Source organism: Crinia signifera, chromosome 3 (assembly GCF_055691185.1).
Source record: "Crinia signifera chromosome 3, ASM5569118v1, whole genome shotgun sequence".
Taxonomy (NCBI): Eukaryota; Metazoa; Chordata; class Amphibia; order Anura; family Myobatrachidae; genus Crinia; species Crinia signifera.
In genome coordinates this window covers 68,720,288-68,792,376 of record NC_139219.1, presented here as the reverse complement: position 1 = coordinate 68,792,376, position 72,089 = coordinate 68,720,288, and the positions used below count along the sequence as shown (strand labels likewise).

At 44.7% G+C, this 72,089-nt stretch overlaps 2 protein-coding genes and 2 pseudogenes across 3 annotated transcripts; 1 reads left to right on the top strand and 3 right to left on the bottom strand.

The window, feature by feature from the left end:
* Nucleotides 1-19,704: 19,704 nt before the first annotated feature.
* Nucleotides 19,705-41,003, bottom strand: LOC146062515 (cystatin-C-like). Of its 2 annotated transcripts, XM_083174631.1 has the most exons (4): nucleotides 40,903-41,003; nucleotides 39,118-39,383; nucleotides 22,128-22,232; nucleotides 19,705-19,904 (listed from the first exon to the last, which is right to left on the bottom strand). In XM_083174631.1, exons 2-4 carry the CDS (start codon nucleotides 39,319-39,321, stop codon nucleotides 19,836-19,838), a joined length of 378 nt encoding a protein of 125 aa, XP_083030757.1. In that variant the 5' UTR covers nucleotides 39,322-39,383; nucleotides 40,903-41,003; the 3' UTR covers nucleotides 19,705-19,835. The 2 variants fall into 2 exon arrangements, with proteins under 2 accessions (XP_083030757.1, XP_083030756.1); XM_083174630.1 differs by lacking the exon at nucleotides 40,903-41,003 and having other exon boundaries at nucleotides 39,118-39,621.
* LOC146066190 (5S ribosomal RNA) lies at nucleotides 24,869-24,987 on the bottom strand (annotated as a pseudogene).
* LOC146066178 (5S ribosomal RNA) lies at nucleotides 25,202-25,320 on the top strand (annotated as a pseudogene).
* A 4,769-nt stretch (nucleotides 41,004-45,772) lies between the features above and the next one.
* On the bottom strand, nucleotides 45,773-49,821 carry LOC146062876 (cystatin-like). Its single transcript, XM_083174882.1, has 3 exons — nucleotides 49,615-49,821; nucleotides 47,440-47,544; nucleotides 45,773-45,925 (listed from the first exon to the last, which is right to left on the bottom strand). The coding sequence occupies exons 1-3, from the start codon at nucleotides 49,819-49,821 to the stop codon at nucleotides 45,857-45,859; spliced, it is 381 nt and encodes a 126-aa protein (XP_083031008.1). The 3' UTR covers nucleotides 45,773-45,856.
* Nucleotides 49,822-72,089: the final 22,268 nt, after the last annotated feature.

Genomic DNA, 72,089 nt, shown 5'->3' with positions numbered 1-72,089 from the left:
GGCGCACAATCCAGTGGAGCAGCTCCTTCCACACCAGGTAGACCTGTCAGCCTAAATGAGAACTTATATTGATCTGCAAATATTATCTGTGTATAGGTAGTTACTGATAGTATCTGCAGTGGTATAGCCCCAATGGCTGAAGCCAACAAAGATGGATATTGTGTAGCTGTTGGGTTTGGATCTGAAGGTGCAGGTGCCCAGATACACCCCTGTTGGATGCAATATCCAGCAGATATTTTAACACAGGCTGTGTAACAGTTATACATAGTTTTTTTTTTATGTAGCAGCTGTCAGGCCTCAGCCTCACCTTAATAAACTCTTTAAATATGTATTTTCTCCCTCTTTAGGTCTGTATGTTATTACTTGTGATCTCTTGCTCCTTATCCCAGTCAGGTCTTCATTAATAACACTTTAATCTCTATCAACAGTCCCTTTCATGATCAGCTCTTCCTACTAGCCCCAGCCACACTTTCTTTGTGTTCTTCCTCCTTCCCATGTTACCTCTCCCTCCTCATCCTTGAGCGTTTTTACTCCTTGCTCCTCTCAACTGTTTCCTCACTGCTGTCAGCTCTCTATCACAACCCCTTGTCTCCTCTATTTCTCTGTTCCCTATTTTTCTCCACTCTTCCTCCTGCTCTTCTCTCTCCTTCTCTCGCTAATACCTTCTCTCTCCGTCTTTCCCTATAACCCTCTCTCTCTCCATCTCCCCCTAAAACACTGTACTTCTCTCTCTCTCTCTAGCTCTCTCTCTCGCTGACACCCTCTCTCTTGCTCCACTCTCTCTTCCTCCCTGACATCCTCTGTAATGCCTGGTCACACCCTTCCCCTTTTCTCTCTTGCTCCTCTCACTCTTTCTCTCATCCCATCTTTTTCCATGAAGCCCTCTCTCTCCATCTTCTTGCTCCTTCCTTTTTCTATCACTTTTTCCCAACACCCTCTTTTTCATTCACTTCCTTGTCTTTTTTGCTGCCCCCCTCCCTTATGGGACATTGTAGTGGTGGGGGAAGATTTCAAGATTTTGCTATGGGGCCCACAAAGTTCTAGTTACGCACCTGTCTGCACATATATATATGGTTTTATTCAGACCTGATGGCACCACTGCAGATTTGCTGGCAGGCCGATCAATAGACTGCACTAGCAAATGTTTCGTAGCGCAAATGTTCAAGGCCAGATCCGGACATTGGGTCACCAGCAAGTAGGTCGACAACCATTAGGTCGACATGCATTTAGTTCTATATGCATTAAGGTCGACATGCAGGAAGGTTGACATGACTGTAGGTCTACATGGGTTAGATTGACAGGGTCATTAAGTCAACGCAAGCATTAGGTTGACATGGGGAAGGTCTACAGTCAAAAGGTCGACATGGGGTTTTTCACTGTTTTCACTGCTGATAGGTGGTACTGTATTTCATGGCCTAACATCTACTAGGGCGTGGTGGGAGAATAAGATAGTGCGCCGAGCATAGCGAGGGGAGGTGGTGCTACGATTTACAAAAATGAGAAAAAAACAATGTCCACTTTTATACAGGGAACCAATACTTAAATTCCCCTCTGTATTTTAGCAACCGGCACCGGCTAAAATAGCCCGGGGCTTGTTATGCTTATGAGGGGGGACACAAGGCCTTTTTCTCTTTTAAATTTTAACCTTCATTTAATTTTCACACGTAGAAGCATCTGACGGATCTGACTGATCCATGCAATACTTCAGGGTCAGAAGTGTTTTGCTGCTGGTAAACTTGACAGCCAAACATAGATGACTTCACCATCAGAAAATACAAATCCTGATAACTATGTAGTTAAGTAAATAAGTTGCATTCTTAGACACAAAATACACCCGATCCTGTTCCTAACCAGCCGAGTTGCTGACTGGCCAAACGACCATTCTTAGTAAATTTCCTTGCTAGTCCTAGTGGAAAAAGCAGAGGTTTTAATCCGATCCAATGTGAATTTCAGTGCAGGAATACATTCTATTGTTTTGGAGAGATGACTGTCTAGGCCATATGGTGGTTCATGTCAAAGCAGTCATCCAATGACGGCTTTAACATTCCCGTACCATTGATACCTATCTTGAGTGAGGAAGTTCCTAATCAAAATAGCTGCACTAACTCTGCATCTAACTAACTCTTACATTTGGCTCATGTCTATTTTGCTCACTGAGGCCTAATTCAGCATGGATTGCCAATTTGTGAAAATGCAGAGGACTCTGAGCAGAAAGCCACAGCCCAGACAGTAAGAAAAAATGCCCCTTGCAAAATTTTGAATGCATCACAAATAGCGGCATATTCGCAGATCCACTTGCAAAAACTGAAGCATTGAACATTTTTTTCCATCTGTGTCAGTCTAGGGCTTACACTAATAATTAAAAAATCAGGCTGGAAGCAGTCTTGGTTCCACTTAAAAAAAAAAACAAGGGCATGACAACGTTTTCACAAACACACCCAGAAAATGCCAAGTTTTTCGCCCCTAAACGCCAGCTTCCTGTCATTCACACTGTGGCCACTCTTTGACATCTATGTGTATGGATATTTTTTTGCTATTTCACCCCTGAGCATGCGCAATGTAAACACTGCAAATTCGCAGTTGTTAATTTTTCAGTTAACCCCTTCCCGACATTTGACGTACATTTACGTCATGGTCGGGATGTACTTCCCGACACATGGCATAAATGTACGTCATGCCATTAAACTGTCACCGCATCTATAGACGCGGTGACAGAGGGACGATGTCTGCTGTCCCTGACAGCAGACATCTTCCCTCATTGCCCAGGGGGGGGGCAGCGATGCCCCCACCCATCGGCGATCGATGTGATTGGCTGTTCAATGTGAACAGCCAATTACAGCGTTTTCTGTGTACCGGCGAATAACGTTCGCCGGTGACACAGGGATCGGTGGTGATTGGTGCTGTTAAGTACAGCACCAATCACCACGGGGTGTAAGGGTGTCACTGGTGGTCACCCCACCTCACCCCACCTGCCCCCAAAGGCTGTGATTGGTCCGGCGGACCGGCGGACCAATCAAAGCCATTTCACCTCAAATGAAATAACGGAGACAGCCCTGCAGCCGCCATTCCGGTCAGGAACAGCGTGCAGAGCGGTCTCCGTGCCCATCTGTGCCTATACTGACCTGATCAGCGTTGGTGGCATCCGTGCTGCCAGCTCCTGCTGTGACTTCCTGGAACTTGTGCTGCTGCTGCTGCTGCTGCTGCAGCAGCGTCATTGTGTCAGAGATTTAAATTGTGTGATATAATTTTGTATCTGCTAATTTTGTATGTGCTGATCAGTGTAAACTAACTGATCAGATTTTTTTTTTGGGGGTGCAGGTTTTTTTTTTTTTATATATATACCCTGTCAGGTTGCACCCACAGCTGTGTGCCTGCTGCCGCTCACTGCTAATCAGTGTTGTATCACTGATCAGCAGGTGTTTTTTTTTGAGGGTGCTGTGGGGTTTTTTTAAAAAAAAATTTTTACACCCACGGTGATTTTGTGGGTGTCCTGTGGCCGCAGAGCGCTGATCAGTGACGTACATCACTGATCAGCATTTTTTATCTAATTTTTTTTTTTTTTGGGATCAAATTCCTGTTGTCTTTGACTCATCAGAAGTTTTTTTAAATTTTTTTTTTTTTGGAGGGTGCTGTGGAGTCTTTTTTTTTTATTTTTTTTACACCCACGGTGCTTTTGTGGGTGTCCTGTGCCCGCTGAGCGCTGATCAGTGACGTACATCACTGATCAGCATTTTTGATCTAATTTTTTTTTTTTGGATCAAATTCCTGTTGTCTTTGAGTCATCAGAAGTTTTTTTTAATTTTTTTTTTTGGAGGGTGCTGTGGAGTCTTTTTTTTATTTTTTTTACACCCACGGTGCTTTTGTGGGTGTCCTGTGCCCGCTGAGCGCTGATCAGTGACGGACGTTACTGACCAACATCTGTGCTCAATTTTTGGCGCAGGAGCTTTTTTTTTTCCTTTTAACTTACACGTGTTAAAGCACTACATACACACTACATACCCCCCGTGTTGAAATAAAGTTTGTACCCCCCCCCCTACACTATACACGCCTACACAAAAATAATAAAAATGTCCCAATCATCGCAAAGACTGTTTTCAGCGGAGGAGGCATATGCCCTTATTGCCTCTGACACTGACACAGCCAGTAATGCAAGCGATGAATTTGCATTCGCCTTAAGCTCCTCTTCCTCCTCTAGTGATGAGGGACCCCCTCAAAGACGCCCCCGTAGAGCAGCTGAGACCCCCCCCCAATGATTGATCTCGTATGGACCCCACCACCAGACAATTTTGAGCCCCAGGTTCCTGAGTTTTTGACCAACCCAGGAATCCAATTTGATACTACAGGCCTCAAAGAAATTGACTTTTTCAAAGTCTTTTTCTCTGATGATTTTATAAATTTAATGGTGGACCAAAGTAATTTATATGCCCAGCAGTTTATTGCCCAAAACCCCACGTCATCATTTGCTAGGTGGACCCCTGTAGATGCAGTAGAGATGATGACGTTTTGGGGTCTGGTGTTACATATGGGCATGGTTAAAAAGCCAGAAATTAGGCAATATTGGAGTACAGATGTTCTGTACAGCACCCCACTTCATCGTATGGCCATGACCCGGACTCGTTTTGAGATAATCCTTAAATTTTTGCATTACAACGATAATGCACAGTGCCCACCCAGAGATGATCCCACCTTTGACCGGCTATTCAAAGTCAGGCCGGTCATTGATCATTTCAGCGCCAAATTTGCTGAGATGTACATCCCCCAAAAATTCATTTGTGTAGACGAGTCACTTATACATTTTAAAGGAAGGGTTAAATTCCGCCAGAACCTTCCCAATAAGAGGGCAAGGTATGGCATAAAAATGTATAAGCTGTGCGAAAGTACCTCAGGGTACACCCACAGGTTTAGGGTATATGAAGGGAAGGACACAAGAATTGAACCGCCAGAATGCCCCCCCTCCCTCGTAGGTGTTAGTGGAAAGATTGTCTGGGATTTAGTGCACCCCTTCCTGGATAAGGGTTATCACCTCTATGTGGATAACTTTTACACCAGCATCCCCCTGTTTAAGGCCCTTGGTTCAAGAGGTACAGCAGCTTGCGGTACTGTGCGCAAGAACCAAAGAGGCCTCCCAAAAACGCACATTGCCCAATTACAGAGAAAGGGTAAAAGCAGGGGAATATGCACCGAAAATATGTTGTTGGTCAAATATAAGGACAAGAGGGATGTCCTTATACTGACAACAATTCACGGAGACAGTACCACCTCCGTCCCTGTACGAGGTACCAGTACCCACACCTCAAAACCTATTTGTATCCTAGATTACAATAAGTACATGGGCGGAGTGGATCTTTCAGATCAGGTACTGAAGCCGTACAGTGCCCTGCGGAAAACAAAAATATGGTATAAGAAGCTGGCCGTGTATATCATCCAGATGGCACTGTATAACGCTTACGTACTATTCCGTTCTACCAGCCAGACGGGGACATTTATGCACTTTCAAGAGGAAGTCATAAAGGGCCTAATATTTGGGAACCAGCAGGCAGAGGGCCCCAGTACTTCTAGTACTGGCCCCAGTACTTCTAGTACTGGCCCCCGTATTGTATCAGGGCAGCATTTTCCTAACGAAATCCCCTCCACTGGAAAAAAGGGCAGGACACAAAAAAGGTGCAAAGTTTGCTATAAAAAGGGAATACGAAAGCAAACTATTTTCCACTGTGAAACTTTCCCCGACAAACCCGGCCTATGTATGAAGGAGTGCTTTAAAATATACCACACATCTATGGATTATTAGGTTCATAATTTCACCGTGCTTCGGGGGTCTTGCTAATGCGACATAGCACCCACCATTCATTCCACCAGAATCTGTGCTGCAAAATCCAAATATCACTCCTTCCCTTCTGAGTCCTGCCATGCACCCAAATGGTATTTTTTGGTCACATATGAGGCATTGCCGTACTCGGGAGAAATTGGGGCACAGATTTTGGGGTGCTTTGTCTCCTTCATTCCTTGTGAAAATGAAAAATTTTGAGCCAGAACTGCATTTTTGTGTAAAAAATGTAATTTTTCATTTTCACAGCCCAGTTGTACCAAAATTGGTGAAACCCCTGGGGGTTTGAAATGTACACTATACCCCTAGATGAATTCCCTGAGGGGTGTAGTTTGCAAAATGGGGTCACTTGTGGGGGGGTTCCACTGTATAGGTGCTTCGGGGGTCTTGCTAATGCGACATAGCACCCACCATTCATTCCACCAGAATCTGTGCTGCAAAATCCAAATATCACTCCTTCCCTTCTGAGTCCTGCCATTTTTTGGTCACATATGAGGCATTGCCGTACTCGGGAGAAATTGGGGCACAGATTTTGGGGTGCTTTGTCTCCTTCATTCCTTGTGAAAATGAAAAATTTTGAGCCAGAACTGCATTTTTGTGTAAAAAAATGTAATTTTTCATTTTCACAGCCCAGTTGTACCAAAATTGGTGAAACCCCTGGGGGTTTGAAATGTACACTATACCCCTAGATGAATTCCCTGAGGGGTGTAGTTTGCAAAATGGGGTCACTTGTGGGGGGGTTCCTAACTTTTAGCATCTTATGGTGCCTAGAAACCTACATGGTGCCTAAAAAATAATCTCATAAAAAGGAGGCTCCAAAATCAAGTAGGTGCTCCTTCTATTATGAAGCCTGTGGTTTGGTCAACGTGCACACTAGGGCCACATATAGGATATTTATAAAAACAAAAGAATTGGGGGAATCAATTTTTAGTCACATTTCTCTAGTAAAATCTACTGTGTTCCTTAGAAAAATGTATTAAAATTGAAAATCTGCTAAAAAAATGAAATTTTGAAATTTCACCTACACTTTGTTTTAATTCCTGTGAAACACCTAAAGGGTTAACAAACTTCCAAAATGCTGTTTTGAATACTGTGAGGGGTGCAGTTTTTGAAATGGCATCATTTATGGGGGTGTCTCACATACAAGTCCCTCAAAGTCACATCAGAACTGAACTGGTCCCTAAAAAAATCAGTGTTTGAAATTTTCTTGAAAATTTGAGAATTTGCTATTCATATTTTAAGCCTTCTAGTGTCCCAAAAAATTAAAAGGAGGTTGAAATAATGATGGAAACATAAAGTATACATATGGTCTATGTTAGTTATTAACTATTTTGAGTGGTATGATTATTTGTCTCACAAGCAGAAAATTTAACATTTTGCAAATTGCAAAATTTTCAATTTTTTTACGACATTTTGGTATTTTTCACAACAAAACACAGACTGTATCGATCAAAATTTACCACTAACTTGAAGTACAATGTGTCACGAGAAAACAATCTCAAAATCACTGGGATAAGTAAAAGCAAAAAAAAGTTATCCCCACTTAAGTGATACATGTCAGATTTGAAAAAAAGGGCTCTGTCAGGAAGGCAAAAACAGGCTGCGTCGGTAAGGGGTTAATATGCAAATTATCTGTTAATCGATTTTTGCTGAATTAGGCCCCACTCCTGCCTGCTGTGTCACCTGCAGTGTTCTTGGAAGCTGTACCCAGTGGCGGATGCGGGACCATTTGTCTACAACAAGAAGATAGACAGCCATTAGGTCGACACCATTAGTTTGACAACTCAATAGGTCGACATGCTTTTAGGTCGACATACCATTAGGTCGACATACCATTAGGTCGACATGTCATTAGGTCGACATGCCATTAGGTCGACATACCATTAGGTCGACATGTCATTAGGTCGACATGCCATTAGGTCGACACTGCCATTAGGTCGACAGTGTCTAGGTCGACAGTCAAAAGGTCGACATGGTTTTTTTCACTGTTTTTTGACCCAAATGTCGACACAGTCGACATGGACACAGTTTGAAGTGAACCGCAGCCCCTCGCAATGCTCGCTTCGCTCGCAGTGCTTCGGGCACGGTGCCTCGCTGCGCTCGGCACACTATTATAATCTAACTCCACGCCCTAGTGGATGGTAGGGCATGAAATACCGCCTGTCGGCACATGTCGGCTCAAAAAACAGTGAAAAAAACCATGTCTACCTTTTGACTGTCGACCTAGACAATGTTGATCTAATGGCAGTGTCGACCTAATGGCATGTCGACCTAAAAGCATGTCGACCTATTGAGTTGTCGAACTAATGGTGTCGACCTAATGGCTGTCTATCTTCTTGTTGTAGACAAATAGTCCAGATACCCCCAGTGGCACCTGTTTATGCTGTGTCTTCCGCCCATGTGCGGTACTTGCTGGGATCTTGGACACCATATCAGCCCCACTGCTGCCTGCTGTGTCACCTGCGGGATCCTTGGAAGCTGTACCCAGTGGCACTTGCTCATGCTGTGTGTTCCGCCGATGTGCGGTACTTGCTTTGACCTCAGACACCATGATGCTTCCTGTGTCACCTGCAGTGTCAGCGGAAGCTGTAATCACTGACACTTGCGCCTATTGCGTGTTACGCCCATGCACAGAAAGTGTTCCGGATTAAAAGAGTTCATCAACCTCTTTTAATCTGGACAATTTACAATTTTGCTTTGTCCGTATTAAAAGAGGTCCCTAAACTCCTTTAATCCGGACAAATCAAAATTGTCCGGATTAAAAGAGGTTCCGGACCAAAGGTTGCCGGAAAATCAGTGGTGTAACTGTATATAAATAAAATTTATATTATTGTTATTATCAAAAGCCTGTTGGGACACTTGCAGGGGTGCCCTGGGTTAGTGGTCCAGGACAAATTCAAAGTAATTTCTCATCAATGTACTAGACAAAACAATGGCGATGGGTTCCAATCATAAAATAAATCAAATAGAAGCGATTCATGTCCCTCACCATGTAAAAGGACATATACTGTTACTGTAAGCACAATGTAATCATTTTATTTACATTTCTCAATAGGAACCATTTGGCCTAGTTGTACCTTGAAACCCTTGCGATCTGCATCCGATTCCGATCCGATGTTGACTATATCATCAACATCGGAGGGCAAAAAGTACCGTGTGTACACACCTTTAATCAGTTATTTAAAAGCCAATGATATTGATTCTGTTGATGAGTTCTGAAATATATATATATGTGTTCTCTAACTATCTATCTATCTGAACAGAAATATGTATTATTTTATAAGGTTATACAGGGTTGTATGTGTGTGTGTGGGGGGGGGGGGGGGGGGCGACCAATATATATCTTGCCACCGGGCAACTGGAACGAACTTACGCCACTGAATTGTAGGACAGTTCAGAGTCAAGGATGACCCCTGGGCAACGAACTTGTGGGGTAGGGTAGATTGTCGAGTTGTCAACAGTTATGTGCACAAAACAATACATGTTCACTCATCATAACTAATATGATTATGTTACAATGCTCATATTTGCAAAATTCATATTTTTAGAGATTTGTTAAAACGATTATCCAAGACCTTCAATTCAAGACCAAAACCAAATTAAGCACAGAGTGTACTGTACAGCGCTACAAATGGAAGATTCCCTTATATGTGATTCAAGGTTTAGCAGTTATTTTATGACGGATGTTCTGTTTTCTGTATTACGTGTTTTTTATTGTCAAATGCCAACATCTGTAACAGATTAGTAATAACATAAACATACATTTGAAATCTACGATACACTGTAGCTTATTTTGTCTCAGCACTAACTTATTTTGGCAACTCTTTGAGCTGCATTACATAACAAATGTTATTTATTTTGGAAAGGAAAATAGTTTTGGGTTGTTTTACCGAAAATATGCGTAACTGACATTTCCTGTCTTTGCTCAAGAAAAAATGTAAGCACAAAACAGCATTAAACTGTTTATTAGCAATTACTGAAATAAATGAGAGTTTTTGGAAATTAAAGTATTCTGTATACTATGGGGCCCATATAATAACCATCTAAATCTGAGGATTCAAATGTAGTGGTGCAGCTCTGTCCCTGCAATGGGGAGACCATTGGGATATTTTCCATAAAAAATAATGCTGTACTGCGCACCAAAAGCCTTTTAGTACATACAGGTGAAACTAATGTAAAAACCGCATGAAAACACCCCATTTCACAATATTTTAGTAAAATAATTTTAGTAAATGGGCCCTAAAGAACCTTTCATAACTGATCGTACAGCTGTGAATTCATAGGCCGGGCTATTATCGATAGACTACATGTGTACAGCCCATAGTGTGCACACGCGCAATGCCAGTCTGCAATAAAATCCCCCTACTTTTTTATCGCTGGCTGTACTCATTGACAGAAAGCCGGCATTTAACCACTTAAGTGGTATGCCTGGAAATTTTCCAGGCTCAGCTGCAATGCCATAGCAGGCTGTCCTGGAAATTTCTGGGCATACCACTATGCAGCAGGTGTGTGCCAGTGGTGCCTCCAGCGGAGCACCACTGGCGCACCACCTCTAGGGCCACCCCACCATGTCATCCCCCTCTCTACTGTCGCTTCCCCAGCCGCCATTCGCCATTTCCAGCAGTGACGTAGGCGGCAGGCTCGGGATGTTCGGGCGGCTCGGGGGGACTCAGGAGCACTCAGGAGTTCCGGCTCCCCCCGACCCGCCACGAACATCCCCGAGCCTGCCGCCTGTGGTCAATGCTGACTTTGACTGGGGCAGCGTCGACAGGGGAGCTCCAGCGTACAAACGCCGGAGCGGAGGTGAGTGGGGGGGGCCTTTCTACGTCCTGTGGTGGGTTTTTCTGGGGCAGGACAAACCCGCCCTGGTAGGTTTGTCCTGCCCCAGCAAAACCCACCACTCAAGGGGTTAAGGGTGGAAACCGGCCATTTTCTGGGAGTGTCAGGGAACTGCAGGACTGCCCAGGGGAAGCTGTGTGATGTCTGCTCTGGACCCCAACAGCCTCTTTCTATTGCAGCCGCTGAGGAAGTCGTGGGCTACACACAGACTGCAGACAGTGGACAAATCATTTGATGGTAAGCAGCTTGTGAATGTATTTGCAGCTAATTGCCGACTGAGCTAATTTTCATAAGAAACTGCTAAGCCATTCGGCAGGCTTGCACAGCATGGGAATTCACTCTGGCGGGCAGCGCATACCTAAGCGCAGAGCTTAAAAAATTAGAACCTGCCCAATCAGGTCTGAATTAGGCCCTATGTGCAAAGTTTCATACAAAGTGTGGTTCAATAAGTAAGGTAGCAAGACCTCTCACATGTGTAAGGATCTCTATTTTATTTTATTCTAATTTCCAACCAAGCCAAAACAGGTTCACCACTGCTTCAACATCGGGCAGCAGTGCTTCGCATCCCTGGGCTCCCACACTTCTGAGGTGGCGGTAGCACATTGTAGCCAGGATAGTGTGGTTGGCTGGGGGGTGTCAATGCTTAATGCGCATGCGCAGACCACCCGGTTCCCAGCTCAGCACGTTGCAGGGAGCCCTGTCCCTGCGCGCGGAGGACAATACATTCAGGTGATAGGATCGCATTTTATAATGCGATCCTGGGCGGTAATATTCTGCCCAGATAGGAATGTAAATGCTATGCAATGTAAATCAGCCCCATACTGTCCCCGCATTGGATGTAAATTGGCAGGGCTGGTGGAAACCTGGTCATATACTGTGGTGTGTAGTATTCAGGCATGGCAACTGGGTTGGGTCAAAGGGGTCCCCCTTACCGGGTCCCATGGTTCAGAGGGGCCAGAGGATAAGGGGCACAAGAAACATGGCTGCATGTATTCACCACTCTTTATAGTAATCCCACACAGGGCCAGATTATAATGGGGGCACAAGGGGTCAGTGCCCCTGGGCCCCCCTCTAGCTAGGGGCCCCCTGTGGTTGGCATGTATTTTTCAAAAATATTTTTTTTTTTTTTTTTTTAGCCACAGGTTTTTTTCTGCATGGGAGTGGGGTAGTGCTGCAGCTTCACCTATCTGCAAATGTGACAATGATTAATGGTGCTAAACAATCGGAAACAAGCGTGCAGTGCATTAATGGGAGTTGACTAAGTCCCATGACACTTTGTACCAGAGGGCAGAGGCTGAGACGTTTGTGCTGAGCTCTGATTGGTGAAGCTCATTACATGCTTCTCAGGCCCATGGATAACAGCAGCAGCAGCCTAGTCATGGGAGGGTTTTTAATCAGAGGCAGCACTGGGTCTGTGAGGTATCCTACAGAGTAAGGTGCAGAGGGACAAACACAGGCTTTTCATGTGGTATGTGTGTGTATGTGTGTGTGTGTATATATATATTTCCCCTGAAGTTACCCATTGACAAAGTTTATACTGCCTTTACTCTGTGTTTTGACAGTGTAATATTCCCCCATGCAGTGTGCGGCCAGTAATGACAAGTGCAAGGGGGCCCCCCTGTCTAAAGTGCCCCGGCCCCCCCGAAGGCTTAATCAGGCACTGATCCCACAGCATTCTTGACTGTGAATTCTAATAACACACGTAATTTTATTTTGGCCAGAGGAACGAGACAGGGATCTCCCTTATCCCTGCTATTATTTAACCTCGCTATAGATTCCCTTTTCAGACACTTTGCTATAGAACCTTATTGGCAAGGAATAACAATTGGAGAAGAGGAGGTAAGGTTCTCGACATTTGCCAATGATGTACTCCTTTACTTCTCCAACCCAAAACGTGCAATCCCTAAGGTTCTTACCCTATTGACCAAATTTGAAACAGTCTCGGGATTCAAGATTAATTATAATAAGACTGAAGCATTGGCCTTCTTTCAAGAAGGACAACGGGGCTGGCGAAGTTCCTTTCCGTTCCAATTGCCTAACATATCTTGGTATTCAAATACCACGCCATCCATCCTTATTACACGATTTTAATTATAAGCCACTTATCCAGAAAACTTTACTAGATTTTTCAAAATGGGCACATCTGCCATTAACATATATTGGGTGCTGTCACCTATACAAAATGATCACATTTCCTAGATTTTTATATGTTGTGCAAACTTTACCTGTATACCCATCTAAAGGGTTAATAACAACATTAAATAAGGCACTTTCTAAATTTATTTGGGCAAATAAACACCCAAGAATATCTCTAGAAAAACTTAAGCAGAAACGAGAAAAGGGAGGCCTTAATTTACCATGTATACAACTATACTCCCTAGCAGCAAACTATAGAATAGCACTTGACTGGATAAAAGGTACTCAAACTTATTCCAACAGTGATCTTGAACAAGCCTTTATACTAGGTCATAATTTGATTTCAATACTGCACACACCTCCACAAACTTTGCCAACAACCATCAGAAATAATTGTCTGATTGAATCTACCTGTAATGCTTGGCATAAGATACAATCAAGACTACAGCTACCATGCTATCAATCCATTTTTTTTTTTACATTATGGAGAAATCATGACTTCCACCCCCATTTTACATCCTCAATCTTTAGAGACTGGCATGAAGGAGGACTGGCATGAAGGAGGACAAATTCAAGAAAAATTTCCAACCCTGTCGATACCGCTCTCCCCTTTTTACAAGCCTGTAGTTATACCAACTCTGTAATGGCCATACTAAGAACCAAAGAAATACCTAGCGATCTCGATAACACCATACGCCATACATCAAATTTCTTATTATATACCTCAGCTATATATGACCGGATTCGTACAACACTAAAATATGAGGAAAATATGACGGGGCTATCAAAATGGAAATTAGATTTTCCTGATCTTTCAATGAAAACAATTTTATCTGCCTATCAAATATTAAATAAACAACTAACATCAATGTCATATATAGTGATGAACCAAAAAATCTTACACAGAGCATATTTTACACCCAAGCTCAAATACATAATAGGAAAAGCAGAGACATCAGCATGCTTCAAGTGTGGCGCACTGGAGGCAGATATTATGCATTGTCTATGGACATGCCCGTTGGTTCAGACACTATGGACCGCCTTACAAAATTACACAAACCAGGACTTTCAGTTACCTTTTACAGTCAACAATAAGTGGGCCATGTGGGGTATAACATCAACTGAGTCTAGACAGGGGTTAACCAGAGGTTACTTAGAATGGGATGCAGTTACAATCCCGGCGGTCGGGATCCCGGCGTTCAGAATCCCGACGCCGGAATCCCGGCGTTCAGAATCCCGACGCCGGAATCCCGACCGCCGAAATCCCAACCGCCGAAATGCCGACACATTCTCCCTCCGTGGGTGTCCACGACACCCCTGGAGGGAGAATAAATTAGTGTGCCCGCTGCGTGGCGAGCGCAGCGAGCCCGCAAGGGGGGGCGATCCACGTCCCCCCCTTGTCGGCATTTCGGCTGTCGGGATTCCGGCGTCGGGATTCTGAACGCCGGGATCCCGACCGCCGGGATTCAATACTGAATCCCTTAGAAATACTTAATAGATTAGCAGCAACAGCCAACAAAACAAAATTATCCCAATGGATAACCCCGACCCCGGTATCATTGACCCTTTTATACCCTAGGGTATTTTTTTTATTTACAATGGATTGGTCAGAGGTTTCGGTACTTCTTTACTTTCACGGCGCCAGCATGGCGCCGTGCTACTTCCGGCTTCTACGCTCGCCACAAACTATGTAAAATAAAGGAACTTAACGCCATGCCAACATGGATAGTTCATACCTCCACTATCCATGTTGGCATAGAGTTGATTTTAAATAGCGTGGCGAGGGTAGCGAGCCACCGAGCCCGCAACGTGGGCGAGCGAAGCGAGCCCCGCAAGGGGACTCAGACGCACGGCGCCATGCTGGCGCCGTGAAAGTAAAGAAGTACAGAGGTTTCTTTGCAAAAAGAAACAAGAGCCACCAAGTTTTTTGACATCTGGTCGCCGTACATATCAACCTTATCATTAGAAACGAACCAAATTTTACGGCAGAGCTTCCCAACACACTATATGGAACAATAGGATGGAATTAACCTCTGACCAACTCAATTGAGCTTGACCTATCTTTTAATATTTAAGATGATTAATAACTGACTTATGCTTTAAAGAGAAAAAAAGGAAAATAATGTGTGAATTAGGAAAACTGTGGAAAATAATATGTGAAATGTTATTGTATGTGTAATTTTAATGTTAATAAAAATGTTTAAAAAAAAAGAAAAAAAAAAGAAACATGGCTGCAGTGCCTGTTAAGATTTTATACACTCCGTCGACCCGCCCATTAATAAACTAAAGTAAAAATTAATATACCAGAGCCACCTTCCCCCCATTACCCTCTCACTTGGTCTGCCCCAGCCTCCATTGCACACAGGGTGACCTCATTACCCTGTGCTAGGGATGGCCATCCTTGCCATTAAAGGTTGCCATCGATGGCAATAGTGCAACTGACCATCGATAGTGCTAAACTATGCAATGGATGACCATGGATATTTTTATCAATCGACGGTCATCCATTGTGTTTGACTGATTGGCAAGCCAGACTTGCCTGTCAGTCAGCCGGGTCTCCTCCTTGTCACCATGGCTGGGGTGTTTATACAGTTACATCTGCCTGCCTATATTGTATATAGAAGCTCTGGATTTGGTTTCAGGGCCTATCCCTAAGGTACCTGTGCCAGCGCAGCCACAATGCTGCAGATTCAGCCTGCTGTAAGTCAATTAGGCTGCTCTTTGCACTGGCCCTCTCTGGTAGATGCTGAGGTTGTAGACTGCCTCACTGTCACTGCGTGTCTCTCAGCACTGGGGTCTCAAATCACTGTCTCCTTGGGATGTGGTCCCACACAGCCTCCATTGGCTGTAACACCGCAGCAGTTCTCACCTCTCTCATCATTACCTCAGACTGCCCTGCCCAACTGTTCCTCACTCTCCACTGTCATCTCCTGACACTGGTCATGTGACTAACTCCTGACCTCTGAAACAGTTGCAGAGGATGCTGGGAATTGTCTGCCTGTAAAATTACAGACCTGTGTGTAGCACAATGCACCATGTCAGACATACAGTAATACATCGCAGGAGCAGGGTATTACATGTCTCCCTCTCTCTGACCCTGGTCTGTCTTTCTCTCTCTCTCCCCCTGGCTTGTCTCTCTGACACTGGTCTGTCTCCCTATCTCTCTGATCCTGGCCTGTCTCTCTGACATTGGTCTGTCTCCCTATCGCTCTGACATTGGTCTGTCTCCCTATCGCTCTCCCCCTGGCCTGTCTCTCTGACACTGGTATCTATCTTTCTGAACCTGGCCTGTCTCTCTGACATTGGTCTGTATCTCTCTCTGGGTGGGATGTACTAGGGGAAAAATGTGGTAATAACCCCCGTTTTAGGGGGTTTTACCGCATTCTCAAATGCATTAAGACCCGGCTGCCCTGTCTTCGCCGGGCAGGGTATCGCGATCTTTGGGTAGTGATACCCTATAGAAGCCTATGGGCTTCTATCGCCGCCCACCGCAGACTACATATGCTGAACCCATCCCCCTGGCTTACCTTCCTCTGTGAAACTTCTCCTCCCCCCGAGCAACAGGCCACAGCCGGAGAACCTTTCCGCTGCAGGGGGAGGATGAGGCGCCGGGGACAGCTGCAAGCTACTGAAGCCCAGGGAGGTGACAGAGACCCCCGCACACCACATCACAGGTATCGCGATGTACTAGGGGAAAAATGTGGTTTTACTGCATTCTCAAATGTACTAAGACCTGGCCGCCCCGTCTCCGCCGGACAGGGTATCACCACCTTTGGGTTTCGCCGAGCAGGGTATCATCCCTCTCTCTCTATCTGACCCTGGCCTGTCTCTCTGTCACTGGTCTGTATCTCTCTGACCCTAGCCTGTCTCTCTGATACTGGTCTCTCTATCTCTATCTCTCTCTGACCCTGGTCTGTCTCTCTGACACTGGTCTGTCTGTTTCTCTGACCCTGGTCTGTCTCTCTGACACTGGTCTGTCTGTTTCTCTGACCCTGGCCTGTCTCTCTGGTCTCTCTCTCTGACTCTGGCCTGTCTCTCTAACACTGGTCTCTCTCTCTCTCTCTCTCTCTCTCTCTCTCTCTCTGACTCTGGCCTGTCTCTCTGACACTGGTCTCTCTCTCTGACCCTGGCCTGTCTCTCTGAAACTGGACTGTCTCTCTGACACTGGACTGTCTCTCTCTCTCTCTTTTTTTAGTTTTGTAAAAGTTCACTTTAAATGTTAACTCCAGCTCGGGCTGAGGATGTCCTGAATGAGTTCATTCAATGGCTGATATAGTTACCAGTCAAATTTGAGGTATATGGTGGTTATACACTGTAGCTCCTATTAATCATTGTCTCTGGAACAGGGCAGATTGAGGTTACTGTTTGTAGGTGATGTCTGTAAGTATAAATATATATAGGAGTTCCCTCCTGTCCCAAAGCTCTCTGATAAAGAGATGCCAGGTCTGTGTCATATGGAAGCAATATGCAATCAAGTTAATATGATGATATATAGTATAGCTGCCGAAAAGGGGGTATTTCCCTGGTATTATCCGTATTACTGTATAACAGCTGCTTGTCATCTTGCCTCAGCCAAGGTGAATTGTAGGATCAGCTGTGCAGCACTGTACTGCTTTACAGAATACACTGTCCAGCAAGCATATAGACCATGCCTGGATCGCTATATATGAGGTAGCTCAGTGAGGACGGTGAGTCCAGTGACAGGGTACTGCTCTTTGTGGTAATTAGGAGACTGTATAGAAAGAAGGGATGGCTAAGAGCAAAGGGCGTAATTACTATAGGTGCAAGGGGTGCAGCTGCTATGGGGCCCAGAGCTGACGGGGGGAGGGGGGGCATCTTTACTGTCTAAGTAATATGTTTTACATACATTTATCACCATCATTTGCTAAATAGGGGGCCCTTGCAAACTTTTATTATGGGGCCTAAGAATATCTAATTACGCCCCTGGCTAAGAGTCTTGTTGATGGAGGAAACATCAGTGCAGTTATTGTTGTAGAATACAATATACTGTATGGGGTAGGGGAGAATATGTGATTGTTGTTGGAGGAAGGGGTGCAGTCTTCTCCTGCATGGTGTCCCTCCATTACTGCCTCCTTGCCTCTCAGTCGAGTGCCCATCTATATCATACCTCCAAAATGGCTTTATTACAGCAGGATAGGCCCGCTGTTAGGAAACTCTCCAGCTGTCCTACCCATGCACTCAGGGCCGGATTTGTGCCTAGGCCCATGAGGCACCGGCCTCAGGGCGGCACCAATTAAGGGCGGCAGGCTGGCTGACATTCTGTTAAATGGCACAGCGGGTGGGCAGCGGCGAATGACGAGTGCCGCTGCCACATAGATTAATTATATGTAGGCGGCAGCGCCACTAGTCACCCGCCACTGCCCACCCACTCTGCCATGCACATTACATCACCTCTGGTGGCTGGGTCCGACAGTCCCCCTGCGCGTCCGGAAATGGCTCAGGCTCACTGCTGCCGGCTTCCACCCATTGGCTACTCTACACACACACACAGTCTATTGGCTGCTGTGTATCTAGCAGCTGAGCTGAGCAGCGCGCAGATCCTCCCTGTGCTCATCACAGTGTGTGAGCCAGAGAGAGACTGACGGAGACACTGTGCTAATCACTGTACTAATAAGTGCCTCTCTCCCTCCGAGTCCTCCGTACAGTGAGCAGTCCAGAGTGCTTAAAAAAAATATTAAGGTGGGCTACAGTAACATTTTTATGAAATATATATATATATATATATATATAAATAACAATTTATATATATATATATATATATATATATATATATATATGATTACATTAAAATTGGGGGGGGGCACAAAAATGTTGTGCCTAGGGGTGGCCTGACCACTAAATTCGCCCCTGCATGCACTAGGTTCCGCATTGCTGCCTTCTGATGTTGGAAGGTATGCTATATATAACCCAATGCTTCTCCTTCCCCCTCTACATGACATAACCCACAGCCTCTTCCCATTCCTCTGTGGCATCACCCACTGCCTCTCCCCATTCCTCCCTGGTGTCAAGTGTCAACCATTGCCTCTCCATGTCCCTCTCTGGTGGCACCTGCTGCCTCACCCCATTCCTCTCCGGTGTCACCCATTGCCTCTCCCTATCACTCTCTCACTCACACCCTCTCCTAGGCCTCACCTTGTCACCCTATTTGTCATCAACTGCCTCTCCCAATCATCCTTTAGGTCACCTACTTCCTTCCTCTGGCATTACCAACTTCCTCTCACTGTCACCCATCCTCAGGCATCACCCACCGACTCAACCTCTGCCTATAACCCTGCTTCACTATCTCCCCATCACTCTCTATCTCCTGTCGCCCTCTGCCTCTCCAAGGCATCAGTCTCCACCCATCATATGGATTCGGCATTCCCTTTGAGGCCACATCCACTTTTCCAATAATGTGTTGCTGCGACACACACATATACCCTATTCCCATTCCCCTGTCATGGTGCTCCCCCTGTCATTTTTATACTGGATCCACCCCCGGGTGTTGTGGAGGTTCAGGTTGAGGTTTGGGGTCGAGGGTAAGGGAGGGAGGTAGATTTCAGTACACCCACCCTAAGATTTATTTTGACAGCCCTGGGTATATGTACCTATCTATCTATTTTATTTTTTTCGTGGTGGACACCATAATGTAATATACTGCACACGCCGATGCTGAATATCCATGTATTAGCCATTCAGCTTGTGATCAGGAGAGTATGGGAATGACTGGGTTTATATATTTTCTATAAAGTAAATGCAATCGTTCACCAGTTTTCATTACTCTTATATTGAACAGAATATTATACTGCTGACATGTTCAACCCCATTCAGACAATCTGTGAGCCTTTTTTAGTAGTTGTAATGCATTGACATATTCCTTAAAAACACATAAGAAACAAGCAGAGTTGTTATATTTTAATAGACAGGATTGCTGTGTATAAGGGCAGCTTGTATAAGCATCATTATGTAAATTATTTTATTCCCGGTGAAATTAGCAATCATTAACAAGGTCTGTCTTCTTCTGTCTTCTGGAGCATTAGCAAGAACTGCCTAACAGCTCCCTTTTCTTTAGCCATGGAGCAACCCAAACAGTAAATCTGCATCTCTGTAAAAAGAATACATAAATAACATACAGTAGGTATACAGATTTTGATTATTGAGACAGGATCAGTATGATTTATCTCCAGTACAACTGAATTAATTAAAAATATATGACCAACACTGTTACTGGCATGATGTAAATACACATGGTCATTATCCCGACACATACACAGGGCGGGATGCACTAACATCCTCTGCCACACATCGCCGGCATTCGCATTGTTAGTAATCGCAAATGCACTAACATATGCGATTATTAATGCAAAGGACAGCTCTTGCGTTAAGAGCTGTCCTTGCGTTGTGGCCGGGGATGTGCAGCGGGTCCCACCCTAACTCCTTGGACCCTTACACGGCTGCTGCTGCTCCGCCAGGGCTCCAGGGAGGTCACTGGGCCGGGCAGCACAGCAGGAAGCTGCCCGGACAGAGGTGAGGGGGGAGCGGCGCAGATCGGCGGAGGTCGTGAAGTGAAGTCCATAGGCTTTTATGGGGTTTACGCAATCTAGAACTGCCGTAACCCCCCACGGTTGAAAAGTCTACAGAGATTATACTGGATTTACCAGGATTACTGGACCAGAGCTGAAAGCTAAAAAAATACAGAACTTGATCTGGAGGATTAACCAGGCTGACCGGAAGGAAGCTGGAAACTAAAGGAAACAAAGACTTGATCCGGAAAGGGGCAAATTAGTCAAATCTATTATAGTTGGTACTGCAGCTTCAATTAAAAAATAAATCCATATTGGGATATTCATTAAAGTATTAGTGTTCCCTCTAAGCTTTTTTTTGCAGGGTGCCAAACTCTGCCTGTTTTTAAAACCTAAAAGTGCACCCTACCCTTTTTGTGTGTGGCACTGTGCGCCCTTACATTGCCCCCCACCGTGCTGACATACTACCGCTGAGAACTTTTGATGTGTCGTATATTCTGTACATATTAAATCAGTTGACCGCACCTCAATCAATTGGGGAAGATTTATATATAATAATTCCCCATTGGTGGGTACATTTCCATTCATATTGGTATAAGAATATCTATAAAGTCTATGACATATGGTGCGGGTCGCCCATTCTCTCTCTACGCAACTTTCGATGTGTGCTATCCTGTGTAATGGGCATTACGGTGTATGCCATCATATGTAATGGGCATTATGGTGTGTGGAAGAAGCATTACAGTGTGCGCCATAATGTGTAATTGTCATTATGACAGAATATGTAACGGGCATGGCAGAGTATGACAATGTTTAATGGGTGTAATCCTAGTGCAGTGTGCAATTTTTTATATATATATTTTTTTGTTGTTGTTTTGGGGGGTCTGCCATTGAGTAATACGGTAGCTACAGTACAGGAATTTACTAGCAATGTATATTTGCAAATGTCTGCTTTTATCATCTTATTGAACTTGTTACCATCTAAAAGATTAGTGCATGTGATTGGGTGCATACTGGAACATATTCTGGCCGCTTCACATGGAGAATTTGCCCAAAGCCTATGGGGTGACACCCACATAATTCGATAGTCGCTGACCATTGAATGATGTGGTGAGTACATGCAAAACTAAGCCACTCCCAGGTGTCTACATTTTGGTTGTGCCTGGTGCGAGGACAGGGTGGGCAGCTGACATCCAGTGATGTCAGCTGCCCACCCCCAGCACATGCGTCATCAGGGCATTAGCATGAGAATGCCCAGAATTTCCATGGGAACTCCCAGTGTTTCATGGGCGTTCCCATGAGCGCATCCCCCAGCCCGCCGCCCCATGTTGTGTTCGAGCACCCGATGAACACTCTGTTCGCTGTGGCCGCTCACACACAGTGCATGCACATGCGCACAAATGCGCAGCACAAAACCAGCGTACTCTTGTGCAAATTCGGATGGGAGACCATGGACCAGAATAAGGTCAACTGTGTAGTGAATTGGTGCTCTACTTACACAACAGATTCCAGTACAAAACACTCATGTCATCTGTTATTTGTGATATGACTACTACAGGGTTGCCTACCCTCCCGGAATGTCCGGTCCCGGAAATCGGGTCAACCTCAAGGCCCCCTGGAAAGGTAGGCAATGCCTCATGCCCCACCCCTACCCTGCTCTGTCAGTGGCCCCACCTTCCATGCCTGACTGAATTTGGTGCCCCTGGAGAGGGCAGCCACAAAGTAGGCAACCCTGGTCTACTAGAACAATTGTATGTCATTTTTATTTTAATTAAATTTGATGTTTTTTTTCACATAAATCTTACCTTTGATTGAGTTTGTTGATTTGGACAGTCAGGAGTGTAATCGGATCCTTGGCAGGAGCTGAAAGTGGCTAGAGTGTCTAGGCTATATTTGAAGCCAGCCACCACCTAGTGTAAACCAATAAAACAAAATGTGAATTAAATGATGAATACACAAAATACTGTATGAACAAAAAAGAAAAATATTATCAGGGACATGAGATATAAATCTACTGGGTACAATTTGTTATGATGGAAGTAGTTAAAAAATATTTGGAGGGGGCTATTGGGGCGCAGCTTTAGTTAAATACGTAAATAATCTTAGATATGAACTAGGAATTGCCCCTGCATACTCGACTGTATATCAAATGCTTACATTTGCCCCATTGCAGCTCGGAATGCTTTTGCAAAGCAACTAAATTGATTTTTGCTGCTAAGTTGCATGTCATCCTTATGGGTTGACCTACTGACTTAAGCAGTGTAGTTGCTAAATCAGGTCATGGTCGGGGTACCAGGATTGGCTGAAAGATGATCAGTTGACTGCTTCCAAGATGGCTGTGCCAATGTCACCATTTTGGAGGGAAATTTGGCATGGCAAGAGCAGGCCTGAATCCAGGATGGATGGAGAATGAGCGGAATATTGCAGGTATTCGTTATGGTTTCGGGTGTGAACCCACAGCTGGGACTGCTGTATAGGACAGCCACGGCGGGACCCTACACTGACACTTGAAGAAAAAAGGTATTTTGAAATATAAATATAGGCGCTATTGAATAAGAGGTTGGTACTCCCCTGAAGCTTCTGGAAACTTCCGATAAGGGTCCCCTTGATGTGGTTTCGTAATGAAATATGAAACGAAAAAGAAAAAAAGAGCCAAGCTCCTCGTGTAATCCTGTTTAGTTATAAGAATCACACTTTTTTATGATTCAGATGGTGATTCAATTCGTTAAACAGAAATTCATTTGTTGGGGTATCTCCCCCTTACAATCTCACTCACACAAAGAGTAGTTTGAATAGCATATCACAATATCAAATTTCCATAATTAATCGGAAGACGATATAGATTGGGGTTTCCCCCTCTGTTATGTACTCACGACAAGATAGATGTCAAAGCGCATATATCATGGTCTTTCACCTATGGATAGGTTTCTTCTGGTCCAATAAAATCATTTTCTGGATTCTTGTAACATTAAACAAGTATCCTTTATTAAAACATACAGTTTTAAAAACAAATGTAATGTATGAGAGACTTTGACTGTGTGGAACCGGTTGGGACTGGATGGAATGATGTTATAGAGTATAAGTGGAACAAGTCTTACCGGGGCCCCCTGTTCATTGTCCACCTCCAATCCACGTCCTGTTCCGCTCCACCAGCCGTTTTGTCTCCTCAGATGTGGTCAAAAGGAACTGCACCGACGCGTTTCGAACCTCCGTGGTTCTTTTTCTTTTTCAACCTTGAAAAAGAACCACGGAGGTTCGAAACGCGTCGGTGCAGTTCCTTTTGACCACATCTGAGGAGACAAAACGGCTGGTGGAGCGGAACAGGACGTGGATTGGAGGTGGACAATGAACAGGGGGCCCCGGTAAGACTTGTTCCACTTATACTCTATAACATCATTCCATCCAGTCCCAACCGGTTCCACACAGCCAAAGTCTCTCATACATTACATTTGTTTTTAAAACTGTATGTTTTAATAAAGGATACTTGTTTAATGTTACAAGAATCCAGAAAATTATTTTATTGGACCAGAAGAAACCTATCCATAGGTGAAAGACCATGATATATGCGCTTTGACATCTATCTTGTCGTGAGTACATAACAGAGGGGGAAACCCCAATCTATATCGTCTTCCGATTAATTATGGAAATTTGATATTGTGATATGCTATTCAAACTACTCTTTGTGTGAGTGAGATTGTAAGGGGGAGATACCCCAACAAATGAATTTCTGTTTAACGAATTGAATCACCATCTGAATCATAAAAAAGTGTGATTCTTATAACTAAACAGGATTACACGAGGAGCTTGGCTCTTTTTTTCTTTTTCGTTTCATATTTCATTACGAAACCACATCAAGGGGACCCTTATCGGGAGTTTCCAGAAGCTTCAGGGGAGTACCAACCTCTTATTCAATAGCGCCTATATTTATATTTCAAAATACCTTTTTTCTTCAACTGTCCTTTCTAAGGAGACGAGGTGGTCTCTTTATTTTTTGAAATTATATTGGCAGCTCTAGAGCGCAGACCAAATTATTCCCTAAACAAACCTATTACACCTACACTGACACTGGTAAACACTGGGGTTTTTTGTCAGAGGAAGAGTCCGACAAAAGAAAGAAAAAACGCTTTTTGGGCGCACTCCTTTGTTATAAATGTGGTATGATAATTTTAAAACATAGCTTTTATTTAGACTTTATTTAAAATAGATGGCACAAAAGTAATTAGGTATTTAAATATTAAGATGTAGTGTGATCCTTGGACTGGTTTAGTTCCAGGGATATTCGCAGTTTAGTCACACAATTAATTTATCATTAAAGCACTGATGTTATCAGAGGTATGATTACCAATGATTATAGGCAGTGAAATGATTCGATTCCCCTAAGTATGAACAATATTGTGCTTAATAGCATCACCTGGATTGGTGGTATGGGGGAAAGAAAAAGATATCACAGCCTCAATATAGGTTTATAAATTCTTTAATAGACACTCTCTCTGGCAGTCATGTTACAGGTGTTTGTTTAATACGGCGGCTTGTACCCCTAATTTTTATATTGCCACACCTGGGCTTCCCCAGGGGTCTCCCACCTGGGTACTGTCCTGGCCCTCCACTGCTTGGCTTCCAAGTTCGGGGAGGGTTTGGGCAGACCAGTGGGGTATGGTGGCAATATATTAGGGTTGGTATCTGATCACAAAAGGCCTGTTGGGCTGCAAAGGGAGGTGGCTCACCAGGCGCAGCACATGAGTCACACTATTCCTGACAACAGTATATAAATATATTTATATACTGTTGTCAGGAATAGTGTGACTCATGTGCTGCGCCTGGTGAGCCACCTCCCTTTGCAGCCCAACAGGCCTTTTGTGATCAGATACCAACCCTAATATATTGCCACCATACCCCACTGGTCTGCCCAAACCCTCCCCGAACTTGGAAGCCAAGCAGTGGAGGGCCAGGACAGTACCCAGGTGGGAGACCCCTGGGGAAGCCCAGGTGTGGCAATATAAAAATTAGGGGTACAAGCCGCCGTATTAAACAAACACCTGTAACATGACTGCCAGAGAGAGTGTCTATTAAAGAATTTATAAACCTATATTGAGGCTGTGATATCTTTTTCTTTCCCCCATACCACCAATCCAGGTGATGCTATTAAGCACAATATTGTTCATACTTAGGGGAATCGAATCATTTCACTGCCTATAATCATTGGTAATCATACCTCTGATAACATCAGTGCTTTAATGATAAATTAATTGTGTGACTAAACTGCGAATATCCCTGGAACTAAACCAGTCCAAGGATCACACTACATCTTAATATTTAAATACCTAATTACTTTTGTGCCATCTATTTTAAATAAAGTCTAAATAAAAGCTATGTTTTAAAATTATCATACCACATTTATAACAAAGGAGTGCGCCCAAAAAGCGTTTTTTCTTTCTTTTGTCGGACTCTTCCTCTGACAAAAAACCCCAGTGTTTACCATTGATTCTAAACGCTGGGCGCACCGCCAACCAAGTAACTACCAGAATTTATCAAGTATAGTAGTTTTTCAAGTTGGTATCATAATTATTACACAGATTAACAGTCTGTGCGGATCTTCAACCCCCTCTTTTCCACCTACACTGACACTGTTGACCCCCAAAGTTAGGTGACTGGTTCTTGCAGATACTAGGCTTTGCCTGTAGCTGCCATATTTAAACAGGGCAAGTTAAGCCTGCCCTGGTGCAGCCAGGTGTTATGAGAGGACAAATAACCGGGGACCCCAAAGGGTACAGTCAAAACGTAATCTAGCTAAGGAAGCCTTACTGAAAATTAAAGAAAAAGGCAACTTGCCGAAACTAACTAATGTAGCTAATTGCGCCAGTGACCTAGTCGCCAACCACCAGCTACCGCGTCGCATACACAACAATAAAAGAACACCAAAAAGAACACCACTAACAATACGCACGGAACACTGAACACAGAATAAGGCACCGGAAGTTAGTACACAAGCAAAAGCAAATAAGGATACAGCGTACTGCTGAAAGGACATCCATGCTCACCAAGCACAGGGTGGGTAAATAACAATATGCTCAGGAGAGCAACAACAAATAATGAAATAAACCAGGCCCCTAGCAGGGGTACCAACGAGACCAGGAACCAACTGAAGAGACAGGGAACCACCACAGGGAAGAATTCCCTGGTGCTGACAGGCACTGGTGCAGAGATGGAATATGGCAGCTTGCCAGGACTTTATAAAAAAACAAGGAACAAAACCAGGCTTCACTGGAGCGCTTACATGACCTGGAACTGGCACAGCAAGATCACGGAACATCCAGCAGCTCAGGATGGTAAAGAGCAGGCTGAGACAGACTGGAGCAGACAGACAGGATTCTGCAACTGAAAGTAAAGCAGGCTGGAACTGCCAAAGGCCAGGAAGGCTGCACTGGGCTGAGTGCAGGGAGAAATAACTAATGACCAGCAGACAGCTAGTGAACTCCTAACAGAGCAGTAACCTGACAGAGGGCCAGCAGGAAACAGGAACTTGCAGCTACCTGCAACAGGAACAGGAAGCTAGGACACAGGACCTGAAGCTATCACTGGCAGAGCAGAGCTAGAGAGAATCCCCTATGAAGGGCTCAAGTGATTAATCAGCTGAGAGAGATCCAGACAGCTCCCAAGCTGTACTAATGAGCTCCTTACATCGCAGACTTGTGAATGAATTAAGCTCACAGAATATAGAGCTGTAATGGCACAGATCTACCACTGGAGGCCACCAGAGAGTCAAATGTCAAACACAAACTAAACAGAACACAAAACAGATCTGAACCATTAATCATGGTTCCTAACAGTATTTGGTGACCACTTGATACTGAGAGGTGTACTGTACAGTGACAGCATGGACAGTTCCTCTGAAATTAAACCACAATGCCAGTCTGGAAAAGCACTGCAGTGGTAAATAAGTCACAGTTGATGACACCCAGTTTCAAAAGCTAAATTTAGTGGAATTTTGTCATTAAATCAGAAAATGTCAAATGTGTATACAGGTATTATGATCAAAAACCACATGTACAGAAAGTGTATAAAGAAATAAATGCAGACTACAGGTCTGGCGCCCAAGATGGCTGCCTCACCTTTTGCATGCTATTGAACATCTGCTTAAAACAGCTTAAATTCAATATAACTGACTTCTGAATCATCTCTTATATATTTGGCTACATCTGTCACTCAAAGTGTGTCTGGAGCTATAATGCTGGGTGGAGCCTCTGACTCACATGACTGACTCACATGACAGAGAACCAGCCCAGTGAGCCCACAGACAGTGCCAGACACCCTCTGCCTCTCCATGTTACACAGCAAAGACACAGCTACTCACCAGACACACCAGGTGAGCGCCCCACACCTCCATACCTCCCAACATGACCCTCTCCAGGAGGGACAGAATGCTCTGTTTCTGGACTTCCATCTTAATTTATGATTGTCATCACCTGTTTTAAACAGGGTAATTGATAAGAAAGGTGTTTAAGCACAGGTGATGGTAATCCATAAATTAAGAAGAAAGTCCAGAAACAGAGCAATGTGTCCCTCCTGGAGAGGGTCATGTTGGGAGGTATGCACCTCCCTCCCCCCCCCCATTCACGGCATCCCCACGATTAAATGGCACATGCAAAACACTGACATGGCTATGGTCGACAATGAAAAAGGTTGACATGATTTTTTTTCACTTTTTCAATGTTTTCATATTCATTCTCATGTGTCGACATGGACACCAATGAAGTGCCACACTTATGTCAACATTTAATGTGTTGACCTTTCTGTGTTGATTTTTTCTTGTGGCGATTTGCGGCACCCCAGCGACCCCCTCCCGTAATTCGCGGTACCCCCCCCCCGCACGCGCGACCCCCCTCACGCAATTCGCGTAACCCACCCCCCACGACCCCCCTCCCGCAATTCGCGGCACCCCCCACGCAATTCGCAGACACCCCCCACCTCCCTACCCCCCCCATTCACGGCAACCCCACGATTAAATAGAACATGCAAAACACTGACATGGCTATGGTCGACAATGAAAAAGGTTTACATGAGTTTTTGAAGATTTATTTTTCACTTTTTGAATGTTTTCATATTCATTCTCATGTGTCGACATGGACACCAATGTCGACCAGTGGCGATTCGCGGCACCCCCACCGTGACCCCCCTCCCGCGATTCGCAGCACACCCCCGCAATTCGTGGCACCCCACGCGACTCCCGCGATTTGCAGCCCCACCCGGTGACACCCCCCCTCCTGCGATTCGCGGCACCCCGCGACCCCTCCTCCCACGATTCGCGCCAACCCCCCGGGCACCCCCTCCCGCAGTTCGCGGTACCCCCCACCCCCCGCGACCCCCCCTAGCGTGATTCCCCCCCTGACCCCCCTCCTGTCATTGCGGCAACCCCCCGCCCCCGCAACCCACCCTCCCACCATTCACTGCAACCCCTCCTCCCACGATTTGCGGCACCAACACCCCCGCCCCGCGACCCCCCCCTCCCGCAATTCACGGCATCCACCCACGACCCCTCCTCCCGTGATTCGCGGACACCCCTCACCTCCTCCCTCCCCCCTGTGCGCGATTCACGGCAACCCCAGGATTAAATGGCACATGCAAAACACTGACATGGCTATGGTCGACAATGAAAAAGGTTGACATGAGTTTTTGAAGTGGAAGGAAAAAAAAGTGTGCTCTGCGCTCGGATTCAGCAGCTTTTTAAAAAGGTTGAATTTGGGTTACTGGAGAAAAAAGCGCTCGTGTATTCTGGTTATATGAAACGTATAAACGTAATGTGTAATGAAATTAAATAGTGGGGATATGTGACAGTAATAAAATGGTGACTGATGATGTGCTTAACCGCTGAAAAGGAAAGGTAGTTAGTAAAATGTTTACAGCCCTTATAGGGCTTTTTGTGGGGAACGAAGATTGCGGGTCCCGGCTGAGGCTGAAGGTTGAGCACTATAAGTGAAGATCCCCGGCAGGCTTCTAACTGTCCCTAAGCTTACCTAGGTCTTCTGGCTTCAGGCTTCATGCTTCTCTTCCACGCCGTGTATCTTCCGGACCTCCACGAGAATGCCGCGATTACCGGAAGTTCGGGTGCGCTGACTTCCGGAATCGGCGGTGTGCGGACTTCAGTGGTCCCCGGCTCCAACGCGTTTCGAGAGACTTGCTCTCTTTGTCAAGGATGCCTGGTGCTGGTGGGCACTTGGTTTTTATTCGTTCTTCTTAACTTCTTTATTTTCACAACTTTATTTAAAAACGGAAATGGACAGACTTTTCGGCGGCAAGCACATGTTCATGATGTTATATAGGAAAAAAGGGGAGGAAATGTAGATATGATTCTCTAATGAAGGGGGGAAAAAGTTTTTAAAGAAAAGCAGCCAATTCAAAATCGATGTTTAACCCTTTAGGTTGTAAAGTGTTCAATTCATATATCCATTTTGTTTCTTTTTGTTTAAGGATTTTGACATGGTCCCCTCCTCTCCAATTAATGTTGATTTGTTCTATTGCGTTGATTTTAAGTTCTTCCGGATTTCTTCCATGTTTTTCCGAGAAGTGTTTGGATAAACTGTGTGTTTGGAGTCCTTTCTTTATGTTGTAAATATGCTCGGCAGTTCTTTTTTTGAGTTCTCTTTTTGTTTGGCCCATATACTGTAATCCACAGGAACATTCCAGGAGATATATGATATTTTTTGAATTGCAACTTATATGTTGTTTTTGTTTGTATTGTTTTGATGTTTGGTTTGAAATGAATGAAGTTGTTGGTTTTGTCGAGGTTTGTTTGGTGGTTCTGCAGCTTATGCAGTTCAGGCATGGAAAAAAGCCCTTTGATTCTTCTTGTCTTTGTTCCTTGATGGGAATGAAACTTGCTGTTAATTCTTGTTTTAGGTTTCTGGCCTTTCTATAAATGATTTTTGGTCTTTCGGGGATGAGTGGTTTTAGTTCATTGTCCAGTTGAATGACATGCCAATGTTTGTTGATTATTTGTTTGGCATGTCATTCAACTGGACAATGAACTAAAACCACTCATCCCCGAAAGACCAAAAATCATTTATAGAAAGGCCAGAAACCTAAAACAAGAATTAACAGCAAGTTTCATTCCCATCAAGGAACAAAGACAAGAAGAATCAAAGGGCTTTTTTCCATGCCTGAACTGCATAAGCTGCAGAACCACCGAACAAACCTCGACAAAACCAACAACTTCATTTATTTCAAACCAAACATCAAAACAATACAAACAAAAACAACATATAAGTTGCAATTCAAAAAATATCATATATCTCCTGGAATGTTCCTGTGGATTACAGTATGTGGGCCAAACAAAAAGAGAACTCAAAAAAAGAACTGCCGAGCATATTTACAACATAAAGAAAGGACTCCAAACACACAGTTTATCCAAACACTTCTCGGAAAAACATGGAAGAAATCCGGAAGAACTTAAAATCAACGCAATAGAACAAATCAACATTAATTGGAGAGGAGGGGACCATGTCAAAATCCTTAAACAAAAAGAAACAAAATGGATATATGAATTGAACACTTTACAACCTAAAGGGTTAAACATCGATTTTGAATTGGCTGCTTTTCTTTAAAAACTTTTTCCCCCCTTCATTAGAGAATCATATCTACATTTCCTCCCCTTTTTTCCTATATAACATCATGAACATGTGCTTGCCGCCGAAAAGTCTGTCCATTTCCGTTTTTAAATAAAGTTGTGAAAATAAAGAAGTTAAGAAGAACGAATAAAAACCAAGTGCCCACCAGCACCAGGCATCCTTGACAAAGAGAGCAAGTCTCTCGAAACGCGTTGGAGCCGGGGAACACTGAAGTCCGCACACCGCCGATTCCGGAAGTCAGCGCACCCGAACTTCCGGTAATCGCGGCATTCTCGTGGAGGTCCGGAAAATACACGGCGTGGAAGAGAAGCATGAAGCCTGAAGCTAGAAGACCTAGGTAAGCTTAGGGACAGTTAGAAGTCTGCCGGGGATCTTCACTTATAGTGCTCAACCTTCAGCCTCAGCCGGGACCCGCAATCTTCGTTCCCCACAAAAAGCCCTATAAGGGCTGTAAACATTTTACTAACTACCTTTCCTTTTCAGCGGTTAAGCACATCATCAGTCACCATTTTATTACTGTCACATATCCCCACTATTTAATTTCATTACACATTACGTTTATACGTTTCATATAACCAGAATACACGAGCGCTTTTTTCTCCAGTAACCCATGAGTTTTTGAAGATTTATTTTTCTTTTTTTTATGTTTTCATATTTATTCTCATGTGTCGACATGGACAACAATGAAGTGCCACACTTATGTCAACATTTACATGTGTTGACCTTTCTGTGTTGATTTTTTCTTGTAGCAATTTTTTTTCCAGTGACAACTATGTGCACGTCAACCTAGACATCATCAACCAATTCTTTGTATAATATATAACACCTGTTCTGTTTTACTGTAATTGTTTTAAGTCAGATCTTTTACTGCTACTATTACTGTTTATGTAAATGCATTCTGAATGACCGCAACATCCTACCATCCTTCTACAAGAATATATAACCAACTAGGTGATTCATCGCGCCACCCGTGCCCCCCCACCCCCACAATTCACGGACCCCCCGCGCACCCCCCCCCCTCGCGTGATTCATGTCACCCCCCGCGCACCCCCCCTCCCGCAATTCGCAACCCCCCTCGCGCAATTCACGCCCCCTCCCACGCTTTGCGGACCCCCGCCCTCTCCCGCGATTCGTGGACACCTGCTCCTCCTCCCTCCCTTGATTCATGGCACCCCCCGCTACCCTCCCGCAATTCACGGCACCCCTAAGCCCCTCTTTAGTTCCCCGTATACTCACACACCCCTATCACTACCCAGCTTCCTGCTCTCCTGAACCGTAAGCCCCCCCCAAACCCACAAATGTCACTATACTATCCACACTATCAATGAACATCTTACTCTGTAACCGCTTTTTAATTAAACAAAACAATACACACCCCCTTCCACATCATATGCTCTCTATTTAACACATTTCACCTATAACTCAAGTTGCAATACAGGCCATCTTTCATACAATTCTAACCATCTTTCTCATATACAAATGTTCACAAATTAAGGGGGCGCAGCCCCTTACGACGGTGTGAAGAGCGCCCATAGGGCGCGATGAATCACCTAGTCATAAATATCCAAGGACTTACCTCCAACTTGTACTACTCTCCATGGACATCCAATCAAAATCAACGGATTGCATTCCTACGCTGAGATACACACTGGATTGAAACCTCTGCATCTCTCCACTGAGAACTCCTTCAGTTTGGCATCTCCTGCACTCTGCATTGGATACCCCAAACAAGGTACTGTGGACTACAATATATCTTTAGCCCATGGGTCCTCAAACTGCGGCCCTCCAGATGTTGTAAAAATACAATTCCCAGCATGCCTTGCCACAGTTTTAACACTCCCTTTATAGGAAAACTGTGGCAAGGCATGCTGGGATTTGTAGTTTCGCCACATCTGGAGGGCCGCAGTTTGAGGACCCATGCTTTAGCCCAATCCAGGATCTTCCCTAGACTTCAATTCACCTCTGTGCTCTGAGCAACAAATAACTCCATCATTTTTTGCATTAATAAGCTCAGTTTCTGAATTGCTTAAGGATCACTGTTCATTTCAAATAGCAGGGCCCTAACCATCCCCCAGCCAGGATACTGTACATGTTATCTCTACCAGCACAAGGAGTCTACATCAAAGGCCTCTCACTGAGATTTTTACACCTACATAATAAGGAATTTGACTGTAACACCTTTTCACAAGCCTGCTTTGTCCTGGAAAAACTGACTAATTCAGCAGCAGAAAAGAAAATATTAATATATCCATTAAAATAAAAGAAAAGCTATAGGTTATAGCAGTGACTGAGACAATTTAGGCTCCATTCAAGAACCCTTAATAATCTCAAATGCATTCCATACTTATAGTAAGCCGATCATTGATGAACCAATGTATAAGTATACCTCCAGCTTCATTATTTCACTCCGCCCACAATGTGCTGCAGTTCCTATTACTCCAGCACAGGCTTCTTTTCTCCAAGACCTTGGCATTTAAAAAAAGAAAATAAACAGACGCAGGCGTGGGAAGCGAGCAGGCTGGAAACGTTTTTCTCCCTGTAACCACGAGGTCCCTTACTCACCTGCGCACCTCCAGTTCCAAAGAGAAAACAAATAGAAGTGGTACCCAACAGACGGCCCTGTAATTGGAAGGACAGAACTGTCAATCCTCGCTTTGTGACTCACATACCCAGAGCCCCAGCGCTTAACATAAAGAAAACTGCAGGCTCTCTGGTATGCCCAATCAGGTCTGTCCTTTGTAATGCCAGATCTATAAGAAACAAGACTGCTACAATTGCTGACCTTATTGAAGCTTCAGATCTAGCCTGTATTACAGAGACTTGGCTAGACGAAAATGCAGCACCTATCTTGGAAGCTGCAGTCCCAAAAAACTTTTCTGTCATACACAACCCAAGACTGGAATGCAGGGGAGGCGGGTGGCTATCTGCTTCACAAAATCACTCAAACTTAGGGTCCACCCTATGGAAAGCACTCGCTCATTTGAGTGCATTGCTGCCCGGAGTTCGACAGGATTAGGTTTCAGAGTACTCCTCATTTATCGCCCCCCTGGAGATGGAAAGTTATTTCTACAAGAACTTGCAGACTCTGTTGCTGGTCTAGTTCTGGAGCATCAAAGATGACTCATCCTCGGGGACTTCAATGCATGGGTTTATGACGAGCTCTCACACCTTGGCCAAGACCTTCTGTGCACAATGAATGGCATGGGCTTCACACAAATCGTTCCTTCTGCCACACATAAAAGTGGTCATATGCAAGATCTTTCAGATTGGATTACAAATCACTGACCTAAAAATAAACCCAGTCACGTGGTCAGACCACCACTCCCTTTGGTTCTCAATTGCAACCCCTCAAAATAGATCTGTGCCAATGGAGCTGACCAGGTATCGTCCAAGAAGGGGTATGACTCCACAGGCTCTTGCAGCAAATCTGGATCTCTCTGCATTACTGGGAGCTTGTGAAGATCCCTGTTCCCTAGTCCATAACTATAATAGGGATAGAACGGCTGCAATTGATATTATAGCCCCAGCGTGTGTACAACATCTCAAACCACATCGTCAAGCTCCCTGGTTTGACAGCAGTCTTAATGAGCTCAAGAAAAGGGGGCGTCTAATTGAAAGACAATGGAGGAAGACTAACTTTTTGGAGGACAAGATAAAACTAACAAAGCATATTGAGGAATTTCAATCAACAATAACCCGTAAGAAGTCAGAGTTCCTGTCAACTGAGATCATGGCAGCAAACAATAGGCCTGCTCAACTTTTCCGCACAGTGGAAATGCTTTGCAAGCCAGCATGCCCGCAGCCTGATGAAACACTCTCCCAGGCAAGATGTAATGAGTTTGCAAAATTCTTCTCAGATAACATATCCACCATCAGGGCTGGAATCTCCACAGTTCCGTCAGATGAGTGCCAAACTACCAAGCCTGACAATGTAAGCCACCTATCCTCATGGACCAGCTTTGACCCAATGGATGTAAAGGACATTGCTGAAATTGTCCAGATTTTGCGTCCCACTACCTGTGATCTGGACCCTGCCCCAACCAAGCTCCTAATAGGGTGCATGGATATACTTGGCCCTGTCTTTGCAAAAATTGTTCTGTGCTCTTTGCAGACAGGAATTTTTCCTCAACCTCTAAAGGAAGCAATTGTTAGATCTCTTCTTAAAAAAAAACAATTTAGATCCAGACTGCATGACCAACTACAGACCGGTATCAAACCTTCCTTTTCTAGGAAAAGTCATTGAAAAAGTGGTTGCAAATCAACTAGAAACCCGCCTGATATCTCATGATATGTATGATCCATTCCAATCAGGATTCAGGAGAAGACATAGCACTGAAACAGCCCTGGTCTATGTGCTAAACGATCTTCTGATGGCAAGAGACAGTGGTGACTGTTCAATCTTAATCCTTCTGGATCTCTCTGCAGCATTTGATACTGTGGACCATGGGCTTCTGATTGAGCGCCTAAAAAAATTCTGTGGACTGGATGGCACAGTACTAAGCTGGTTTAAATCATTTCTTGCTGGCAGGTCACAGAGAGTTTCATCTGGAGTATACTAATCCTCATCTGTGCCATTGCCATGCGGTGTCCCACAAGGTTCTATATTATAACCCATGCTTTTTGCAGTGTACATGCTGCCACTGGGTGAAATAATTAGGCGCCATAGCCTTGTCTACCACTGCTATGCAGATGACACACAGCTGCACTTGTCCTTTGCTCCAGGCACTGTAAACCCAATAGCAACCCTAAATGGCTGTCTAGCTGAGCTCCAGGAATGAATGAGTGCCAGTTGGCTGAGACTGAATCCTGATAAAACAGAGGTCCTTATGATTGGACCTCAACATCAAAGGACAAGACTGCAGCACAGCCACCCAACTGGACTGACACTTGGGGGGTACAGAATTACAAAACTCTGATCATGTGCGGAATCTTGGCGTGGTACTAGATGGTGGATTGACACTTAAACATCAGATATCAGCCACAATCAAATCCTCATTCTTTCATCTGAGGAACATAGCCAGAATCAAACACTTAATCCCATCTGAAGGCCTGCCAAAAGTCATACATGCATTTGTATCATCTCGTTTGGAGTACTGCAATGCCCTTTACCTTGGTCTACCAGCAAAAGAACTGCACCAATTACAGCTGGTACAAAACACAGCTGCCAGGCTGTTAACTAAACAGCCCCGCTCTAGCCACATTACTCCCATTCTCTACTCCCTTCACTGGCTGCCAATAAAATGGCGAATAATTTTCAAGATCAATCTACTGAGTTTCAAAGCCCTACATGACCAAGGCCCAAGGTACCTGAAGCAGCTTCTGATTCCATACTGTCCCACCCGATTACTGCGGTCTTTAGATGAAGGACTTTTAGCAGTACCTAGGATCTCCCGTAATTCATCTGGGGGTCGAGCTTTTAGCCATTCAGCTCCGAATTTATGGAACTCACTTCCCCGCACATTTCGAGACACCCCCACTCTAGAATGCTTCAAAAACAGACTCAAGACCTTCCTTTTTACTCAAGCGTTTCCTTCAGTCCCTTAAGTATTGTTTATGAAAAGCTTTTCTGTACTGTATTACATTCATTCTATCTGTTAAGCACCTTGAGTCCTATTGGAGAAAGAGCGCTATATAAATAAAATTATTATTATTATCTCAGGAAAAAAACACTTTGCTAAATTATAAATTTTAAAAAATGCATTAATAAGCAATCATTTATTTGGGATTTTTTAAAATGTCAGGTAACTAGTATCATATTATAGAAATAGATTCCAAATCTAATAAATCAAATCCATATTCAAATAAAAATAATTGGTTATATAAAAACTCCAATATTACAATATTTATATGTTACAAGTGATATTGTACAGTAGTGTATTTGGAGTTTTCATGTAGTCCATTGATTTGTATTAACCATGTGAATATAAGGTTTCATATATTATTTATTTCTTTATACACTTTCTGTGCATGTGGTTTTTGATCATAGTAGCTGTATACACATTTGACATTTTTTGATTAACGACAAAATTCCACTAAATTTAACTTCTGAAACTGGGTGTCATCAACTGTGACTTATTTACCACTGCTGTGCTTTTCTAGGCTGGCACTGTGGTTCGCTTTCAGAGGTTACTTTCGCTGCTCGAGTGAAGAGCCAAGATTGGCGCCCAGTATTACTGTCAACCTCTAGTGTCTGTCTCCGCCAAGTTGGCGGCCATCTTTGGAGTGGCCTCCGTGAACAGAGACTGCTGCGCTAGCTCCCCGCCGCTAACACAGTCTGGGTAGGAGGGGGCTGGTCATTAGGGGGAGTCGGTCTTATTTTGCTGGTTTTATTGGGGGGGAGGGGGGGTATTCAGATCTGTTCGCATCTCTGCTAATTTGCAGAGCCCTATGATCAGATAGCCGCCACCCACCGGGGTAAAATCCCGCCCTGTGTGAAGCTGTGTGAAGGCTTGCAAAAATATGGCAGTGTTTCCTGACACTCCCGGTAAACTGCTGTGTGACACTAGCAAACTCGGGATTCCTGCCAATCAATATACAAATGGCTTGTGACTTAAAAGATGCTGAATTTTATTGCTGGATGGCCTCATGCATGCACGATATGATCCATAGGCATGCGCAGTCATTCCATAATTGGCCAGCCCGCATAGATGATCTTTTTCCCCTTTGATGCTATTTACATGTGTATTGCCCTTTTCAGTGCCCCCCACTTTTGACATTTTGGAATTGACATTACGAGGGGGGGGGGGGAGCTATAAATTCTATATATCATTAATCAATATCCTGTTTGACTGTCTTGAAAGTAACATTAGAGCGATCTCGGATCAATTTGGTGCTTCTGACCGGAACACATTGGCCGCGTCATTCAGTACCCACGAATTGCGCTCTCCTGCGGCAGTTATTGTGCATGATGCCATGCTGCTAAATGCATCCTACGTCACACCTTTGTCACCTGCATTGTGCAAGGGTGTCGTAGCCAGCCCGAGAATGCCATGACTTCCTGCAGTCAGTGACCGGCTTTTCAAACCGTGGCTGAAAGTTACAAGGTCCAAACAAAAATTGATTGGCTCTTTATTAATATGTAGCAAATGCAAAATTTGTCTAAATATAGATACCAAAATATGGCAGCTCTGAATATATATTACCTCCCCATTCCACAAAACAAGTTTTACATTTCAGATAAAGGCTTTGATCTGACATTTAAGTCTAATCAAAACTATGAATTATTACAAATAACAATATACAGTATCGGTACAGAGTTAAGAAAACTATGGTATAAGTTTGAAATTTAGCACATTATTAATTCTCACTATTCAGAATAGGTGGAACTCTGTATGGTTATAAATACTGTAAGATGCAGAGAAATATCAACACAATGTACAATAATGCACTATAGCACTTGTAAACTCGTAGATGGACCACGGCTTTATTCACGTAAATAGCCGTCAATAGAATATGAAGTTGGCACAATAGTACTCTACACCTTTTGTATGTATTGGTATACTGTATGGTTTATTTACCAGTCGCACCGCACTTCGATAACACTACTCACCTGAAGCTAATCATAAAGAAGAGTTACGTACCTGAAATATAATCAGCTCCTCTAGATTACAAGTTATGGGTAACGGTGAGGGCCGTGAACAAGTAGTGGCCATTACACACACGAATTTAACATAGTATTTAATGAAGGAAAGAAGAGAGAAGAGAGGGAAAAAAAAATATATATATAAATAAATTAAAAAAAAAAATCCATATCCCCCTTTCCGTTTTCTGCCTCCCTTCTTTTTCGTTTCTTCTCTCTTTCTATTCTTAATTATTTTTTTTTACTTTCTTCCCCTCTTCCTCCTTTTGCCATCTTTTTGTCTATCTTAAACACGATTGACAATCTATTCCTCCCCCTTTTCCCTGCCAGCCCTCTATATACTAATTAACATAAAAGGATTTAAAAAGAAGTCGAAGTCCTGATGGACAACTGCAGATCGAGAATTTGATAAGTAGCAAAATTACTGAATACAACTGGGTAGCTGTATAGATGCACATGTATATATGTATGTAACGTAGTGTAATTGTCAAGTGTTTGTCTATGTATAAGTATTGTGTATTGTCGTGTTATAAAACCTTCAATAAAGATGAATATAAAAAAAAAAAAAAAAAGAAAACAATAGATATTACTGACCTGCTTCTCGGCGCTATACACTTTGCTGATCTTAGTAATTTGCTTATCTGTGTGGCCTTTGTTGTATTCTTCTTTGGCAATGTCCAGAGCATCTTGAACACCTTTCGCATTCTCATCGACATTGTGCCAGCCTCCCAGTTGTGCAACAACATTTGCCAATAGACCTAATGTGACTACAGCACATATGTTCCAGAACATAGCCATTGTTAGAGATACGATCTTCTGCGGAGCGTTTGTGTCTGTGGCGGCTTTTTATCTTGTCCTGTCTAAAGGTACAGAAAACAAGCGGATCCTTCAATATTTAAGTTGCTGGGACCCGCAGTTTGCCAAGTTCTTTCTCCTGAATCACATGTGTGTCATGCAGCTTGTAACTACAGAGGTGTTCTAAGGAAAACATTTACAGTGCAAATTCCAAAGAGTTTAAAATCTTCATCTCTCTTGCTAAACGGACCTGCTGTTCTTGTGGGCCTAATTCAGGCCTGATGTCTGGGATGCTAATTTCTGGAGCCCTGTGATCAGGTATACAGAACCCGGCCAGAGTTAAATCCCACCCTGTGCAAGAACTAAGGGGGAAGTGACCTTCGGTCACACAGTAGCACTGGTATAACAGTGGTGGACCGATATATTTTGAGTTTGCTGCTGCCCCCTATCAGAGGAATTGTGTGCTTATGTAAATTAAGCAAAAAGTGTGTAGTGGTGACAGCAATATGCTGGCACCTCTAGGTGGCGCTGCTTCACTCAAATATTATGTGATGCAAATTTAAAAAGAATTCTCTCTTTTAATAAAGTAAAAAACAATAGATGATAGTAGACATGCCTGATTGGCGTTGTTATGGTGTGTACACACTGTGAGATTCCCTTGCTATTCGATTTAAGATCCGAGTGCTATGCACTCTTTGCTAACTCTGTACTATTTCCATACAATTCATACAATCTGTATTAGATCTGCACTATATAGTCATTGCTGCCCTGTGTACAGTAGGAGCAAGTTTCATCTTTGCTCCTTTGTCCATGTCTAGCCATGGCTATTCTATTGTTCTCAGCTGCAATACAATACATATTGCAGCTGAGAACAATAGAATAGCCATGGCTAGCCATGGCCAAAGGAGCAAAGATGAAACTTGCTCCTACTGTATCTGGGTTTCGATTTGTGCTGTCACAGGAGCGCACATCGGGATCGCAAGGTAAAAAACCTGTGCGATCTGCATACGATCCCTATACGATTTTGACTATATAGTCAAAATCTCATGCTGATTGTACCCGTGTGTACACAGCATTAGACACACCCAATGGGCAGTGTTAGATATGCCCAATATGTGGTGCTAGACACACCGCTTGACGGTGCACCCCCTAATAAAATGTGCTGCACAAGCCTATGTTCATACATATCATGTAAACATTATTACACTTCAATTAATAAGACAGGACATACAACATATAACATAAAATTCTAAGGCAATATTGCAATGTTCCTTGTGAGGCTTGTTTTGGCTGTTATAATATATATATATATATATATATATATATATATATATATATATATATATATATATATATTCTGTGTTGTGCTGGCACTCAACTCCGTGTGCAGATAACCTGCCCGGTGCCTTCGGTAAGGGTACAGCTGCAGCTGGACCCTAATGTATATGTATCCTGTAGACCTCGGCACTCAGGACTTGGCAAGAAAAGATTCAAAACGTAGCCACGCTAGTTGGTTGACGTTTCAGCCTCTTTATTAGGCTTTTTTCAAAAACAGCTTACATAAAAAAAACAATGTATGCTCACATCCTTAAGTAGTGCAGGACCATTCGTTTGTGCATGGACAGCAGTCACTTCCGGATGCTCCAGGTGTACTCTAGTGACGTCAGAATGTGCAGGACCATTGCCCTAGCAACGGATCAACAATGTGTCAATAAAGTTGTGTTATAAAGACAAAAAAGAAAAAAAGGGAAAGGAAAAAAGCAAAGATAGTGCTTTTAAATGCTAACTGATATAGGGCCAAATTCTCTAAGCTTCAAAAGTGATAAAATTGAGAGTGATAAACAGCCAGCCAATCAGCTCCTGTGTGACATTTTTCAAACACAGTCTGTGACATGGCAGGTAGGAGCTGATTGGCTGGCTGTTTATCACTCTCCATTTTATAACTTTTGAAGCTTAGAGAATCTGGCCCATAGAAACTATATGTTATTATAAAGACTACAAGACCGCTATCACTACAAACCAATGGTGCTGCAAAACAACAAACAAAAAAAATCATACAGTGCTTAAAACTTATATACACGGTCGTGGATTACTCTATAATGCTAATTTCAACAACTGACTAATGTGTATTATACGTGCCTAAGAAAATAATACTACAGTATAAACATGTATCAATGTACAAGATAAAAGGATAATGTCTATTACAGCCTGTAAGCGCAAGGCACTTCGATATACAGTACCTTAATCAAGCCTAAACGCTAAATATTGTTATATGTTGAATGAGATCATTGAATGAGATCTTGTAAGCTGTTTTTGAAAAAAGCCTAATAAAGAGGCTGAAACGTCAACCAACTAGCATGGCTACGTTTTGATGCCAAGTCCTGAGTGCCGTGGTCTATACTACTATAATATATATATATATATATATATATCTATATATATCTATATATATAGATATATATAGATATATATATATATATATATATATATATATATATATATATATATATATATATAAACAGAAAATAAATCCGCACTCCAATCCGGAAATACAGGCCAGCAGAAGGGTGCTCAATTTAAGGTAAACACTCTAGGTGTACCGTATATATCCAGTGGGCGCAGACACAAAAGCATCTGCATAAAAGAGCATACATTTATAAATTTATTTATTTTTCTATTTTTTTTACACTGAAGCCTGCACGGATCTGACTGATCTGTGCAGGCTAAAGCCAAATACGACAAGAAAATTAAGTGTATTTTTCTGCTGTTCGTGGCCGCTTTACGCCAATTAGCGGCCGTATTTTAAATACGGCCGCTTAGTAAATCAGGAATAACCATTCTTTTGAATGATGATTCCTGTCGTATTCTATCGATGGTGTATTAATTCGTATTTGTAAATACAAATAGGAATGTCCCATCAATACGAATACCATAGGTCTAGTAGGCAGCAGACATTTTTGGGAGGCCAGTTTTGCAGATTCAATGCCATCCGCATGGAATCTGCAGCTACCTGGCTCCCCACCGCCGTAGCTTCCAGCAGTAGGTACAGCCGCAGCATATATTGTGCCAGTGCTGTGCCCCCCCCCCCCCCCCCCCGGACCCAGCACTCCAAGGTGATACCTGATCAGCCTATTGGTTGATCAGGCCCTGGGATCAGGCCCTGGCCATGTGATCAGGACTGGTTTTATCTCAGGTGGAGACAGAGAAAACATGTTTCCAAATACACAGATGGAACGCCACTCATTGTTTCCATCAGCTCGCCATGGCGAAGGTTTTGTCGATCCACTTTTCTTCTTGTGCTCCCGTGCGCCAAGGTTCGTGGATGCACGCCATACAATATCCACTGCGACAATATCACCACCGCTGGGTGGATAATGCTCCACCAGTCTAGCAGGGGATTGATATACCGATGGAAAACCACCATTCGCCATGAGTGGGGCATGCTTACCATACAGCATGCCCATTAGAGAAAGATGTTGCTTTGCGATCCATGCTGAGTTAGGCCCTCAGTCCAGACTGGCAGTCCCAGGCAAAGAAAACAATCAACATATAGGTAGATTCACCACTGTGGGCAATAGTAAAAGGATAAAAGCTGGCGGCATCTGTGGTTTTAGCTCCATATCAGAGTCATGCACAGGGAGGGGATGTCTTGTGTTCCTTGGCACACCCTAATGTTCGGCAACCTCCTCACAATCACCTGCTCCAGTGTTCAATGAGTACTGCCACCCTCCTTTTTTTCGTATTTTTCCATATTTCCCTGTAAGGACTACAGTATTTGCCACTGCTTTGTGTGCTGTGGTGAGGCGAGATTGTAGCTACTGGTTCCGGTTGATACAGTAGATCTACAGTGTCTAAATATACAGTCAATAAGTCTACCCCAATAGGTCGACAGGCAATCGGGCTACAGGGTCAAAATATCGACAGGGTCAAAATGTTAACATTAAAAAGGTAGACACATGACAAGGACGACATGGGTTATTCAATTTTATTTTTTTTAACCGGCTCATTCTTACTTCACCATCCATGTTGGCATAGAGAATATAATAGGGCTCTGAGCATAGCGAGGCGCCAAGAACAAAGCATGGGGAGTGCAGCGAGCCATGCGAAGGTACGCGTTACACTAATTGGGGAGGCCATGTCAACCGTTGCCGACATTGACACCCAAAAAGTGTGAAAAACTAATGTCTACCTTTTCACATGTCTACCTTTTGCATGTCAACATTTTGAACCTTTGGGCATTTTGACCCTATTGACCTTTCCCATGTCGATCCTTTGACCCTGTCGATATTTTAAAGCTGTCAACCTATTGCATGTCAACCTTTTAAGGTAGACCTATTAACTGTCTATCTATCTGAGCCAAGGGAAGAGGTTGGACAGGAAGCGGGGGTGGTGTTGGATGCCATCTTTGGTGTTGGATGCCATCTGTAGTGTGTGGAGCTGGGGAGGGAGGTGTCAGATGGGGGTGTGGGTGCTTTCCCTGGCCACAGCTGTATTGACAGAAGGTATCTCTCCGACCACTGTAATGTACTGGAGAGAGTACAGACTGGGGTACCGGCCGCTACCTGTTGTGTTCTGGGGTGGGTGGGGCTAGTACTGCCAGTGAGGTGCTGGCCAGGTTCTGTACTGGAGGGATAGCCTATGTGCAGGTGTAAGGGGGAGTTTAGGATGGGGGGTCTAAGTGTGGGCCTCCAGAGATTTCATTGAACCGGGCTCCAAGATTTCTGTTGCCAGCCCTGAATATATCTATCTATCAATTTTGTTTTTCCTGTCGTGCACACCATAATGTGCAGTGCACACCAGTGCTGTATATCCATGTATTAACCATTCTGCTTGTGACCAGGAGAGTATGGGAATTACATATTTGTTTTTTTTCTCTAAAGTAAATGCAATCAGTCACCAGTTCATCATTAATGTTATATTGAACAGGATATTAGGTACTTGTGTACTTTCACGGCTCCAATCACATGCCATCGCATGCCATATGTAGTGGCATGCGATGGCATGCGATGCGATGCGATTTTCCCGTGTTTTTATGCATTTTTTATAAAATCGCATGCCATTGCATCGCATATGATCGTATGAGATCGCATGCGATCTGATGCGATGCAATGTCATTTTTCACAGAAATTATGGACATGAGTTGACATCATGTAAAATGCACCCCAAATGTCATTTTTCACACTGTACCACCCCCACTATCAACGGCAACCCGAAGCGTGGCGAGCGCAGCGAGCCCGCGAGGGGCGGCGGTACGCGTCCTACGACCTTTTCATACCCCCACTATCCACGTTGGCGTGGAGTTGAGAATAGAAAGTGTGGCGAGCGCAGCGAGCCACCGAGCCCGAAGCGTGGCGAGCGCACGCGGATACCTTCACAGGTATCCGTGTCCCCTCGCGGGCTTCACAGGCTGGCCACGCTTCGGGCTCACTTCGGGCTCGGTGGCTCGCTGCGCTCGCCACACTTTCTATTCTCAACTCCACGCCGACGTGGATAGTGGGGGTATGAAAAGGTCGTAGGACGCGTACCGCCGCCCCTCGCGGGCTCGCTGCGCTCGCCACTCTTCGGGTTGGCGTTGATAGTGGGGGTGGTACAGTGTGAAAAATGAAATTTGGGGTGCATTTTACATGATGTCAACTCATGTCCATAATTTATGTGAAAAATGATATCGCATCGCATCAGATCGAATGCGATCGCATGCGATGCAATGCGATTTTTCCCTGTACGATGCACATCGTGGGAGCCGTGAAAGTACACAAGTACCGGATATTAAACCGCTGACATGTTCAACCCCATTCAGACGATCTATGAGTCTCCTGCTATGAGAATAGCACACGTCTGAGGCACCCTAGGTGCCGATTTATGTTTTTGCTGGTGGGTGCTGAAGCCAAAAAATATAGGGGAGTATCTTCATGGGAAAGGGGCATGGCCACAAAATAATACTGATTTATATTAGGCAGCACAGTTGTGTCCAATATTCAAATTATGGCAGCAGTGCCAAATACATAAATGCCCACACAGTGCAGGTACAAAAATGCCCCCACAGTGCCAAACACATAAATGCCCCCACAGTGCCAAATACATAAATGCCCACACAGTACCTGTGCCAGCGACGAGGGAGGGGGAGTGCAGTGGGACACAGGCGGGGCTGCTGCTGAGCGGGTGGGTGCTCATCAATTTCCATGGGTGCTCGGGCCCTCAAGCGCCCACAGAATCAGCACCTGTTTGAGGCACAATATGTTCTGACTGGGTAAGAATGCTGGGTGTTCCAGTTCTTTCTTGGAACCTGGATTAACTACCAAAATGAATAATATTTAGCACAATTTATGTGCTAAAACAATAATAATTCATATAATAATTGTAATTCATTTAAATATTCCACAAAAACAACTAAAAAACAAGCAGACATTACATTTTAATAGAGAGGATTGCTATGTATAAAGGTAGGGGTAGCTTGTACTCGCATCATTATGTAAGTTCATCCTTTCTGGTGAAATTAGCAATCATTAACAAGGTCTGTCTTCTTCCGTGTTCTGGATCATTAGCAAGAACTGTCTAACAGCTTCCTTTTGTTTGTCCATGGAGCAACCCAAACATTAAACGAGCAGCTCTGTAGAAAGAACACATACAGTAAATAACATAGGTATCAATTGGCGAGACAACATGGGCTAAATGTAATATACTGTACTCGGACCTCCGGAGGAAGTAGACTTTTGTATGAGTCTGAAAGTGAAATGGAATAGGGTGAGATAATCAAACTGGTTTTGCAGTGTAAATGATTGTCGCTTTGAAAAAAACTGGAGATTTCTTACCAAATCTCTCACTTTCTGATTCTCTTATCCTATTACATTTCACCCTGAATGTTTTTTATTTTTAAAGAAGCAATCATTTACACTTGTATTCTTTCAGGAAATATCGCTAAGAAAGCCCATGCCGGGGACAAGGAAATTAAGTACTGCATCTGAAGAGGAATGTGGACTGCATCCCAGAGGTCAGGATGCTAGTGTTCAGTATACTGGAGGGGGGGGGTTTGCACAATATGTAAACATCCGTAAGAGATCAGGAGCTGCCTTGGGATGGCTTATAGTCTGCATTACATGTCTAACGTTTTTTTTTTTTTTATGTATATGTAGCTGAATGTTAGTACTTGTCATTGATCAGAGTTACGGTAGGTACAGGAATTTACTATCAATGTATATTTGCAATTTTTCCCTTTTCTCATTTTATTGAATTTGTTGCCACCCCAAAAAAATTAGTGCATGTGATTGGGCTTATTTAGTACACACTGGCCTTTTTTCAGATCTGATTGCAGTACAAATGTGTTCTCAAAATGGGCAAAACCATGTGCACTGCAGGTGGGGCAGATGTAACATGTGCAGAGAGAGTTACATTTGGGTGGGGTGTGTTGAAACTGAAATCTAAATTGCAGTGTAAAAATAATGCAGGCAGTATTCACCCTGCACGGAAACAAAATAACACACACAAAGCTAACTCTTTCTGCACATGTTACATCTGCCCCACCTGCAGTGCATGATTTTTCATTGTAAAGACCCAATTTTTAATTGTATAGGCAACCATGGGTGATTTCATACCCCCACTATCCAACTACGCATGGAGTTGATTTTATATAATGTGGCGAGCGCAGCGAGCCACCGAGCCTGAAGCGTGGCGAGCGGACGCGGATTACTTTACATGTATTCTGCGTCCCCTCGCGGAGCTCGCTGCGCTTCGGGCTCGGTGGCTCGCTGTGCTCGCCACACTATATTATGTCAACTCCATGCGTAGTTGGATAGTGATGAAATCACCCATGGGTGACTATACAATGAAAAATCGGGTCTTTACAATGAAAAATCGCATCGCATGAATTGTATGCCACTATATTGCATGCGATGCGATGCAATGAAAAAATCAGGCGCCCAGATATTACATAAGTACCCAAATTTGTACTGAGATCAGATCTGAATAAGGGCCACTGTGTAGTGAATTGGTCCTCTACTTACTCATCAGATTCCAGGACAAAACACTCTTCTCATTTGTTACTGTATTTGTGATATGTCTATTAGTATAACTGTGTGCCATTTTTATTTTTACTTAATTTGAGGTCTTCTTGCAAAATGTCTTTACCTTTGATTCAGTTAGTTTATTTGGGCAGCCAGGAGTGTAATCGGAATCCTTGCAAGAACTGAAAACGGTTTCAACGTCTAGTGAATATCTCATGCCAGACACCACCTAGTGCAAACCAATAAAACCATATGAAATGTGAATTGAATGATGAATACACAAAATATAAACAAAAAATACATATTTTTGGGGACATCAATCACCATGAGATGCAAATCCACTGGGCATATTTTTTCCACATGATGGAAGTAGCTAAATAAAATATATAATTTTTTTTTTTTTTGGGGGGGGGGGGGGGGGGGGAGCGGGACTGTTGCCATGACTACAGTTCAGCATGCATTAGCAAAACCATTCAATTGATTTTTGCAGACTAGTTTACGCTGAACTTTAAATAAGCCCTTAGGGGTGCATGGAACACCTTCCCATGGTTTTACTAACTCACACAACAGCAGGTTTTGAAATTTCTGCAACCATTTGCTTTAGGAAATCCTCTTATTATTCCTTGTAGCACTTACTGAGTCCTAAACTCTGGACTGCGGTATAATGTACTTCAAATAACACTGGGCACAACCTTCAATATGACTTGAATGAGTAAATAATACATATACACGGCATCTAATTAGACCATCATTATGTTAGCCTGTGATTGGGAAAAGTCAAGTGCCTGAAGTATGGTAAGTCCTTGGGCCTAAATTGAATGGAAAAAAAATTGTGAGCTGTAAATTAGGGCTGGAAATTAATGGTATGGAGGTTATTATTACTCCATGGATAAAAAAAAAGCAAATATTACGTTATTTGTGCGTTTAAAAAAAAATCCAAAGCCTTTCACCGCCGCTTGGCAAAGCCAAATCCAAATCCTGGCGACGAATCCAAATCTAAATCTTCAGCCCTGGCGCCCATCTCTAATTATATCACCAAATATTGCATATTTAAATGCTGTGCAAAATAATATAATTCAAGCAGGTAGGAAACTCCTCCTTGAAGACCTGCGAATAATGTGATTTGCAGTACTTGGGGCGGGGCTTGATGATGTCTACATCAGGCCCCGTCAAGGCCTGTTACACTGTCAGTGTTGCTGACAGTCTCTTCTCTGGCCTTCCCCCGGAGTGGAGACTTTAAAAGTAGGCAACCCTGCCTTAATGTAATTAGCATCACTTTGTAGAGCTTACATGAAGCAGCTTCATAACAACACAAGGGTCTATTAGTATGGTACCTTTAAATGTTTAGGGGTAGATGTATGAAACAGTGATAATGGAGGAGAAGTGATTAACACGAAATTAACCTTTATTTGGAGCGAAAACAGGGCAGCGCATCCCTACTGCACATGGGAGAACCCCTTAATTTGAATGGAGCGAGCACCCAGTGCAGAACCCAATTATCAAGAGTGGAACCTTTATTTGGAGCAAACACCAGTCAGCGCACCCCTACAGTACACGGGAGAACCCCTTAATTTGTATGGAATGAGCACACAGGGCAACACACCTTTACATTACACAGAAGAACTCCTGTATTTATTTGGAGCATACAGGGCAGTGCCTGTTTACAGCAAAGGACCACATGGGACAATGGTACCTCTTAACAGCAGATGGCAGTACCCCTGTATTTTTACAGGACATGGCAGCATCCATTTATGTGGCAGACAGGGCAGCTCGCAGTACAACCCCAGCACTGAACATTTGTGTAAGCATAGGAAACCACACAGGTCACCACAGGACTTTTACAGCAGCCCCAGCAAGTGGACAATTGTCGCAGGCTGGCTGGACATTACACAACACTGGCACTCACACAGTGATAGGACAACATACAGTACTACACCCCACACCACACTATTCCACACAGGACTACACTCCATGCCACCCTCATCTCAGACAGACATGTCTGTCCTTCTCCCTTTCCAATGCTGGAATGAAGATGGTGCTGAGCACTGGAAACTTATGTAGAGTCCGGATCTCGCGAGAATCCGACAGCAGGATGTTGACATTTTGCCTCGTTCCGAGACCGGAGTCTGTTGGTAAAATTTGAGCCAGACTCGGATCCCAGCTTGGATTGGGAATTCCGGGGAGGGGGTTGGATCTCGGAGATCCGAACAAGTTCATCCCTAATTAAAACTATGAATTTTTATATAAAAACAATATACTGTATCTGTACAGAATTAAGAAAACAAAAGATATTACTGACCTGCCTCTGGACGCTATAAACATGGCTGAACCTAGTAATTTGCTTATCTCTGTGGACTTTGTTGTATTCTTTTTTGGCAATGTCTAGAGCTTCATAAATGTTTTCCTTATTCTCACCAATATCCTTCAAGCCTCCAAATGCTTGTTCAAAAACATTTGCCAATAGAGCCAATATGACTACAGCGCATATGTTCCAGAACATAGCCATTGTTCGAGATATGATCTTCTGTGGAGCGTTCTGTGTGTCTGTGGTGGCTCTTTATCTTGCCCAGTCTAGATGTACACAAAACAAGCGGATCCTCCAGTATTTAATCTGCTGGGACCCGCAGCTTGCCAAGTTCTTTCTGCTGAATCATATGTTTGTCATGCAGCTTGTAACTACAAAGGTGTTACAACGTAAACACAAACAGAGGAGAAGAAAGAAACTCAGGTGGAGTTCTCTTTTCCGGAGATACAGTTGAAATTAGGAATGTGCACCGGACACTTGTTTTGGTTTTGAATCAGGATCACCCTTCGGGGGAAATTTACTAAGAGTATGAATACGATATTTTGTATTCGTATTCTTAATATAAATGCATACCGCTGAAACAGCCGTATGCAAATTCGTGTACCGGAAGGTAATTTACAAAGCAGTCAAATACAACTGCTTTGTAAACCCTGATGTCGTATCCATTCGTATTAGCGGCCGTATTTACGGGCGCTAATACGAATTTGTCTAGGCAGTCTGCACGGATCAGTCAGATCAGTGCAGGCTGCAGTGTGTCAAAAAATATACAAATAAATAAATTAAATAATTTTAGCCTGGTGCTGTAACCAGAAAAAAAAGCCGGGGCTGGTACTAAAAAATCAGGAAACCATTCAAGTAGGGCTTCGCTGTTTTTTTTTTTAAACCAGCCGGGGCTGGTTCCCAAAATACGGGGGACAAAATGACTAGGGGTCCCCCGTATTTTAAGAACCAGCCCCAGGCCCAACCAGCCAGCCGGGTAATGCCACAGCCGGGGGACACATTATATAAGGTCCCGCTGCCGAAGCATTCATCCCTACCGACCAGTCAGCCTGGCCAGGGGTCGTGGGGGAGTGGGGAACCCCCCAATAAAGGGGTCCCCCTCTCCAGGACTTACTTGGTCAGGCTGAAGCCTGGTGCTGTCCTCGATGCCCCTGGGTGGTGGGTATCGAGCTGATTGAAGTGTAAAAAATAGATTGAAAAACTATTGTCTTATACTGTGGAACTATGAGTCCCAGCAAGCCTCCCCCTCATGCTGGGACTTGGAGAACCACAAGTCCCAGCATCCGGGACATTAAAGGGCCCGCTGGCACTTTTAGTTTCACAGTACAAGAAATAGTTAAATAAACACACATGAAAAATAAAAGTTTAATGCATACATTACACTTACATACTGATACTTACCTTTCTTGAGCCTGTAGGTAGGTAGGTCCCTGGGTCTTTCAGCCTGGTGCTGGTTACGGCCGCGGGGGGGGGGGGGGGGGGGGGGGCACATTGTTTTTAAAATGTATTTATTTTTCTATTTTTTACACACTGCAGCCTGCATGGATCTGACTGATCTGTGCAGGCTGGAGCCAAACACGCCAGGAAAATGAAGCGTATTTTCCAGGCGTATTTGACCGGCAATTAGTGGGCGTATTCTGTTAATTACAGGCCGTATTTTCAATATCACAATTCTTTTGAATGGTGATTCCTTTTTTTTGCGTAAACTGTTTTTATTAAAGCAGAAATCAAATATATATATTACAACATCTTCAATACACAAAAAGTTATCAGTAATATATCTGCTTTACAATTATATCTATATATATATGCTACCGAAGGATAGAAAGAGAAAGAACAATAGAAGAAGGGATAAAGATAAAGAAGGGAAAGGGTTACATGGACATATGTGAACTATATAGTGGGTGTTTGTTTGAAATTGTACCATAAGCGATAAGTCTCCGTTGGGTTATTGGGCTGACCTGAGGAGAAGGAGATCAAGTCTTCCATATCTAAAAAGTAATCGATTTTTGTTAGCCATTATTTCATCGAAGGAGGCGTAGAGGATTTCCAGAGGATTCTTGTTATGGCTTTCGCTGCATTGTTTAAATGCCTAAGTTTACCACACAATATACCCCTTATTAGAGATGTGCGGCAGCCACTTTTTCGGGTTTTGGTTTTGGATCTGGATCTCCCTTCGTGTTTTGGATCTGGATTGGTTTTGGCAAAACCACCCTTGCGGGTTTTGGTTTTGGATCTGGATTTTTATGAAAAAATGCTAAAAATGGCTAAAATAACAGAATTTGGGCCTGTTTTTGCCCCTAAAGTATTATTAACATCAATAACATTAGTTTCCACTCATTTATAGTCAATTTTGATCACTTCACAGCTCACAAATTTTTTTTCATTTACTGTAGTTGAGCCAAAAGGTTATACCGAGGTAGCTGGATGACTAAGCTAAGCGACAGCAGTGGGCATCACATACATGTGGACCTTACACTTCCAACCTGGCACATCTTGGAAGCAGAGCAGCACTGCAGGGGCAGACAGGGTGACAGTTTAATAAACTACCCCCAAAAAGCGAAATGCTCCAAAGAGCAAAAAATACAAAGAGGTGCAAGATGAAATTGTCCCTGGGCCCTCCCACCCACCCTTATGTTTTTTATGGACCATTGTAAAATGACATTTCTGCTTTGATTTTACATGGTCTCTAGGCCTTTGACCATCGGCCTTGTCATCATGAGTCTGACTGGTGGTAGCAGCTTCAGCATGTCTATCAGGTCCAACTATTTCCTCCTCCATCATCCTCCAAAAATTTGTTTTTATTTTATTTATTACTTTTATTTTTTCTTATTTTACACTGGACACTGCCCTGGACACTGGACACTGCCCCTGGACATAGTCCCTGGACACAGCCCGTTACACTGGACACTGGATACAGCCCGTCACACTGGACACTGGATACAGGCCGTCACCCTGGACACAGCCCCTGGACAATGGATACAGCCCCTGTACACAGCCCCTGTACACTGGACACAGCCCCTGTACACAGCCCCTGTACACTGGACACAATCCCTGTGCACAGCCCCTGTACACTGGACACAGCCCCTGTGCACAGCCCCTGTACACTGGACACAGCCCCTGTACACTGGACACAACCCCTGTACACAGCCCATGTACACTGGACACAGTTCCTGTACACTTGACACAACCCCTGTATACAGCCCCTGTAGACTGGACACAACCCCTGTACACTGGACACAGCCCGTGCAGCCCCTGTACACTGGACTTGTGTACAGTCAGCAGCCCCTGTGTGCAGACCCTAATCGAGTGAGCACTGCAGCACCAAACACAGCCATCACACTGGACACTGCCCCTGGACACAGGCTCTCACCCTGGACACAGCCCCTGGACAATGGACACAGCCCCTGTAACACTGAACACAGCCCCTGTCACACTGGCCAATGCACCCTGTACACAGCCCCTGTACACTGGACACAGCCCCTGTGCACAGCCCCTGTACACTGGACACAGCCCCTGTACACTGGACACAACCCCTGTACACTGGACACAGCCCCTGTACATAGCCCCTGTACACTGGACACAATCCCTGTGCACAGCCCCTGTACACTGGACACAGCCCCTGTGCACAGCCCCTGTACACTGGCCACAGCCCCTGTACACTGGACACAACCCCTGTACACAGCCCATGTACACTGGACACAGCCCCTGTACACAGCCCCTGTAGACTGGACACAACCCCTGTACACTGAACACAGCCCCTGCAGCCCCTGTACACTGGACTTGTGTACAGTCAGCAGCCCCTGTGTGCAGACCCTAATCGAGTGAGCACTGCAGCACCAAACAAAAGCGCACAGCACAAAGCACAGATCCCAACCACCCTCTCCTATAATGGAATGAAGATGGCGGGGCGTGCGTGCGTCTTATATAGAATCCACATCCCGCGAGAATCCGACAGCGCGATGATGACATTTTGCCACGTTTTTTGTCCAGTATTCAGGCGGGAACTCCAGAGTCGACTTGGATCCCGCCTCGGATTGCGATGTTCGGGTGGGTTCAGATCTCAAAGATCCGGACCCGCTCATCTCTACCCATTATACAAATCATGCAATACAATAGTAACCCCCTAATACTGTAATTGCCTCTTACACATTATGCCTCATAGAATGAGCCAAAATTCACACCGATTGAGCCAAAATTCACACTATGGTACACAGATTGAGCCAAAATTTACCTTATGCCACACTGATTAAGGCAAAATTAACATTTTTCCACATGGATTGAGCCAAAATACACACTATACCAAACGGAGTCGAAATTCACAATATGCTTCACAAACAGGGACATTGCGCACCAAAGGCACGCATTAAAAATTTATACCATAATGCCCATTATATGTTAAGCCACACACCATAATTTCCATTATGTATTATGCCAAACACCATAATGCCTATTAAAAATTATGCTACATAAGTGCTGCTTACCTACGTGCTAATTGCCAGTGGTTCCATGCTCTTTGCTATGTGGCATTACATGCTCATTGCCAAGGGGAAATACATGCTCACGGTAACTGGGAGACAGATTAGAAAAAAAAATGAAAAAAAAAGGGTTTGGTCACAGTATTATATATGCTTCCCTATGAGATGGCTGCCATGAAAATTAATTACCAAGGGGTATGTTAATTTACATACTTCATGGTAGTGCAATGCTACATTATTCATCCTATTCCTCCCTTCATTCCCCTCCCCGCATCTGTCCTTTGTTAATTAGTATTTATATGTCTTTCTTTCTTTATTTTGTTGAATAACGTAATGTCTGCAATAGGCATGGAGTGGGTTAAACATCCAAGTCTGTTGTGTGACCTAGGGAAGCATGTGACTCGGTGGTCCAATAAGGACTTAGGGAAGGGCAGTGTTAGCTGGGATATCAGGGCAGGAAAGGGAGGAGTATTTCTCTCTTTCCTGAAAGTTTTCTGGTGAGTGGACCTGTGCCCCTGAGCTCCCCAGTTAGTGTATAACTGTATTCAGTTGAGTGCTGATACATTGCTTTGCTGCCTCAGTAGTGCTTTCCCTGACTATTACAATGCCATGGATACCTCCCAATTTCTGAAGATTGCAAATAGGGGCTCTCACAGCGCCCGTAAAGGGGCATGGCCTATGCTAATTAGGTCGCGGTGTATGCTAATTAGGTCGCGGTATATGCTAATTAGGTCTCGGTATATGCTAATTAGGTCGCGGTATATGCTAATTAGGTCGCGGCATATGCTAATTAGGTTGCGGCATATGCTAATAAGCCGCGATTAGGCCCCCCCACCCCTCTGCGATGCTGAGTAGATGCTGTGCGAAGTCAAGGAGGCCTGAACAGACGCTGTGGCATCATCCCTGTCTCTGGTCCCCGTTCGCGGATGGGCTTGTGGTATACGCCCGGCTGCAGGTGAAGCCTTGGAGGCTCCTGCGCTGCGGCCTGCTTCCGGCCTCAGGCCCCGGGGCGGCTAGAGCCAAGGGGCGGGACGCCGTGGGGCAGCAAGGCCCGGTGTTGTAGGTGAGCGCTACAGTAGCTGCGAACATTAGGGGTCGGGCAGCGTGGGCCAGGTTAGTGCGGGCAGCATTTACATGCCCTCATCGGCCCGCTGTGAGGCGCTGCCACCTAGGGGACATACTACCGCACGGGCTTCTGGGGGGTGGAGTCAGGGGGGATTGCGTGCTTCCACCGGTGGGGTGCGCTCTGGATCCAAGGCAGGGTCTGGGGGTGCAACCACGGCTGGAGTCTCCGCCACCTCCTTTGACCCCTCTCTGCTGTCCGCAGCAGTGTCCTCCGTTGCTGGGGCTCTGGTGCCCATTGTTAATACTCTGCCCCGGGAGACGGTGGGGTCCCAGACAGTTAGAGGATTGGTCTCAGGGGGCACAAAGGAGGCCCATTCCAGGGTGCTCAGAATTCTTGCAGGCTTTCAGGGATATGGGGTCAGCTGTTGCCATGATGGAGAGGGAGACACTCTGAGGTGATGGTTCTGCACAGAGCCGCATACGTGACCGAGGCCTACAGTCCTCGGGGTCCCCCCCTTTTGCATGTTCCCACAGATGTTGAGGCGAAGTCGGGGAGGACCATGCAGATGATGACACATGGGCTGCTCAGCCTGAATCTTCAGACGTCAAGTCCCCACGGATTTTCGGGCAGTGGAGTCGGCTATGGAAGCGGGCATGGATAGTGATGCTGATGTTGGTACATGGGCGGCGCGGCCTGGATTTTCAGGTGAGGGGGCTGAGCCTGTGTCGGGCGGCTTATCTGGCATTTCTCACTCGTCCCCTCCCCCCCCATGGGGTTGACATTGGTTGGGCTCTGCGAATGCACAGCAGTCCTTCAGGTATCGAGGCATTAAGTGAGAGCCGTAGGGGGTAAATTTAGAAGGATGACTTTATGTACTTGTTCAGCCTAACCGACGAGTCCATGTAAGCCTCCCAGGCTCGGTGTTCCTATGTCTCAATTAGATCAGCCTCAACCCCTAGATCAGTGGTTCCCAAACTATGGGCCTAGGCTCCCTGGGGTGCCTCAGGACACTGGCAGGGGTGCCTCGGGTTGGTGGTCCGGGACCAATTCAAACTATTTACGTTCAATTATTTCTGGACAAAACCAGTGCTGGTGGCTGCCTATCATAAAATGTGTACAATCGGAAGCAAATCCTGCCCTTTAGCACATAACTGACCCTAAGAGAAATATATCAACAGAATCTACTTGATTTGATATATTTTTGGGGCCTGGGGGTGCCTTGGAAAAATTCTGATACTCTAGGGTGTCGCAATTAGAAAAAGATTGGGTACCCCTGCCCCAGATACAGCGTTCCTAATAAAGTAGTTCAGCTCAGGGACCATCCTTCTCCAGGGTATTTCTCCAGAAGGGTGTGATTATTACTGCAGAATAAATAGATTACATAACATGGCGGTGAAAGCGCAGTACCAGCTAATGAGTTATTTAGGAGCATCAGCCTCTAAAGCTTGGATTAGCTGTATTCTAAGGTACAAGACCTGTCATTTGCTTTTCAATGCTAAAATTACGATGAGTGAGGGAAAGGTGACATGATTGGCGGCAGAACACATCAGTTAAGCGCATGGGCAACGCTGTGTTCTCGCACAGTAATATTCCCTTCTAAAAAATTCCAGCGCTCCAGGCTATGCTACGGACGCATATCTGGATTAGGGGTCGTTCAAATCAAAATATTTGCTTCTCGGATGTGTCATAAGCAGCAAAATAAAGAAAGGCAAAATCTCTAGCATTGCAGTAATAATCATTATTTTCGATAATAATATTCCACAATAATACTTCTAAAATTTATTGGATGCCAAGAACGAAATGAGTTTTGGTGGGCATACGTGTCCAGGTGAATTAAAATATAGACTTTAAGTTCAAGGCAGCAATCTATGGGTGCATACGTCCCCTGTAACGCACTACGTAGTATGGGAACAATGTACATCACCACTACCAATTAAATAGCAGCAATGCCATGAATAAATAAATCAGGATTATAACACCTTTAGCCTGTTATTCACTAGCCTTAGCGAACGGATCTGCTGTGGAGAGGCGAGGAATACTTCATCGTCAAGTGTTGCCGATGGGGTGTTCCATTTCTCGCACATAATTTAAAGGGTTACACACCTTTACACTGGGGCGTTGAAGTGTCCCCGTGTCAGGGCTGGATCTCTCACTACCTTTATGAATTGCTTTTTGTTGGCCCTGCTTATTCTGAACGCTGCGCTAGGCTCCTGGGTGGTTTACGTTCGCTATTCGGACATTTTGGTGTGATAATTGCTGAGGTTAGAATGGAGGAGCGGTTACTTACCTGTCCTTTCTGGGAATCCAGATTGCCGCTGTGTATGACCTCTGTTACCTGAAGTCATTTGTACCCATGGGTCACTTGTCTGCCGCTCACTAATAAGGGCCGCTGCGGGCGTGGCCAGATCCCATCATCTGGTTCGCTTGTCTACCATAATTGGGCAGGATGGGATCCAGCTGGCTCTAGTAGTTGTCAATGCAGGGCTGCAGCCATCTACCCAGTAGGTCGGGTCTCCTTGGTTGCGTGGGCTAGGGGCAGCTCGCCCTGCAATGTTTGCACTTCGCAATTCTATTTAGGGAACGTATGTTCCGGGCGTTGGGTTGGCTGATCTGCGCAGTCAGGTTGGCGGGGGTTGGGGTTAATGTTGTCTATTCTAGGAGATGTTTAGTGCCGGGAACTTCAGGGTGGTACTGGCGCATTACCTAATGGGTATTTTCTTTTTGATTTTTCCAAAAAATGCCCTCCCCTCCCCACCACCCTATCACCTTTTGCTTGCTGCTGGTTTAAGTTTAGGGTTGCACAGACTCTGCTTACGATACGCTGTTGTCCGGGAGGAGTCTATACTTGCTGTTTTGCTACAGCTGCATGGTGCCCCTCGGGTATCTTATCTGGTAGTGCTTTCTAGGACCCGAGCTGCGTTTTTTGCTGGCATCAGATATCCGACTAGTCCCCGGGGTTCGGGGGTTTAAGATTAGGGGGCTAAGAAGGATCTGACGGCTGGGGGCGGAAGTGTGTCCTTGGTTCCTGTGGTGCCCTAGGTCATCCTCCCAGTGGCCTTGGCAAACATTTATACACTGGTCAGGCTTTCCTTTGCAGGCTCTGGCTCCTGCAGTTTGGTGGCTCTCTGATGACCTGATGTCAGTTTGCTGGGTCGAGGTGGCGTTGTCCAGCGAGTTTCCATTGGGAATTTGGAATCCATTCCCACTGCCTTGGGGCTGCCACGTCGGCTATAGCCGCTCAATTGGCCTTGTCGAGCTTTAAATCGCTAGGAAGATGGCACTCCGCAATTTAAATAGTGCATTAGGCCTCACCTACTGCGCTGTAGGTCCTTGCGCTTTGTATGTATGTGTTTGATTGAGGTCATTTGTTTATTCCCCCATCCTTGTCCATCCTACTCGGGGATTAGCTACGCTCTGCTGTTGGGCCAGCGTCCGGAGTTTTCTCGCCTTTTGCCTGAACTGACGGACTGAATTTGATCAATCTGATTCGGCTATAGTCTCAATTAAGAGTCCCTCAGCAGGTCCAGTCGTTTTTTCTCCGGCCGAGTACACCCGTTTTTTCCTTATACCCTTCCATTACCTTGCCCTCCCCCTGTTTGTCTCTTTCCATCTTTGTTTCCTGGTATGGCTTCAATTGGTATTGGAGCATGTCTTAAGCACCTAAAATTGTGCTTCAACAGAACAAATTTATTTTCTTTTTGGCAGATCCTCCTATTATACTTAGGTCAACCCTTTAATATAAATACTACTAGTCTCCTCTTATAGCTTCTCCTTTAGAGGTATGGGGAAGGATAGGCTCAGAGTGTGCATAGTTGAACATTCATTTGTGTATTGGGCAGCCGGCTGGGCCTCATCTGGGGGTAGGCCGGTTGCGAATTCTCTGTTAGTCTGGTGGCTTGGAGTTCGAGGGCCGTACTGGCTTGAGTTTAGAGGCGTTCCTTGAGGTGAACGTCCGCCAGTGTCTGAGGTCTTTGGTACTTCAGCTGGAGGCAACAATTTGGGAAAATGTCCCGATTGAAGCTGTCGGCCTTGATCTTGAGTGATCTTGCAGCCATTAATACAGCTTGGTTTTTCTGCACCTTGGTTGGTCTCCAATTGTTTCCCTGACTCCGTTTTGAGAGATGTTAGAAATGGTAAGGCTTCAAATGAGGCTCGGAAGCAGCTATATCGGCGGTGGCACAGTGGGTTCTAGCTGCCAGAGGTGCTGTTGACCCACAGGAGAGGATTAGGTTTTGGTGCCATCAGGTCTTCCTGCCTAACGGGGTGCATTTGGTTAGGGATGGTTCATTAATTTTGGAGGATCTATCTCTGGTTGTAGCTCAGTGCGTTAGGTTGGTGGCCGGGCGGGGATTCTGGGCTCAGAGTCCCCGCTTTGGCGGGAAAGAACGGCAGGTGAATAGAATTAGTTCTTATTCAAATGATGATGCTACGTATATGTGTGCTTTTCGGTGCGCTCGCCTCTCATTGGCTTAGGCCTTCGCTTGATCTCCCGTTTGGGGGGCAGCGAACCCATCAGATGGGTGGGTAGTCAATGCAGTAGGTCGAGCGGATACCGCTTGTTAGGGTAGGCTTGATTACGTATGCAGATTGTGTGGGTGGAGCTTAGTTAATTAGCCGTTCTTTCTGGGCCACCATTAATTAATTAATTATTAATAAATTAATCTAGCTTAAAAGTGCTAAAATAAGTCAGCTAACAATTTCTGCCAAACCTAAGTCTCCGAGTCTTTATTTCAGGTTTAGTTTGTAAGTTTTGAAATGTGATGTATATACATGCTAGAGGTCACACACATCAGGTGCTAGGATGTTTAATAATTCCATGCTCTTCATCTCATTTAAATGATTTCAGTGGACAAAATGTCATGTCATAATTTATCCTCAGCATGTCATTTTGGCAGGGCTCTATTTGTAATGCCCTTGCATTGATTCTACAACTTTACCATTTACTTGTACACATTTTATACCCCTTATATTTGTATATCTGTGTAAAAGTTCAATAAAAAAAGTATATTTAAAAAAAATCATTAATTTTCTAATGCAATTATCACTAAAATAAAATGATAGTAAGGTTCACACAAAGTTCACAAAAGAAGAATGGAATGATTGAATAGGAGAGAAGAGCGTTAAACATCTGAGGCTGGGGATGGCCTTGTGGAGAGCATGTGACTCAGCATCCAATAAGGAAGCAGGGTTGGCAGGAGATAGCTGAGTTATATGGTCTGGTTAGAGGTGGAGTCAGCCTTTTGTTCCGTATCTTCCCGCCCTCCTTCGTTCCCCTTTTGTAGTGGTGGTAGGGTGGTTTATTGTGTTAGCTGTTTGGCTGGAAAGAATGGCAGGTTAACTGTTTTTTTATGGGGTTTATTGATTATTTGTGGTTATTTTTGTGCTCTTACTTTTGTTGACTGTATGCATCTGGTGGATCACTTGGTCAGGGACAGTGACATCACCCTGACGGGTTGGTAGTCAAGTTAGAAGGTTGATTGGATACCGTTTATTGTTAGGCTGTTAGTTAAGTGGCATAGATGTTATGGGTGGGACTGTAAGAGCCATTCTTTCTTGGCCACCATTATTTAATTCCTTTTATTTAAGCATTCCATTTAGAGTTGTTAAATAAATTCATCTAACAATTTCTGCCAAACTCAAATCTCTGAGTCTTTATTTTAGGTTAAGTTAAGTGTTTAGTATTATGCAAGCATAAGGTCACGCACCAGTTGCTAGGATGTTTAATATCACTAAACAGTGAAGAAAACAACACAACTTTGCTCTTCTGTCCAGCTCTACATGTGGTTTATGTATTGCTGACACTTGTTTGGGTTAGATAGTGTGTTATCAAGGCAATGATGCAAGATGCAGAATACTTTCTCTGGAAGTACAAAAAGTTATATAAACAAAAGAAAGTTAAAATAAGAAAGAGGACAAGCAAAATGAAAGCAAAATTTACTATCTGCTACATTCAGGCAGGGCTAAAAGTGGTTCTGGAGAGGTGAGGGAACTCCTTTCCTTCTACCACCTAATACCCCCCCCCCCCCCTCCCCTCCCTCCACTAGGCAGAGCCAGGGCAAGGGTCAGTGGCAGGGTTTTCAGTACCCCCATGCAAACCATAATGCTTTTCTGCTAGAATTACTGTGTCAGGGCCAATGCAGGCCTGAACTAGTTCCATCTCACCATTAGAGGTGGTGGAACTCAGCCCCCCCCCCCCCCACACACACACACACACACACACACACACACTTTAACCCCTGCATTTATGACATGCCGACAGCTGAAAAATAAAGGGCCAGCTTCAGTTTTTATATGTTTAGCTTTGGTCTTATCGGCGGGATCCCAGGATTTGGCCTAAAAAAGTCTGGGATTTCAATCCCGGGTTGGAGTATCCAATCCCGGGATTTCGGGATTAGACTGCGCATGCGCAGTCTAATGCCGGGCAGCATCTGAGCACTGCATCTGAGCCTGGCTGTTCCCGAATCCCAACTCCGGTGTGTGTGGCCTGCGTAGAGTGACAGTAGAGGTCACGCTGCGCAGGCCACACCATCACCACTCATCGCCCACTCTTCTCCACCCACCTCTTCTCCTCCGCCCGCCCGCCTGCCTCTTCTCCTCCGACTGCCCGCCTGCCTCCGCCTGCTGTCTGCTAAGGAGGAGGTGCACTTGCCGGGTTTTTACTGCATATTTGTATGCAAAAGCTGATGATAACCCATAGAAGTCTATGGGCCTCTCTTCGTGACCCCCGTCGCCTCCTCACCTGATGTCCGGGCAGCCTCCTGCTGTGCTGGCCAGACCAGTGACCTCCTTATTACCTTCTGGGTGCAGGGAGGAGGAGGAGCCCAGCAGTCCCTGCGGCCATCTGAGCAGGAGGCTACTGTGCACAGGAGAATGGGGGGAACATGATCGCAAGAGCTGCTCTTTGCAATTCTAGCTTCATATGTTTAGTGTTTATTCTAGCACTCGCCATCTTTGAAAACCCATACAGTTCCTCTTCTATGCCTGGGGTGTTGCTGTCTGCTGTACGTTTCAGCATATGTGATTAGTATCATTGCAGTTGCTGGCGGAGGGGGGCAATAAGTGGCGTGGATGTTAGAGCGTGCTACCCAAAATCTCATTGGTTGCTATGGGCAACATCCATCTTCAATAGAACTCCCACCTTAGTTAATTTATGCATTAAAGTCTATTGTAACAACATATATTTAAAAACATATTAAATAAAGTTTTCAAGTTGTGAAGGAGCCAGAGCCGATGCTACCACTAGGCAGCTTACGAAGATGATGAGATTGATGAGAAGTTTTAAGTAAGTGTAAAGTGTAAACATAAATGTATAGTTATAAACAAATGGACACTTCATCAGTATCCCCAGAACCTGGTTTTCATTTGTTGTCTACTATCTGATTATTTGCCAGGCCCAATGCTGCTTAGCTGCGATCCAGAACATATATTACATACATGATAACATGACAATATGTGCCTATGAAGCCCCCTCCACTACTTGATCAGCGCTGCAGTTGCTACTGGTTCCCTCTACTTACATTATATCGCTGTGACAGTTACGCTATGACAGCCAGTCATTGTGTACTGATGACCTTGTGACTATAACATTATGTAAGTCAGTCAATGTGTACTGATTACTTATGATAATTACATTTATGCTTCCGGCATTAATTCAAGCTGACTATAATTTATGGATTTGATGCCTGAAAATACATTTTGCTATAATTTTGGTATTTATACACAGATAATACCAATATAAGTGGCATAAGTCCGCACTCTTGATTACTACAATTAGATTGACCTTCATTTACTTATGTAAACTACCTGTTACTTCAGGGGTACTGTGTATTACTAACCTTTAGCTGCCAAGGTAACAGGGTAAACCTAATGGTTATAATCTGGATGAGAAGCACTTCTACTTCCTTCTATCAGTGATTTGAGAAAACAATATCCACTTCAGCTCCTGATGAAGGCGTGTGAACACGCCGAAACGCGTTGAGCTAACAGGAGTCTGATTCCAGTCTAACATTGGAGAGCATTTCATCTCACACCAGTTCCAGCTACAAATCCTTGGAAATCCATACTCAACTTCATCCTCAGACCTTCATTCTGCAGCTACTAAGCCAGGTATTGCCATACCTTAAGAACTGCCTCATTCCATTACTTCAGTGACACTTGGGAATCCTTAACTGGGCATTTTTCTGGGACTTTACCATTTACCTTCAAACAAGGACATCCATCCCACATGGTAAATATATACTGGTGTTGATTTGGACACAAAAGCCAATCCTCCAAAATACTGAATGCTAGCTGGAAAAATCTTAATCATCATTTTTTAATATTATTGATTTTTTATCCACTTGAGAATTCTCATATATATTGTATTATGTGTGATATTTTTATTCATCCTTTCATTTATTAAATATATACTTGATATTGTAATAAATTATTTTCAGAAAAACCCTAGCGCTGTATCTTAGCTCTTTTTCTCTCTTATTTGAGAAAACAAATAAGGGTAAATTTACTAAGATGGGAGTTCTATTCAAGATGGGATGTTGCCCACAGCAACCAATCAGATTCTACTTCTTATTTATTTAGAATATTCTAGAAGATAATACATATAATATACATACACATAGACAGTAAAGTATAACTATATTACACACACACTACATACATACTAATACTTACCTACAGTATCTTGACCTGAAGCATCGGTCCCCTTCTCCAGTAGTATCCTAGTTTGGGTACCTGTAGAAGGAAATTATACTTACGAGCTCCTATGTTGTGGATCGGTCCTCTTCTTTCCATGTAGGCATCTCTTTACTTGGCAAAATAATAAATCATGAGTACCAGTACCTGTACCATCACGAATGGTGAGAAGTGCAGAATGTAGTTGTTTACATTCGGTGCTTCTGTCCCCAAAGTGCGCTATTGGCCGCCTAGTGGCCAATCAGGAGCTGAGTTTTGGAAAGTCGGCTCCTGATTGGCCGCTGGGCGGCCAATAGTGCACTACGGGGGTTGCAAACTACATTCAGCGGTTCTCGCTGTTTGTACTGGAATCGAGTGTGCATTTTGTTATTTTGCCAAGTAAGTGGATTATAAAAGGAACAAAGCGGACCCACAATTGGATTCTACTGGACAAGATCTTTGGGTCAAGATATTGTAGGTAAGTATCACTATGTATGAGGGGGGGGTGATAAAATTGTACTATTCTGGGGTGTCAGTGTCCTTTTATTTGGCTATTGGTTATGCTGTGGTACTGAGTCCCAGCTTGGCCATTAATGCCCCGCATGCTTATGGTTCTCCAAGTCCCAGTATGCGGGGAGGCTTTCTGGGACTCATAGTTCCACAGCAGAACCCAATACTTAACCAATTGCTATCACCCCAGTGCCCACTGCCCTGGGGCACCGAGGACAGCATCGGGTTTCAGCCCAGGCAGGGTTAATCCTGGAGGGGGGGGCATCTTCATTGGCGGGTCCCCCATGGTTTGGCTGGGGGAACATGCACAAAAAGTTTCCCCCGGCTGTGCCATTACCTTACTGGCTGGTTAGACCCAGTAATGGTTCTTAAAATATGGGGGACCCCTAATCATTTTGTCCCCCGTTTTTTGGGAAACAGGGCCAGTCCATCAGCCTGCTGCTGGTTTTAAAAATTCTTGGATCCAGATTTTACATACTGTATGAAAATAAAACCATCAATTTCATTACAAGCAACTCCAGAAACTTCATTAAACGTTATTTACTGTGCCAGTCATTTATTTTATGTTGGAAAGACCACTAGAAACCTGAAGATGCGCCTCTCTGAGCATGTCTATAACATTATAAAAGGCCTTGAGACACATTCAGAATGTTGTATAAAACATTTTCGGGGGATCCAGCAGATTCTTCCCAAATGTAGAAATAGGGACATTGAAAATCGTCTGTCCAAAACAGAGATGTAGTGGATTTTTAAACTTAAGACACTGATTCCTTCAGGTTTGAATAGTGATTTTGATCTCAAATGCTTTTTTTAGAATAATTCTTAGCACTCTTCACGTTTTTAATTATTTTCATATGTAAACATTTTTATTGAACATCAGTTGCCTTTGAGCCTGCCTTCTTTATCCCCCAATTTTATTTATTGTAATTTATACAGCTATTTATGGACTTCTCTGTACTATAACTATATGCTGGACTACAAAGTTTGCACAATATGGGCACCTATGGCGATATGAGGACACTTCCGCCCTGTCTATTTCCAGTCTTGGGTGGCAGGCTGATGAACCTGCATTTGTCCACTTGGTCCCCAGCAGAAAGGAATCTGATGCTTTCGGAGATCAGAGCATGACGACACCCACCTCCGTCTGGGCAGAAGTGTGGTTCTGGGCAGAAGTGTGGCAACTGATGCCTCCGAAGATCACCACGTGTATGGACACTTCTGGAAACATGTATGAACACTTCTGGAATACCCTTGGACAATTTCAGAGCATATCTAGTATTTTTTAATTGTAATTGATTATCTTTAATTGAATGGGGTATAAGAGGAGGTTACAGTATGTTGAACTCCACACCACATGTCCGAAATGCATAAACTTTCTCAGCTGGACTACTATCGCATCCGATTTCCTGTGCCAGATCAGAGGTCTCTTTCGCCTTGGGAACTCCCTTTATGCTCTTATATTTGTCCATCATTATGAGTTTTATGTACTTACTAAAGCATGCTTTTGTTTCAAATACTACACTATGGTGGTTTTCTGTTGTGCCCCCGTTTGTGAGTCACATTATTTGGGATAGGGAATTTTTTATAATTTCAAGCAGGAAGCCTACATGTCCGTACTGGAAATTATCTTTAATTGCATTTCCTAAAAAGATATGTATTTTATATAATTTCTTTATCCCTTAATGGTGTGATTTATTTTATGGGAACATGCAAAGTTAGTGCTATTTTACCATACTTTCCATTGTACTTAATATAGTGGTTTGATAGCACATATTGTTTACCACTTGCTGCATGTACTTTGTTGTCGTGTGCTACATTTCAACTATATTTTATTGTTATGAATGTACACAAGATTTTTTTGATTCTCCAGAAAAACGAATTGTGTTTGTAACAGTTGGTTAATGAACAAAGCCAGTACCTTTTCAGAAATCGCTTTTGGGATTTTCCAACCTTTTTTTTAGATGGTGGGAGAGAGAAATAATTAATTATTAATTATTTCATTCATTTTAATCATCTTTCGATCCGGGAGGAATGGTTATAACATTTTCAAATTTGGCTCAACGCTATGGGGTACCAAATACTCACTTGTTCATGTACTTTCAAATGAGACACTATCTGACTAGCATTAAAGCACCCCCTCTTTCCTTGGTCATCAATGCCTCACATTTAACCTCCATAGATATGTTATTGGACTATGTTTCACTCAAACTGTATAAATTGAAACATTTATACCTTTTAGTACTCAAAATACGCTTTGTTGAGAATAAACAATGGCAACTACTACTAGCATTGTGTACTGATGTCCTTGTGACTATAACAGTCAGTGACTGTGTACTGATTACTTATGATCATCACACTTCTTCTGCTTATGGCATTAATTCAGCCTGACTGCAAGTGATGCATTAGATGTCTATAAATATATTTTGGTATTATTTTATAGCTAATAGCACTATATTTGGGTTTAGGCCACACATTTCCGACAGTCAGAAAATTGGCCAATTCAATGTCAATTTGACAGTTGTAATTCAATCTTCCGACTGTTGGAACGTGAAATTTGTCTAAAACAGCTGTGGATTAGACAATTCTGCAGCCATTTTGGACAATGCAGATTCAACTTTAAAAAAAAAAAAAATCTGAACGGGCTTCAAAATAAATGTGTGCCAATATTTCTGACTGTCCCCTGTAGAGATCTAATGAGTCATAAGGAAGGCTTCCTTTCATCATCTGCCTCCACTGTCATCCATTGCTATTACCAAAGCCTTCACAGCAGGAATAAGCTTTAACACTCACATTATATTATATACAGTTGTGCTCATAAGTTTACATACCCTAGCAGAATTTGTGATATTTTATAAATAAAGCAGACTCTTAGTGAGCCCTTGTCACAGCAGCCCCTCATCACACTGCCCTTTGTCAGCAGCCCCTTGTCACCGCAGCCCCCACAGCAAAGATAGAATGAACATGTCTGTGCTGTCTGGAACGAAGATGGCATTGATCACCGGGAGTTCAAGTTCTGCGAGAATCTGACAGAGGGATGATAAGGTTTGGCCTCATTCTGGATCCAGAATATGGCGCATAGTATCAGGCAGCCCACAATCAGATAAGTTATAGGGGGTTAGGTTCTCTAGGAACCCAACCTATTCATCTCTGGGGGGGGGGGGGGTAATTCTGGTTGGTTTGCAAAAGCAAACTCCTTTAATGGAGAATACAATGTGCACTGCAGGTGGGGTAGATGTAACATGTGCAGAGAGAGTACATTTGGGTGGGGTGTGTTCAAAATTAAATCTAAATTGCAGTGTAAGAATAAAGCAGTCAGTATTTACTCTGCAGAGAAATAAAATAACTCACCATAAATGTAACTCTCTCTGCACGTTACATCAGCCCCACCTGCAGTGCACATGTTTTTCTCCATTAAAGAAGGAGTTTGCTTTCCAAACCAAGCAGAATCACCCCCTAGTCAGGGCCGGTGGAAGGCACTGGAGCACCCCAGGCGGGTTGGGCGCCCCGGCGCTCACCCGATCCATTAGGGAGGGGGGATGTGTTGCGGTGCAGGCCGCTTTGTCACTTCACGGGGGGTTTGATGAGGCGTGTGCCGCCGGCTTTCGCCAACGGGGGCGGGGGTGATGTGGCGCGTGCCGCCGGGTTTCTCCAATGGGGGAGGAGGGATATATGTGACGCGGCCTTCACATCGCTCCACGGGGGGGGAGGGGGTTGAGTTTTTCTTGGTGAGGCAGCACCCGTCGCTACACAGGGGGTGTGAGGGTACTGGGGTGGGGGAAGGGGTTTGGCCAGGTGATGCACCCTGTCGCTCCACAGGGAAGGGGGGGGGGGAGCTACTCACCTTCATCCTGCTCCCTCCTGCCGCCCTCCAGTGGCTGGCGCCCCAGGCAGATGCCTAAAGCTGCCTAGTGGTGGCGCCGGCCCTGCCCCTAGTATTGTAACTGTAGTTAGTAGATTATATAATAATAAATAGGAACTGTCTTGTAGTATTAATACTAATACAGTCCATTTGCTCCAGAAGGATAAAGAGTTAGTATATAGTTACCGCTCCAAATGTATACAGTTGGATTAATTCCTTTGCTGCAGATAAATAGGCATCCTGTAAATATACCCACCGTAATATAGTCCCACAGGAAATGTGTCTCAGCTGGTTAGCACTAAGACGTGGTGTTTAACGCATTTCGCAGTAATAGTATCACCATTTTCCAGCCCGTATAAAGCCGGTTTACTTCCAGCTACGCAGGTGTCTGTCATCGGCGTCTCACACCTCATTTCCAGGTGGCTTTCTGCTGTGCAGGTACTTTCCTCCTGTGTCTCAGGGCTCATTTCTAAAGTTGCGCATGCGCAGGTGATCTACAATGTGAGTCGAGTAGCTGTTCTCGCGGTATCTTCCACATTCATGTTAATCTATTAGTAATTTGAATAGAGATCTCCACGTCCACATTTCAAGCCTCGTTTTCAGTGTCACGTGTTCTCTGTATATGTATATACGTACGCCTCTCTCCTACGAGGCAATATTTTTTTATGGTGAGTCCATTTTAATGAATGCATAGTTGTCCATGTACACATCAAAATTCATATAGATCTAGTTTCAGACAAATGCATTATCTATAGTTATTATATATATTCTTCTGCAGTGATTAAGCTTCTCAACTATTGTATATACTAGGTGATTCATCGCGCCCTACGGGCGCTCTTCACACCGTCGTAAGGGGCTGCGCCCCCTTAATTTGTGAACGTTTGTATATGAGAAATATGGTTAGAATTGTATGAAAGATTGCAACTTAGGTGTCCGCGAATCGCGGGAGGGGGGGTCGCGGAGGGTGCCGCGAATTGCAGGAGGGGGGGTCGCGGGGGGTGCCGCGAATTGCAGGAGGGGGGGGGGGGTTGTGGGGGGTGGATGCTGCGAATCGCGGGAGGGGAGGGATTGCAGAGAATCGCGGGAGGGGGGTCGCGGGGTGGGTTGCCGCAAATCGCGGGAGGGGGGTTACGGGGGCGGGGGTTGCGGCGAATCATGGTAAGGGGGGTCGCGGGGGGTGTGCCGTGAATCACGGGAGGGGGGGTCACGGGAATCGCGGGGGGGTGTGTGTGTGCCGTGAATCGCGGGAGTGGGGGTTGCGGGGGGGGGTGGGGGGGGTGTGACGCGAATAGCCACAAGAAAAAATCAACACAGAAAGGTCAACACATGTAAATGTTGACATAAGTGTGGCACTTCATTGGTGTCCATGTCGACACATGAGAATGAATATGAAAACATTCAAAAAATGAAAAAAAAACTTCAAAAACTCATGTCAACCTTTTTCATTGTCGACCATAGCCATGTCAGTGTTTTCCATGTGCAATTTAATTCTGGAGCTGCCGCGAATCGCTGGGGGGTGCCGCGAATTGCGGGAGGGGGGGTCGCGGGGGTGGGTGCCGCGAATCGCGGGAGGGGGGGTTACGGGGCGGGGGTTGCGGCGAATCATGGGAGGGGGGGGTCGCGGGGGTGTGCCGTGAATCACGGGAGGGGGGGTCACGGGGTGGGGTGCCGAGAATCGCGGGGGAGGTGTGTGTGTGTGTGCCGTGAATCGCGGGATTGGGGGTTGTGGGGGGGGGTGGGGGGGGTGTGACGCAAATCGCCACAAGAAAAATTCAACACAGAAAGGTCAACACATGTAAATGTTGACATAAGTGTGGCACTTCATTGGTGTCCATGTCGACACATGAGAATGAATATGAAAATATTCAAAAAATGAAAAAAAAACTTCAAAAACTCATGTCAACCATTTTCATTGTCGACCATAGCCATGTCAGTGTTTTCCATGTGCAATTTAATTCTGGAGCTGCCGTGAATCACGGGGGGTGCCGCGAATTGCGGGGGGGGGGGGGGGGGTCGCGGGGTTGGGTGCCACGAATCGCGGGAGGGCGGGGTTCAAAGGGGTTCCGGTGGGGGGGTGCCGCGAATTGCGGGAGGTGGGGGGTCACGGGGGGTGCCGCGAATCGCGGGAGGGGGGGTTGCGGGGGGGTGTGACGCGAATCGCCACAAGAAAAAATCAACACAGAAAGGTCAACACATGTAAATGTTGACATAAGTGTGCCACTTCATTGGTGTCCATGTTGACACATGACAATGAATATGAAAACATTCAAAAAATGAAATAAATCTTCAAAAACTCATGTCAACCTTTTTCATTGTCGACCATAGCCGTGCCAGTGTTTTGCATGTGCCATTTAATCCTGGGGCTGCCGCGAATCGCGGGGGTGCCGCGATTTGCGGGAGGGGGGGGTTGCGGGGGGTGGGTGCCGCGAATCGCGGGAGAGCGGGGTCCATGGGGGTTCCGGTAGGGGGTTGCCGCGAATTGCGGGAGGGGGTCGCGTGGGGGGTGCCGGGAATCGCCGGAGGGGGGGTTGCGGGGGGTGTGACGCGAATCGCCACAAGAAAAAAATCAACACAGAAAGGTGAACACATGTAAATGTTGACATAAGTGTGGCACTTCATTGGTGTCCATGTCGACACATGAGAATGAATATGAAAATATTCAAAAAAAGACAAAAACTCATGTCAACCTTTTTCATTGTCGACCATAGCCATGTCAGTGTTTTCCATGTGCAATTTTAATCTGGAGCTGCCGCGAATAACGGGGGGGGGGGGGTGCCGCGAATTGCGGGAGGGGGGGTCGCGGGGGTGGGTGCCGCGAATCGCGGGAGGGCGGGGTTCACAGGGGTTCCGGTGGGGGGTTGCCGCGAATTGCGGGAGGTGGGGGTCACGGGGGGTGCCGCGAATCGCGGGAGGGGGGGTTGCGGGGGGGGTGTGACGCGAATCGCCACAAGAAAAAATCAACACAGAAAGGTCAACACATGTAAATGTTGACATAAGTGTGCCACTTCATTGGTGTCCATGTCGACACATGACAATGAATATGAAAAAATTAAAAAAATTAAAAATAAATCTTCAAAAACTCATGTCAACCTTTTTCATTGTCGACCATAGCCATGTCAGTGTTTTGCATGTGCCATTTAATCCTGGGGCTGCTGCGAATTGCGGGGGGGGGGTGCCGCGAATCGCGGGAGGGGGGTCGCAGGGGGGGGTGCCGCCAATCGTGCAAGGGGGGGTCGCGGGGGGGTTCTTTTTGCCGCGAATCGCGGGAGGGAGGTCGCGGGGGGGTGTTTTTTCCGCGAATCGGGGGGGGTCACGGGGGAGGGTTTGCCGCGATTCGCGGGAGGGGGGGGTCGCGGGGTGGTGGTTATGCCGCGAATTGCGGGAGGGGTCGTGGGGGGGGTCTTTTTGCAGCGAATCGCGGGAGGGGGGGTCGCGGGGGTGTTTTTGCTGCGAATCGCGGTAGGGGGGTCGCGGGGGAGCGGGTGTTTTTGCCGCGAATCGCGGGAGGGGGGGGGCGCGCAGGGGGGGGAGGTTTTGCCGCAAATCGCGGGAGGGGGGCGCTCACCTGGTGGCTGTGGAGTAGCAGTGCTGGGCAACATGGTAAGGCAGTGGGTGTCTGGCACTGTCTGTGGGCTCACTGGGCTGGTTCTCTGTCACATACCTCCCAACATGACCCTCTCCAGGAGGGACACAATGCTCTGTTTCTAGACTTCCCCTTAATGTATGATTGCCATCACCTGTTTTAAACAGGTTCATTTCTCAGAAAGGTGTTCAGCACAGATGAAGGCAATCACACATTAAGAGGAAAGTCCAGGAACAGAGCGTTATAGACACAGACACCCACTTTGAGTGACAGATGTAGCCAAATATATAGGAGATGTGCCAT

Bases quoted from the DNA above. Each gene is read 5' to 3' on its own strand.
- LOC146062876 (XM_083174882.1), bottom strand. From the start codon at position 49,821: ATGGCTATGTTCTGGAACATATGCGCTGTAGTCATATTGGCTCTATTG. The intron at 47,545-49,614 runs GTCAGTAATATC...GGTTTGCACTAG, and splicing joins TTTATAGCGTCCAGAGGCAG to GTGGTGTCTGGCATGAGATA. The intron at 45,926-47,439 runs GTAAAGACATTT...TTCTTTCTACAG, and splicing joins ATAAACTAACTGAATCAAAG to AGCTGCTCGTTTAATGTTTG.
- LOC146062515 (XM_083174631.1), bottom strand. From the start codon at position 39,321: ATGGCTATGTTCTGGAACATATGTGCTGTAGTCACATTAGGTCTATTG. The intron at 22,233-39,117 runs GTCAGTAATATC...GGTTTACACTAG, and splicing joins TGTATAGCGCCGAGAAGCAG to GTGGTGGCTGGCTTCAAATA. The intron at 19,905-22,127 runs GTAAGATTTATG...TTCTTTTTACAG, and splicing joins ATCAACAAACTCAATCAAAG to AGATGCAGATTTACTGTTTG.